General features: G+C 41.9%; 1 protein-coding gene across 1 annotated transcript; it reads left to right on the forward strand.

Moving 5' to 3' along the window:
* The first annotated feature begins 12043 nt into the window (after window positions 1-12043).
* On the forward strand, window positions 12044-50700 carry LOC123567686 (uncharacterized). Its single transcript, XM_065525226.2, has 5 exons — window positions 12044-12053; window positions 12560-12669; window positions 15972-16801; window positions 45747-45861; window positions 50557-50700. The coding sequence occupies exons 1-4, from the start codon at window positions 12044-12046 to the stop codon at window positions 45772-45774; spliced, it is 978 nt and encodes a 325-aa protein (XP_065381298.1). The 3' UTR covers window positions 45775-45861; window positions 50557-50700.
* The last annotated feature ends 21389 nt before the right edge of the window (window positions 50701-72089 follow it).

A 72089-nucleotide genomic window follows, 5' to 3' on the forward strand; every position in this document is an offset into this window, starting at 1 on the left:
AAAAGAGTAGCCAACAGAAGTCCACTTCCTACCTTCAAGAAAAACAATAATAGCAGCACTCCCAGCTGTATCACCCAAGGCAGACACAGCTCCCCAAAATGCTGCTCAGAGAACTCAGTTCTCAGTGTGACTCTCTTAGCAAGGGAGGTCCCTCAAGATCTGAGGTGCTGATCAGCAGGTAAGATAATCACTAACTCATAATTATGCTTGGAAATCTGTATGTGGTCTACATGAAGAAACCAGACAGCCACATCTACCACTTGGCCTATGTGCAGAGTTTAGCAAATGGCAAAGTTTTGAGCCAGAAATCAAGTTTAAGGGGCATCACAGTCCTGCCTAGGATCATCCTATCTTCTGACACCAACTGTAAGTTTGGGAGTTTTCAAAACCATTCCCAGGTTCAATAATTTGCCTGAAGGACTAAAAGCTCACTGAAGCTCACGACTTGCAGTTACCGTTTATTAAAGGGAAAGAACACAGATCAAAATCAGGTAAAGAAGTGTGTAGCATGAAGTCTGGAAGGGTTCCCAGGAAGCTCTCACTGTGCTTTCCTGTGTAGTCAGGGCACTTTACCCTCCTGTCATCAAGTGTGACAATATGCACAAGTATGGTCAACTAGGTAAGGGCACCTGAGCCTCAGTATTCAGGGTTTTTATTGGGGCTTCATCATGATTGATTGAACTTAATCTTCACATTGCCCAACAGCTTACAACCCAAAGCACCCCCCTAAATCACATGACTAGTCTTTCTGTCTCAGTCAGCCACAACCCTAGGACATTCAGGTGTGGCTAGCTCCACCCTAAGCAGTATGTCTAGTTGCTACCCTAAATGAAGACACTCCTATCAGGCATGACATAAATCGAGGACCGAGGTCACACCTCTTTCTGGGGAGATTACATGGTTAAATTCCTTACCACACCACCTACTCATAGGAATCATCCAGTGTCTAAGAATTGCCAAGTGGAGACCAGGGGCCAACACAGACCCCCCCCGATCTCCTTTGTTACATCCACAGAGCATCTGCCAAAACTCAAATTATAGTCACACAAAGATTTGCATTTGTATTGGTTGAAACTCCACTCCCTTTACAAGACAGACTTTGATTTTATGCATGATTATGAAAAAGCTGCCGTGGAAAAAAACCCCTCCTTTGGTTCGACTCAGACAGGAAAAAGTCCTTCATCAGACTCTTCGTCCTTACTCCTAAACAGAACTCCTGGTTTATCTTTTTGAGAAGATTGTTTACTGAAGGCTTACTCTGTTGTTGTCTGGGCCTTTGTCAAAGTGACTGCTTAATTTATTGTTGTCTTTGATGCAGGTAAAATTAGAACCCAAAGGGGTTTCTGGGGGGAAAAAAAAACAAAATATGGCATGCGATTCTCTTTGAAGATCTATATTCATTTACCTAATTGGGTGTTTTCAGTTTTAAAACATCAGTTTTGCCTTCATGAATGATGAAGAAATTGAAACGAAAAATAACATTCTGCATTTGGATTCAAGTCTCTTCCAAGTCTTTAGGGTCGATTTCTGCTGAGGGAAGAAACCATAAAGAAGAACAATGCTTATTTTAGATTTCATAGATAAATGAGAACCCATGGTATTTGTTTTCCTGTCCCTGGTTTATTTCACTTAGTATAATGTTCTCCAGGTTCACCCATGTCACAAATGACAGAATTGCCCAGTTTTTAAAGGCTGAATAGTATTACATTGTGTATACATACCACAGTTTCTTAAATACTCATCTGCTGATGGACATATAAGTTGAATCTATAATTTGGCTACAGCTGAACTCCTAGAAGGAAGATGGAATGTAGCCAAAAGGCTGGCAGGGAGTGGGGGGCAGACTAGGGAGAGAGTCAAAGGGTATAAAGTTTCAGTTGGACAGAATCTTCAGAATTAAAGATAAGTATTTGAGCTGTGGTGTGGTGGCTCACGCCTGTAATCCCAGCACTTTGGGAGGCCAAGGCAGGTGGATCTGTCAAAATTCTCTGTGGCTGCACCTTTCCAATCTCTGGCTCCACCTTTTCAGGGCCAGGAGTTTGAGACCAGCCTAGATAACATGGTGAGACCCCCATCTCTACTAAAAATGCAAAATTTAGCCAGGCATGGTGGTGCGTGCCTGTAATCCCAGCTACTGCGGAGGCCGAGGCAAGAGAATTGCTTGAACCTGGGAGACAGAGGTCACAGTGAGCCGAGATCATGACACTGCATTCCAGGCTGGGTGACAGAGCGAGACTCCATCTCAAATAAATGAATAAACAAATAAATAAATAAATAATAACATCCCTTTGTGTCCCATACATACATACAGTAATGATTTGTCAATATGCAGTAATTTGTTTAACAAGAACAAAATTTACAAAGGCTGGGTTGCTTTTTATTTTTTACTTCATTTAATCTTGTTGAACCTGCAACAAAATCTCGATTTTCTGAATCTCTTCCACCAAGGAGCTATCAGAGAGTCTTTCATCTGAGTAAATTCATACAACTGATGCGAGACGGAAGAGCCGCCACCGACTCCAGCTTTCTGCCTTCCGATCCCTGGCTACATCTCCCTGTGAAACAGCCCTTTTTCTCTGAATCCGAGTCAGTTCTTTTCAGACCACATTGGGCTGCTTCTGACACTGCCCAATGGCAGGTGGGGGTTGCAGGGGACTCAGACACCTCAAAGGAACAGCAGATACCCTCACAGAGAGAGACAGATTCACAGGCGTAACACACGGGTACATTTCCACAGAAGAAAGACAGCCTATTTGCAGTTAGAGAGAAACTCTGTTAAAATCTAAGTGCTTTTATCTATTGATTACATTTTTCACCACATATTTTTTCTGTGTGTCACAGTGGTACTAAGGTTCATTTCTTTTTTTCTTTTCTTTCTTTTTTTTTGTTGGAAATGGAGTCTCGTTCTGTCACCCAGGCTGGAGTACAGTGGTATGATCTTGGCTCATTCCAACCTCTGCCTCCTGGGTTTAAGTGACTATCATGCTTCAGCCTCCTGAGTAGCTGCGATTACAGGCATGTATTACCATGCCCAACTAATTTTTGTATTTTTAGTAGAGACAAGGTTTTGCCACATTGGCCAGGCTGGTCTTGAACTCCTGACCTCAGGTGATTTGCCTGCCTAGGCCTCCCACAGTGCTGAAATTACAGGCATGAGCCACTGCACCCAGCCTTAAGGTTCATTTCTAATAAGTGTTTTAAATTGTTTCTTTCAACATGAAAACTTTTGTTTCCATGTTACATGCAAATTAATACAAATATACAGATTTTGTTTGCATTAATCTTACAAAAGTATTATTCTGTGTTACAGAAAAATGTGCTTTCTCATTTATCTTAAAACATAATATCACTGTATCTATTTTCTCTTCACTTTTGGGACAGATGTGCATGATAACAATATATATTCAGTCAATACTTATGAGTCACACTGTGCCAGATGCTGTACATATATGAAGTAGTATAATAGTGTAATCTCATGTACATATATGAAATACTATAACAGTGTAATCTCGTGTACATATATGAAATAGTGTAATCTACCCAACCCTACCGGGTAATGCAATAAGCTGATAATGGCTTTAAAGGGGCCATCTCCGTATTCTAATCCCAGGACCCTATGCATGTGCCCTTCTTTGGAAATTGGGTCTTTGCAGATGTAATTAAGTGAAGGATCTCAAGATGCGCTGATCTGGGGATTACTTAGGTGGACGCCAAATTCAGTTAGTGTCCTTGTCATAAGAGGAGAAGGCCTTGAGAAGGTGGAGACAGAGATTGGAGAGGTGCAGCCACAGAGAATTTTGACAGAAACCAGAAAAGGCAAGGAAGGACCTTTCCCTAGAGCCTCCAGCAGAAACATGGCCCTGTGGACATTTTGAGTTTGGACTTCTGACCTCTAGACTTCTGAAAATAGATTTAGTTTGTCTTAAGCCACCAAGTGTGTGGTAATTTGTATGGCAGCCTCAGGAAACTAACACAGGCCCTAGGAGACATCACATGTCTGCTTACAAGAAAGGGACAGAGATTGACGTGTAGAAGAGGCAGAGGCCGTGCAGCCTCTGAGGCAGATTGGAGTGATGTGGCCACAAGCCAAGGAATGCCCACACCCTGGCAGAGGGAGGTGGAAAGAACAAATTCTCCCCTAGAGCCTTCGGAGGGAGCGTGGTCCTGGCTATACTCTAATTTCAGTGCAGTGAAGCTGAGGTTGAACTTCTGGACTCCAGAGCTGCAAGAGAAAGAATTATTGTTGGGTGTGTGTGTGTGTGTGTGTGTGTGTGTGTGTGTTTTAAAAGCTTTTAAGTTCAGGGGTTCATGGACAGGTTCGTTATACAGGTAAACTTGTGTCATAGGCTTTGTTATACAGACTATATCATAATCCAGGTATTAAGCCTAGTATCCATTAGCTATTTTTCCTGATCTTCTCCCTCCTCCCACCCTCCACCTTTCAATAGGCCCTAGTGTGTATTGTTCCCCTCTATGTGGGTCCATGCGTTCTCATCATTTAGCTCCCACTTATATGTGAAAACATGCAGTGTTTGCTTTTCTGTTCCTGTGTTAGTTAGTTAAGTATAATGGCCTTCAGCTCCATCTATGTCCCTGCAAAAGACATGATCTCATTCTTTTTGTGGCTGCATAGTAGTCCATGGGGAACTACTCTTGTTTTAAGCCATCAAGTTTGGGGCAAGTTGTTATGGCAGCCACAAAAGAATGGTAAACATTTGTACAATATTTTTCCTGTTTTAAAGATGAGAAAATTTGAGGCACAAGGAGTTTAAGTAATTTGCTTAAGGACACATAGCTAATAATTGGTGAGATTAAAAACTCACCTATCTTATAAATTAAAAAAAAAAAAAGCCAGCTGGGCGCGGTGGCTCATGCCTGTAATCTCAGCACTTTGGGAGCCCAAGGCAGGTGGATCACGAGGTCAGGAGATCGAGACCATCCTGGCCAACATAGTGAAATCCCGCCTCTACTAAAAAATATACAAAAGTTAGCTGGGCGTGCTGACACGTGCCTGTAATCTCAGCTATTCGGGAGGATGAGGCAGGAGAATTGCTTGAACCAGGGAGTCAGAGGTTGCAGTGAGCCGAGATCTTGCCACTGCACTCCAGCCTCGTGACAGAGAGAGACTCCAGCTCAAAATAATAATAATAATAACAATATAATAATAAATAAATAAAAAATAAAGCCATTGCATATTCAGTGATAAATGCCAACTAACACCCAACTCTGTTGCCGGGGAGACAGTAGTACACGTCAACTTCAGGAGTCATGGCCATTCACAAAGCCTTGACCCACATGACAGATCTTCTCATTTTTCAAGTGTAGCCTGAAACCTGTACTTTTATCTTTTATTACAAATCTCCGGCCTTTTTTTTTTTTTTTTTTTTTTGAGACAGGATCTCTCTTTGTCACTCGGGCTAGAGTGCAGTGGCACAATCACAGCTCCCTGCAGCCTCAGCCTCCCTGGCTCAAGCGATCTTCCCACCTCAGCCTCCCCTGCAGCTGGGACTACAGGTGCACACCACCACACACCTGGCTACTTTTTTTTTTTTTGTAGAGACAGGGTCTTGCTATGTTGCCCAGGCTGGTCTTGAGTTCCTAACCACAAGCGATCCTCCCATCCCAGCCTCCCAAAGCACTGGGATTACAGGCATGAACCACCACACCCACCTCTGATTTTGTAATGCTAGTCCAAATTTAAAACAAAACAAAACAACAGCAATAACAACACCGGGCAGGTCTACAAAATAGGCTCATGAGTTACCAATTTGCCACCCGGATAAAAGAGGCTGTAGTCTTACTAATGCTAATGTATTGTCCTGCTCCGGCTGCTGCAACAAAGTTCCACAGACCAACTGGCTTATACAATGGAAAGTTGTTTTTTCCAGTTTTTGAGGCTACAATTCCAAAATCAGGGTGTCTGCGGGACTGATTGTTCTGCAGCTCGCAGATGCTGTCGTCTCCCCGTGTCATTGCCTGACTGTCCCTCTGTCTGTGTGAGTCTGCACACTACTCTCCTCTTCTTATAAGTAGACCAGTCCTATACTAGTTTTACCTTAATTACCTGATTATAGGCCCTGTTTGCAAATATAGTCCCATGCCGAGGAACTTGGTATTAGGACTTCAGCTTAGGAATTTTAGGAAGACGCAATTTGGCCCATAACAGTGAATCAGCAAATATTCATGTGTTTAAACAGCTCAGGAGACCTGGCCTGCACTTGAAAGCAAAGACTTTCTCTGCTTTGCCCTTTTTATTCTCTTTATTAACTGGAACATAATAATTTGCCGTGGTGAGTCACTCAAAGTACACCAAATCCATCACCACTGTTTTTATTTTTTTGCAAATGATTAAATATCACTTTCTTTCCATTAATAGCATCATCTAAGTGACAGCCTATCCATCAGCCTATCTGCTGATGTTTAACTACAGCATTTTGCATTCATTATTCCCTACTTATATCATTCTTTTAAAAAGAGGAATAACTTAATTCTGCCTCTTGACAGCAGGGAAATTAAATGGTGAGCCATAAAGATGAGTGTTTCTCTGAAAAACAAAACATGAACTGCAGATCTATAAAACCAAGCCAGCAGTATGTCACCCTACACTAAGATACACAAGGACAAGCTGCTGGAAAATCCTCCCATTTCAGAACGTTGAAAAACCTTCTAACCTCGAGTGCAATTTGCCAAATGGTACAAGCACTTCGGGGAGCAATTTGACAACACAGAAAGTTAAAGATACAAATGCCCACAGATGCAGGGATTCTACTGCCAGGCACACACTCTGAAGCTTTGGCTTCCCATTTCAACTGCAACCTACATAATTCAATAGATTCGGCATGGCTCTCAGAACACACACACAACCACACACACACGCACACACAAAATCTTTGCATCCATGTTAGATGGACAGCAATGCCCACTTACATTCTTGTTTTGGGGCTAGACCCACACTCCCCAGAGTCCACAGACCTCTTGCCTTCCTGTGCATCTCATTGAATATCACATGAATTCCTTGCATTGATTGATTCCAGACATCGTTCTGGTTGGACAGATTGCATAACACATGATGAGTGTACTGGGGACCTTAGGAAGGCCCCTGTGCACCAGAGAGTGCAAGGACTCAGGGCCTAGTGGTCACAGGCCTACAGGACGTCCTCTCTGACATGAACAGCAACTTGCTGCATCCAATACCACAAGGAAGGAAGCGCAGTGCCTGGTGGGCTTCTTCAGGTTTTACACCCAATACTGCTGCAGCCCACATACCATGTGATGTGCAGGGCTGCCAGCTTTGAGGGCTGCAGACAACCGGAAAGAACACCGCAGTTAGTACAGGGCTGGTGCCATCAGCCCTAATGCTTGAGTCAAACCACCAGGTGGACTCTGTAGTGTTGGAGGTGCTCGTGGGGGAATTTCCCACAGGAGAGTCACAGCACAGGCCCGTGGGGTTCTGGAGCAAGTCCACACCACCCAAGCAGCATCCCGTCCATTTTCAAAGAAGCAGCTCGTATTGGGCCCCGGTAGACAGAACCCCGGACCACCGGAAACAAGTGGCCATGTGTCCAGAAATGTTCATGGTGGTTGGGTTCTCTCAGAACTAGCGTTCATCTCTGAAGGTCCCAGCCTCTGTCCTTTGTAAGGAGCAAGGTACGTCTGGGTCTGAGCTTGAGCGGGTCTGAGGGCACGGATGGGTGATCGTGGCATGTGGACTCAGCCCTCGTGAAGCCAGCATGTTTGTGTCAGTGCCTCACCTGCAGCTTGTTCCTGTGCATTGTTCCCCCAGGAAACACAGAGAGAGTCTCAGGGACTACAAGGGAAGATGCCACCAGAGCATGCTGGGTCCTTTGTGTCCAGGGATGGAGTTAAGAAAATTTGCCATCACAGTGGAGTAATTGACCCTTAATGGCAGAAAGAGGTGAGGCTTTTACAGACAAGCATATGGAGAAGTCTGTGTGGGACCCAGTGGTGCATCTGAGTTGCCTCTTACTTCTCCCTTGTCCCACTTTAACTGGGAATGAAAATGTGCAGTAACTCTGATGTTTCAGGAAGGAAGGTTCAAGTCCTGCCACCAGGTGGGCTGCTGAGATGTGGGAAGGGTGAGGGGCAGTTAGCGTACATGTTGGGGATGAGAGGATGAGAACTGATCTGACCCCAAGGTCAATTGCAGGAACGCGGGATGTGGATGTCGCACTCCCCTCTGTAGGAGAGTCCTATGAAGCCAGGGCAGAGCTGATTCCTGGACGTGCATGGAGAGGTGGACCCATGTGGCACCGCCAGGGAGCCGTGAAGGCCTGGAAATGCTCCGCTCAGCTCTGCGGCCTGAGCACCTCCTTGACTGAAGGCTGCCCCCTCATAGCTTCAGAGACCATGCTTCCTGGACCTGATCCCAGATCATGACTGACAATGGCCCCAGGGCTAAGGCAGGCCCCTTTCTGCGAGCTACAGACTCCTTTTGCAGGGACTTGGGCTTGAGGATTCCCTGTCCTTTTTGCTGAGTTGCTTTCTGTCCAGTCCCCTGTCCTGCCTCCCCACCTTTCATAGGAGTCAGCCCTGCATCACATTCTGAGGAGTCTCTCTCCCTTCTCAGGTCCCTTCCATTTATGGTGTTTCTCCCAGTAGATCTCTGGTGGTTCAAATCCCTTCTTGGCTGCCACTTCTAGGGAGAACTTAAATTAATACACCTTGTATAAAACATAAAAGACTCACTCTGACGTCTAAGTAAAATGATAATGTTGCTATGGAGTTTATACTCAGATCATCATGAATTTGTCTGAACAATGCTCAGACAAATAATAATAGTATTTTCCAAGATTTAATAAGCATTTACTCTGTGCCACATACTCTTTTATGCACTTTGCATCATCATTTCCTTTCATGCTCATGTCTACCTTATGAAATAGTAGTAGTAGTATTCCTGTCTTAGAGCTGAAGTAAACAAGGCTTAAAGATTTTAGATATTGTGTGGCTTATGCCTGTAATTCTGCGACTTTGGGAGGCCAAGGTGGGCAGATCACTTGAGGCCAGGAGTTCGAGACCAGCCTGGCCAACATGGTGAAACCCCGTCTCTATTAAAAATATAAAAATGAGCCAGGTGTGGTGGTGGGCACCTGTAATGCCAACTACTTGGGAGACTGAGGCAGGAGAATCGCTTGAACTTGGGAGCCAGAGGTTGCAGTGAGCCAAGATCACACCACTGCACTCCAGCCTGGGTAACAGAGCAAGACTCCGTCTCAAAAATAAAATAAAATAAAATAAAATAGAGTTTAGGTATCCCTCCCCATGTTCTACAGCTAATAAAAACATAGAAGTAAGAGCAAATCCTTCTTGTGGTTATTTGTTAATATTATTACAATAAAATGAAGCCTGTTTTATCCCGAATCAATTACTGCCTTTTGAACTGTTAGCAACAACTAGGAGTGTTGTATTCGGCTATCTCCCGGCTTTTCATTATCGTTATTTTTTCTGCAGTCACCCCCAGTTCTTTTTGAACCAAAGAATCTGACCACTTCTGACCTCTTTAATGATTTTCCATATCATCTGACCCATGAAATCTCACACGCAACCCCATGTTACAGCTCTTGATGGTATTTTAAAACACAGAGCAACTCTGATGCTTATTTACAAGCTAACATGCCCCATCTGTCAGAAGGCTGTGGCCTTTTCCTCATGTCAGTGCACAGACAAAATTTCTATTGTTTTCTTCCCTGAGTCTGAATTCTTGGCAGTTGACAACAAAATCAAATATTTCTTACTTTTTTATATTTTTCTCCCCCTGAGATTCACATTCTTGCAATGCCAGCTGTCTCACAAAGATAGAGAGCTCCAGGAGCAAGGCGTTTGGGGACAGTTCTCTGCGTTTATCTGAGACAGCTCCTGATGGAAAGCAAGGTCTTTAGCTGATGTGCAGCACCTAAGCACATCCTTCACTCATTGTGATTATTTGTGCAGCCTGGTTGGTGTATTTGCTTTACTGTTTTCTTGACATTGAGCTCCTGAAATTGATCAGGTGTCTCTAAACTCCATCTTACTTTTCAAGAGCATCCTGGGAATTCAGCTAAAATATACGATGCCATACGATGCCATAATTCCATCCTTACAAAAAATAAAAGACTCCATTTCATGTTTACCTTATTTCATTTAAAAGGCGGCAGCTCCCTCCACATATTCCATTAGAGGGGTTTCACATTTTACTGAAATGTCATGTTTCTAAACTTTGATTATATGATGATGGTGGCTATTTTTACATTGTCAACTTGATTAATTTTGGGATCGTCTTTCCTGGAACTCCCTTCCCTGTAATTCCCAGGTTGGAATTGGCCAGAAGAGGAATCCAGACACAATAAGTGAAACAGAAAGGAAGGATCAGCCTACTGGTCCCTAGAGTTCATTATGTCTAGAAGACATGACAGACGCACAGAGAAGTGGCAGCAGGTTCCAGCCTGACCTCACCATGAAATGCATACTTAGGTCTCTACTCCAGGGCCAGCCCCACTGACCAACAGCCCCAGACTCAGCACTGGCAGCTGAGCTGCACACCTGCAGAAGCAGTCACTGCAGAGAAGTGGCCATTCTTCAGCTGTTTCCACCACCTGCCCTTCCTTGTCTCACTCCAGCAGCTGGGTGTGTGTGGCTTCCTGGATGCCCACCAACCTCCAGCACATCCACCTGGAAGTTCCTTTGTCCCAGCGCACAGCCCAATCATTCCAGAGGCCTTGCTAGTGAACTTTCTCTGATCTTCCAATGACCTATTCGATTCCCTTATTTTTTGCTTCACTCACCATTGTAAAAGACTTATACCTATAATAATTATCTTATTCTATAATACTCATAGCTGCTCTGCTGATTCAACTTAACTGAAACAACGGCATTACCTTCCACCTAATAAGTTACGTACCTTCAGTGCATTTTGTACAGGGAAGGTGGACAAAGAATACCAATGCATCCACTCATCAACCATGTTCCTAATCCAATTGCCTGTGTTTTATTGTTTTTGCTTTTATTTTTTTCTTTTTTGAGACAGAGACTCATTTTGTTGCCCAGATTAGAGTGCAGTGGCACAATCTCGGCTTACTGCAACCTCTGCCTCCGAGGTTCAAGCAATTCTTGTGCCTCAGCCTCCCAAGTAGCTGGGATTACAGGCTGCCGCCATCACACCTGGCTAATTTTTGTATTTTTAGTACAGACGGGGGTTTCATCACGTCGGCAAGGCTGGTCTTGAACTCCTGACCTCAGGTGATTTGCCTGCCTCGACCTCCCAAAGTGCTAGGATTACAGGCGTGAGCCACCTTGCCTAGCCTATTGTTTTGAACTGTACTGGGAAGTGATCTTCATCACAAAGACCAAAGCACATCCTCCTGGGCCCCTTTAAGAATTATTCTAAAGAGAACCACTGTTTATTGAAAGTATAGTGAAGGAGGGCCACCCCAGAAGGTATCATAGCTTTTAATCCATTGAAGTCAGTGGCAAAGAGACAAAAAATAATCAAATATTTCTTCCCAAGGAAAAAAAAATCTTAATAATAGCTGAATTCAGTACCAGTCACCTCAATTTGCATGCAACTTTGGCTTAGAACCTCATCTTCAGATGAGGAAATCTAAGCCATTCTTTCTTTCTCTTCGTTTTCAGAAGTAAATGCCAATCCATGAGATCAGAGGCACTGTTTATTAACAAAGAACTCATTTTCCCACCGTGATTCAATTACAGGGGAGAGCTATTCAACATATAAATTACAAAAGAAGTCATTGCATCATTCCAAGTGCCAAAATAATACAATTTTGGCAGACTTTTTTTGTATCTCATTTTTTAAAAAAAATCAACCATCACTGAGTATTAAGGAGGTGCAGGAAGCCATCGGTCTAGCTGTGTAGCTTCTTTAGCTACCTGAGCCTGAGATGATGGGTGGAGGGGATATTTGTCTGTTCTTGCATTGCATAAAGAACTATCTGAGACTGGATAATTTGTAAATTAAAGAGGTTTAATTGGCTCATGGTTCTGCAGGCTGTAAAGGAAGCATGGCTGGGGAGGCCTCAGGAAACTTACAATCATGGCGGAAGGTGAAGGGGAACCAAGCATGTCCTGCACGTCTCCAGCAGGAGGAAGAGAGAGAAGGGGGAAATGCTGCACACTTTCAAACAATCAGATCTCATGAGAACTCACTCACTATCGTGAGAACAGTAAGGGGGAAGTCTGTCTCCATGATCCAATTACCTCCCACCAGATCCTTCCTCCAACACTGGGGATTGTAATTCAACATGAGATTTGGGGGTGGGCGAACACAGAGCCACACCATATCAGGGGAAATGACTCCTCACAGGTGTGTTAGTTTCCTCTTGCTGCTGTAACAAGTAACTATGAACTCTGTAGCTTAAAACAATGCAAATTCATGATTGTACAGTTCTGAATGTCAAAAGTGCAAAATGCAGCTCACCAGACTAAAATCAAGGTATCAGCAGAACTGCGTCCTTCTGGAGGCCATAGGGGACATTCCATTTTCTTACTTCTTCCAGCTTCTGGAGGCCGCCCCTACTTCTTGACTCATGGCCCCCTTCCATTTTTAAAGCCATCACTTGCATCGCTCTTACCTCTGCTTTTGTGTTGGAATCTTCACTGGCTCTGATCCTTCTACCTCCTTCTTATAATGACATTTGTGATTACATTGGGTCCACTCAGGTAATTCAGAATCATCTCCACAGTTCAAGATTCTTTACTTGACTACAATGGCAAAGTCCCCTTTGCCATACTGGTTAACATGTTCACTGGTTCTAGAGATTAGGATGTTGACATCTTTGGAGTTCTTTATTCTGTCTAGTACAACATGCAAAAATCATCGGTGTCTTTGCTTCTTCTGTAGCTAGCCACATAGTTAAATATTCATAAATAATGCCATGTCTTAAATTCCTGTCTGTTCCTCCAGGGGATGCATCTAAAAGGCAGAATAATATTAAAAATTAAGAGCTGTGTCATACTTCACATGACAGGCATTTGAATTGCATTAATTCTTATTATAAATTCAAAATTCAGTTTCTAATGAGTTCAACAGCACTAAACTTTAGAAAGCCGAGTGTTATCTCTTCTGTATGCTTGCAGACCAATGGCAAAGGTTTTGATATTTGGAAAATCTGATTATTTCTTTGCCTGATGGTTTGTTGGTTGACTGGGTACAAAAATTTTTACTTCTGTGATCTCTCATGTTTTTGTTTCCATTTTCCATAAATTTGCTATGCAACACCATTTTCTCATCTTCTTCGTTTCCACCATTAAAACCTTCATATCACCAAAGCTTTGAATTAAAAGTTACTTTCAAAAATAATCTTCTTTTCCTCATTTCAATAATATTTATTGTGTCTGATATGTGCCATGGACATGCCGGATTCTGGGGATGTAGCAGTGAGCAAGATAATGTCCTTGCCCTTCATTGCATAGGATGGCCAGGGGAGACCTCACTGTGACAGTCACATCTAAGCTAAAAAGAAGATGATAAGAACAGCATTCCTGAAACACAGAACAGCAAGTTCAAAGGCCATGAGTGAGAATTGGGCTTGGCTTGTTTAAGGAATGGAAATATAACCAGAGTTAATAAAGAGCACTAGGTGGGAGGGGATGTGGCCACCCTTCTCTTCTCTGGACTCTGACAGCTTCCACTCTGTGCCCTTGTCTGAAATGTATCCCAGGTATTTGTGCAGGTCCCTAACCTCCTTTACTGCATGTACCTCACCCAGTGCTTACTTATAATAATCACCCAGAAACTACTTATTCAAGTATGACTACTCCATTGAAATGAGAAGTATATTACTCCAATATTTAGTAATTAACTTGTAGGAAATCCTAGACAATCTTCAGGAAACCAAGGTAGGTAAGTGAGTATAATGAAATCTGAGTCCTGAAGTATATCAGTTTATGTATTATAGATACACCAAATCCCTGGTGTACTGTACTATAATAACAAATATTCTCTCCACAAATTGCAGTGGATTAAAGTAAATGAAAAAAGTGTTTTCATTTTGTTTTGTTTCCTTTTACTGCCTTATGTTCACTCTTGGCATACAGAGGGCCTCTGCTCCACGAAGTCACTCAGGGACATAGTGTCATGGAGCAGCCACTATCTTCAACATGTGAACAAGAAAAAAATACATCTATGCATGTTTAATAATTATTCAATAGTGGTATAGAATATAGAATAGGAAGGTGTGAGAAGGGAAGGCAGAAGGGAATGGTGCTTGTCCCACCCACCCCCTCACTCCTGACATCAGCCAGGCTGCTATAGCTTCATTTATTCAGTTGATGGAATTCTAGTCCAGGGCCTTCATTTGCCTCTGCAGCTGAGAGTTCACTATTCTCAGCTAAGGAGAATGACGGGGCAGGGGAATGAGAGCTGAAATTCATGAGATTTTAAAGAGGACAGAGAGCAAGAGTTGGAGGACACATTTTGGGGGAAAATTTTTATTTATATTCCCTGGTTAGAGGAGTGGAGGGTGAAACAGTCTCTGGTTCATCAGCCATAAATAATAAGACGTGTTACCATTCTCATCAACTCAGAAATTAAACACAGTTAAAGTGCATTTATTCTCTGGTCACGCTAGGGCTTCACAAAATAGAAGAAAACACCCCGTCACTTTAAAAGGCTACAACCCCGTGAGGGTTTATTTTATGACTGTTTCTCAAAGCCAGGTTATGTTAGCCAAATGAAATGAAGAACTGGGCAATTATGAATATAGTTCATTTCCAGAAACAAAATAATTCTGTGAAGTTGCTGCAGTCCGGCCTATCAGAACCAACAATTTCGTTACTTTTTAGCTTGGCCAGTTTTCCCAGCAGTCTTCCCTGTCATGGTCATTGAAGCTGACTGTGAAAACCAGTGGGGCTGCCCGCAGAGCCTGAACCTCCAGCCCCAGGAAGCTGGGAGAAGCTCTCTCTAGCTGGGGAGAGCTCTTCAAATTGACTTCCAACCCCCTTAGGCTTGGTTCATGTTTCTCTAGTGTGTCCAGGCTTGGTGGACGGGGAGGGATTGGGGCGGGGGGAATGACGGATTTATAATTTTTTCTAGATGGTTCTCTGTTGTTTATCTTTGTTTGATCTCTTTTTTGTGTGTGTTTTAACGCACTGGGGCTCAGGACGTCCTCTGGAGTATTCTGATAAGCAGGAATGTTGGTGACAAATAGGAAAGTCAGGCTTCCTTTCTGATGTTGGACAGAGACAGTGAGGGTGGGAGCAGGACCTGCCTGGGCCCGGTGGGCAGGATGGGAAGAGGTGGGGGGCCTGCCAGGCACGACTGTCTTGGAGAAGGGGTTGCAGCTGGACTCTGAGACTTTCCTTGTGAGGTTTCTGATTTCCCAAGAGTTGGCTTTTGATCTGTAGCATTCTGGAAAGAGGATCAGAATCCTGCCCTCAGGAGGTCCAGACCCTCCCAGGGCCTGTGAGACCCCTGCATCAGTAACCTGAACAGATGCCACTGGAAGAACAGAAGAGAAGACAGAGCTTTAAAAATCAGAGGGAAAGGTCGAGGGGCCAGGGCAGAGGACGCAGGCCCCCTCTGCCTGATTCTGCACAGAAAGGACTACAGGGGCAGGGACAAGTCTGGGGCACTCATGTTTGCTTTCCTGAGTCCCCCCACACTTGCACACAAGTGCACTGAGGAAAGAAATCAAACAGTGCAGGAAAAGCATGGATTGAAAAATAAAATGTTCCCCTATCCCTATGTCCTATTCCTCTTCCCTTTCCCGAGGTCATCACTGTTAAGTTTCTGGTGTGGCATATGTATCTTTCCCCGCTTTTTGTGCATCTTGTTACCGCGCCCCCTACCCCAGCCCCATGTACACATGTCACTATAGATCTTTCCATACTAATCCACATGGGCCACTTAACCTTACACGTATCTCCTTCCACTTTTTTGCATCTTGGGACCGCGCCCCCACCCCTGCCCCATGTACAAATAGATCTTTCTATACTAAGCCTCATGGGCCTCTTAACCCCAGGTGTTCCCAGCAGTCAAGCCAGAGCAGGGTGTGCCCCATAAGCTGGGGGTTGGAGAATGCTGCCCCAGCCCCGCCGGGCCTCGGCCGGGTGAAGGGTCCAACTCTGTCTCTGCTCCCTGGGGATCTGGCCGGAATTGCCCAGGGCTGCAACGCCGGCCGCCCAGCGCCAAGAAAGCCGGTGGCCACAGCGAAGTTTCTCAGCGGGAGGAGCGGATTCGTCCGGAGACGCCGCCTTCTCCCCGCGCCTCTTCTTCCAGCGCTGCCACAGGGGCCCTGGAAGGATCCCGGACCCTCCGCTCAGTCCCCGCGCAGTCTCTGCTCCCGGCTGGGGGCTTTCTCCACCCGCCCGGGCGGGGGCGCCGGAGGGGAAGTGGGGGACTGCGGGGCAAATGGGAGGTTCTGGGGACTGCGCGGGGCGGGAGGTGGTGGAGCCGGTGGTTGGCATCGCTGGAGGCAGAGGGGACCAGGAGCGGGAAAAGCCGGGTCCGGAAAGGCGAGGCGGGGCTGGGGCTGGGGCGGCTGCGGGTGGGGGTGGGGGATGCAGAGGGGCTGGGCTGGGGCAGGGTCTGCAGGTGCGGCGGCGGATCAGCGGCACCCGCTGCAGACGCCGTCGGGGAAACGCCGTCCCGGCCCCACTGCGAGCAGCGGTTCCGGGTGAACCTCGCACGGATGTGGAGCGGCAGGATCCTGCCGACTCGACTGCTCTCGGCGCTGCCCAGCAGTGTGGGCGGCCGGCGGGAACCTCGGGTGAGCGGTGGGCGGGTCTCAGGACTCGCTCCGGAAGTGCGGTCCCGGGCGGCGCCGAGTGCTGGGCGCGCTGCACCGCAAAGGTGAGGCAGGAGCGGCGTCTGCGGCGCTGGCGCTCTGCTTTTAGGAAGCGCCCCCACCCCTCCCGCAACCGCGGTCTCTGGGTACGTCCAGGTGGAGGGAGCTGACCCTGGAGTTTGGGGATCTGGAGGGGGCGCAGGTGCACCTGGAGCGCCCGTGCAGGGCTCCTCTGCTCCGATGGCCGGGTCCTGCTAGGAGTTGTGGCGCCTTTGGGGCCAGCTGGGGACTCCAGCGTCTCCAAGGTGTTGCCTGAGAGTAGTTAAGAGGATGTGGGTAAGAGAAAGGTTCTGAAGATTGTCCCCAAACCCTGGGATCCACAGTGTCCCATTTCCTATCGCTAGGTCAGCCCAACTGTGGTACTAGAACGAGGGAGAGCCCGGTCTCTGGTTCAATTCGGCTCCAAGGCTCTCCGGTTCAATTCGGCTCCAACCGTTGGGTACCTACCCTGCCTCAGTTCAGATCACCTGTGCGGATAGAAAATGGCAGGAACCTTTGCGCAGCATCCCTACAGCCATTCCCTGCCAGACACGGGTGCCCGTCAGGGTCTCAGAGTGGGGAATCACATCCTCTTTTCCTGGAACCCTTTCCACCTAAGAGCTCTTGAAGCCGAGCCATGCACGCGTGGGACTGAACATTGCTGAGAGAAACGGAAAAGTTGCTTTTGCTGTCCTGGATGCCTCACGCACAGCCTCGAGTTCCCTGGAAACCCATAGCCTTTGAAGTTGATGCTTCCCAACTAGACCCAGATTTTCACAAATATGCCCTCTATGGTTTAGAAAGAGTGCCCTGTTTCTCCCTGGACCTCCAAGTATACAAGTATATAAACATGATTGGAGAGGGGGGAATTGGTAGGGGTCAGGAGAATTTTCCTTTCCTGTAATTTTTTTTTTTTTTTTTTTTTTGAGACTGAGTCTGGCTCTGTCGCCCAGGCTGGATTGCAGGATCTCAGTGGTGAGATCTCGGCTCATTGCAAACTTCGACTCTCGGGTTCAAGCGATTCTCCCACCTTAGCCTGCTGTGTAGCTGGGACTACAGGCATGTGCCACCAAGCCTGCTAATTTTTTGTATTTTTAATAGAGATGGGGTTTCAACAAGTTGGCCAGGCTGGTCTCGAACTCCTGACCTTAAGTGATCCACCTGCCTTGGGCTCCCAAAGTGCTCGGATTACAGGCCTGAGCCACCAAACCCGGGCCTCTTCTCCATATATGTGTGCATATATAGTCTCAGGACTCCCTCTGGACGTGCGGTCCCGGGTGGCACCCAGTGCTGGGTGCCCTGCACAGCAAAAGTGAGGCAGGAGCTGCGTCTGTGGCGCTGGTGCTCTGCTTTTAGGAAGCTTCCCCCCACTCCCCCCAACCTCGGTCTCTGGGTGTGTCCAGGTGGAGGGAGCTGACCCTGGAGTTTGGGGATCTGGAGGGGGCGCAGGTGCACCTGGAGCCCCGTGCAGGGCTCCTCTGCTCCGATGGCCGGGTCCTGCTAGGAGTCGTGGCGCCTTTGGGGCCAGTTGGCCAGACTTCACAAATGTTGATGAGATTCATCCTGTTGTTACGTGAATCGGTGACTCACTTCATTTTTAGTCCAGAGTAGTGTTTGTTGCTGGGAGTCATATGTGTGTGTGTGTGTGTGTATACAGAGAGAGAGAGTCTTGTTCTGCTGTCCAGGCTGTAGGGCAGTGGCAGGATCTTGGCTCACTGCAACCTCCACCTCCCAGGTTCAAGCAATTCTCTTGCCTCAGCCTCCTGAGTAGCTGGGACTACAGGCTTCCACCATTATGCCTGGCTAATTTTTGTATTTTTAGTAGAGATGGGGTTTCACCATGTTGGCCTGGCTGGTCTCGAACTTCTGACCTCAAGTGATCCGCCTGCCTTGGCCTCTCAAAGTGCTGGAATGACAGGCCTGAGCCACTGTGCCCGGCCTCTTTTCTGTAATTTTCAAAAAGGTAAAATGCATCTTTAGGAGCAAGTTTCAGACCAAAGCTTGGTGAGTGAATAGTGAGTGACCTGGAGCTATTTTGAGTGAGTTGCTCTGAAGGCTTCCTTGAGAAGGCTGACTTTGGAACAGAGACTTGAATGAAGAGAGGAAGGAGAGCTGTAAGTACTTAGGAGAAGCTGTCCAGGCAGGAGAGGGTGAGTGACACTGGATTAAGCTTGATGTGCTGGAGAAACAAGATGGCCAGGTGGCTGAAGCAGAGGGAGAGCAGTCGGAAGAAAGTGATCAAGGTCAGACCCGTGTGGACCTTGATAGGACATGTGTGGCTGATGCTGAAGTTTCCCCACCTCAGTATCCATTCTCTCCTCTCTTCGTCAGCATAGGAATCTTCCTTTTTAGCTTGACAGAATAATGACTATATTTTCCAGCTTTCTTTACTCCTCATAAGGCAGGTATCCCTGTGATTGACACTTGATATGGCTGAGAGTGGTGCCTCAAATTTCCTTGATTTTTTTTTTAAACTTTTTAGATTCAGGAGGTACACGTGCAGGTTTGTAATATAGGTGTGTTGTGTGATGCTGTGGTTTGGGGTATGACTGGCCCATCGCCCTGGTAATGAGCACAGCAGCCAATAGATAGTTTCTGGACCCTTGTTCCCTTCCCACCCTCCCCGTTTCGTAGTCCCCAGTGTCTGTTGTTCACATCTTCATGTCCATGTGCACCCAATGTTTAGCTCCCACTTAGAAGTGAGACCATGCAGTGTTTGGTTTGAAATGTTCTTAATGGAAGGATACATGTCCCTCCAACATCCTGGTGGCTAGAATGTGGGTGTCATGACTGGATTACCAGCATCTATTTGGGGTCACACAATGGGCTTAGGAATGGAAGTTCAGCACAGTGAAGCAACAAGAGAAGAGGATCTGGGGTTCTGGGACTAGACTTGGGCTGATTGCCTCTAGGCTACAGTGGCATGAGAGAGAAATGAAACTCCTCTCTTCTTTAAGACACTGCATTTTGGGGCCTCCTATGACTCACAGCTCAGTTTAATCCTGTTTGATATACCAAGGTAAGAACTTCAAATTTTATTCTAATCCCAAGGAAATATTTGGAAAATGTTATGCCAGGGAGGGACATAACATGTTCACTAAAGGCTCACTCTGGCTTCTAGGAGAGATCAGGCACCAAGGCCCAAGAGTGGAAGTAGGTCAACTGGTTGAGGGCTCTTGCAGTTATCCTGGTAGAAGGTGATGGTTGAATTAGACTATGGTGGGAGTGTGGTAGGTGGTGATAAGTGGTCGTATTTGGAGTGGATTTGTGTACTGTGTATTTTTAGTTTATCAAATGTATGTTTTTTTAAAATCTGGGGATATCATTTATATGCATTAAAACACATCCATTTTCAGTGCACAGTTAATACATTTTGGCAACTACATACACCTGTTCAAACTCCATCACAATCAACATACAGAATACTCCATTCATCCTGAAAGTTTCCTCATTCCCTTTCACAGTCAATACCCCCACAGACTCCAGACCCAGCAAACACCAATTTGCTTTCTGTCACTATACATTAGATCTGCCTTTTCTGGACTATCATGTAAGTAGATTCATACAGCATATTGTTTCTAGCTTCTTCCACTTCACAAATGTTTATGAGATTCATCCTGCTGATACGTGAATTGGTGACTCACTTCATTTTTAGTGCAGAGTAGTATTTGTTGCTGGGAGTTGATTTACCGCCATTTGTCTACCTTCTCATGTGTTCATGGACATTGCATTGTTTTTAGGCTTTGCTGTTATGAACAAAGCTACTACAAACATTCATGGACAAATATTTATGTGGTCATATGCTTTAATTTGTCTCTGGCAAATGCTAAGAGCAGAATAATTGGGCAATATTGTAAGTGTAAATTTAAGCATGTAAGAAACTGTCAACCTTTTCTCCAACTGATGTATTAGGTTGGTACAAAAGTAAATTTTTGTTGTTGTTGTTGTAAAAAGAATGGCAAAATTCCCAGTTGCTCTTCACTCTCACCAAATCTTTGTATTGCCAGTTTAAACAATTCTGTCCTTTACTTGCAGAACCCTGCTGCTAATGGGCCCAGCTAAAAAGAAAATAAAACAAACCAAGAAACACAAAACGCTATGTTTCCCAGCAGTGCAGCCAGCTGACAAGGTCTGGCCAATGAGAGGCCAGTGGAAGTTCCTGGGTGCGACTTCTGGGAATTCCCATAAACCTGGCTGAGTTTCCACTCTCCAAGATGGTGGGCCAGGAAACTTTGTAACTGGGGGAGTTCTCCTCTCAACCCCAGGACTTGTGAGCAGGCTTGGCTCTCAGCTGGAGGTGGTCTGCTTCTGGTGGATTGTGGCCCTGTGTGGACAACTCAGGCAGCTCTTGGGTCCTTGATCTCCTCACCTTGTTGCGTTAGCATAGTGGTTCCACCTTAGCAAAAGGTTTCATTCCTTGCACCCTCGTCTGGACGTCTGGGGAATCATACTTTTGGGGGATGTGGCTAACCTTGCCCAAAGCTTTCTGTATGTGGGTTTTGGTGGATCCTGGGTCCACAGCCAAAGGGATGCAAGGCCTGAATGGGGCAGAGATTCAGGTTCCTTGGCTGGTTTACCCAAGGAAGGGGAAGGAAACATGAGAATTTTTTTTTTTAATTTATTTTTTATTTTTTTATTTTTTTATTTTTTATTTTTTGAGACGGAGTCTGGCTCTGTCGCCCAGGCTGGAGTGCAGTGGCCGGATCTCAGCTCACTGCAAGCTCCGCCTCCCGGGTTTACGCCATTCTCCTGCCTCAGCCTCCTGAGTAGCTGGGACTACAGGCGCCCGCCACCTCGCCCGGCTATTTTTTTGTATTTTTTAGTAGAGACGGGGTTTCACTGTATTAGCCAGGATGGTCTCGATCTCCTGACCTCGTGATCCACCCGTCTCGGCCTCCCAAAGTGCTGGAATTACAGGCTTGAGCCACCGCGCCCGGCGGAAACATGAGAATTTAAATGAGAGAAGTGTGGGTCTTGGGTCAGGTCTGTGCACAGAAAGAGAGCAAATCCTGAATGAGAGAGGAGGAAGTAAAAGGCCATTTAAATACACTACACGTTCCATCATTCAGACAGACAACACCTTCAACTCATGCTTAACTTGGCAAATTGTCATTAGAGATAATCATCGATGGAACTTGTAGCATCATTTACTGGCAGTTCTCAGAAGGAAGATGACATTTCAAACCAAATGGAGTTCAAAATTTCTGCTGCTCATTCGTGAACTACTTGTGGCCTAACTCAGTTCCCAAGAGTCCTGTTAGTAATTCTGCCTTTGTCTTTTTCTTTCCTTTTACTTTAACATTGGAGCACCAAGGGCTCACCATCAGCATAAAGAGACTCTTCTCACTGAGCCTTACCTACCTGGTATCTGTCATATGAGAAATTCAGAAGCCCCCTTTTTTCATAAGGAAACCATCAGGAACTAAATCATTTTTACATACAAAGCTAGGTGGTTTTCAATATTACATGTTAACTACAGACCTTTATCATGGAAAATGTTGTGCCTCCGGACTTACGGCAACCTCAAAATATTTAGGACAAAACATTAAGTTTACTTGTCAATGGAAGGTAAAAGCCTACATTTTCCAGGTGAGAAAATCTACCTGAGTTGACCCAAAGTGCAGTTTTATTTTACCTTATGGAAGGAATTATCACAGCACCATGGAAAAAAATCACCATGCTCTTAGCAGACCCCTGAGAGGTGAGAATGCAGCTGCTGGCTTCAGGGGATCTTGCCCTGTGTGCCTCAGAACTGGAGCTTGTGGGCAAGGCTTGGTGGCTCACACCTGTAATCCCAGCGCTTTGGGAGGCCCAGGCAGGAGGATCACTTGAGGTCAGGAGTTTGAGACCAGCCTGGGCAACATGGTGAGACCCTGTCTCTACTAAAAATACAGAAATTAGTGGGCATGATGGCACGTGCCTGTAGTCCCAACTACTTGAATCTACAGCGGTTGCAGTGAGCCAAGATCCTGCCACTGCACTCCAGCCTGGGTGACAGAGCGAGACTCTGACTCAAAAACAACAGTAACAAAAGAACTGGAGGTTCCATTCAGATAGTTCATTTTCTGAGGGGATTGCTGGGAGGAAAGTCAATGGACCAGTCAGAAAGGACCCACGAGGGGCTCTGTTACGCTATTTGGCAAGAGAATGAGAAAGTAAAGGACGGGCTGGATGAATGGGGTGCCATTGGCTTTTAATGGGCTCAAGAAAATTCTTAGTTCAGTGACTTCTGGTTGGATGTAGTGTTGTCATCTGGCAGCCTTCCAAGCCATTCAAACCAAGAGGTATTGTCAATGCTGATGTGACCTCACCTACAGCTCTCTCATTTTTTCTTCATCTGAGTTACTTACCTGCATAGTCAACTACTGGTATGAGAGCATGAAGTGGGTGAGACCCTGCTTGGTGTTTTGGAGATGTGTAGTTAAGAAGAGACAAAGCATTGCCAACCTCAGGGAGCCAGTCTTGTGGATGTACATATACCCAAGCAAGTCCCTCTAAATTCTGTACTAATAGAAAAGGGTTGGCCAGCAATTGAACCAAAAAACAGAAAGATGAAAGCAACATAACATATTAGTTTCCCACTGCTGCTATAACACATAACTACACACTTCCTGCTTTAAAACAATGCAAGTTTATTCTTTACAATTCTGGAGGTCAGAAGTGTGAAATGCATCTCACAAGGTTAAAACCAAGATGTTGGCAAGACTGATTCCTTTTGGAGGCTTTTGGGGCAGTTTCCTTTTCTTGCCTTGTCTAGCTTCTAGAGTTGACTTTTTCTTTTTAATTGCTTTACTCATGGTCTCTTTAAAGCCAGCAGCCTCACATCTTCACATCTCTCTTCACTTTGGTTGTCACATCCCCTGTGACAATGTCCTGTATATAGACCCCTGTAATTATATATAAATCTATAGAGATTTTCTGCTTCTCACTTTTTATAGAAAGCAATTACTGCATCCAGATTTGAGTAAAATCCAGAACCAGCTGCTGTAAATAAGGTCATAAAGAAAGAAAGATAAATCAATGACTTCAGGATGTCAGGACAAACAGGACAGTGGATAGGATCTCTCGCAGGTAAAAGGAGACAGTAGAGTGTTAGTTCATTGAATGGACTTTGTTTAGAACCAGGTGGTTGAAATCGTGGCCCCATCACTCACTAGCCTTGTACTTTAAACAAGTTACTTAACTCTTTTTACCTCAGTCTCCTTTTCTGTAAAATCGTATCTACTTTGCAGGATTCTTTAGGGATGAATTGAATTAATAAATGCAAAGTGTTTCAGCAATGCCTAGCATATAATAAATAATTCTTAGTTATTGCAGTGACATTTCACTTACTGGATTCTGCTGATGATACATTCATGATAACCTCCAGACAATATTGATCTCTTCTTTACTCTGAACTCTGGCAATGTGTAAAACTTTAATCAAACAGTTTAATTTGTAAAACTTTAATCAAACAGTTTATTGTTTGTTAGTTTATATTTCATCTATCTATCATCTATCTATCATTTATCTATTTACAACAATAACTTTTTCTTTTTCCAAATCATAAATCCCTCAAGGCCATGGCTATGTTTGTCTTTCACTTTTTTTTTGTTGTCGCTATTGTTCTTTCCCAGCCTTGACTTTTTGTTGCCTTGATAAGTTAATTCACATAGAGACCTACACTTAAGTTTGTGCTTTGTAAGAAAGTTATGTTTGTACTTTGAAGAAAAGGGTTGACCAAGCAATTTAGTCGTGTAAGCATAAATGCTGAAGGGATGTTGACGGTACTTGACACTGTGCTGTTTGGGCATTTGAGAAATACCCATTCACATGCATGCCATCGATATGACCATGATAACATACTTTCAATGAATCATTAAAACATGTTCTCTAGGAATATGTCACATCGCCAGGCAACGTGTGTTTCACTTTCCTTCATGTGCTTGAAAACAATGGACTGCATTGGGAAAAAGGATGCACAATATTCCCTACATGATGTTAACCCCCTCAAGCTAGTTAGGATTACTGGTGTGTTACTATTTACAGAGGAAGGAAGGTCAGGTCAGGGACTATAAACTGACCCTGGTTCTGCTCAAGTGAAATATGAGGAACCCACATCTATTTCCCAGCCCCATTTTTTTTCAGTGTTGATCACATCTAAGGCAGACTTCTCAGTATGATGAGAAGGATAGAACAAGATATAAATGAGGGAAGTGGGCTGGGCCAGGGGAGAAGGTGGGCAACAGGGAATGGTGGGAACTGTGGGGAACCTTAGAATGCAGGCACCCACCAAAGATAACAGTAACCACGCAGATCCAACATGCATGCCAGCTAAGTGCAGGGAGCTGGGGCAGGGACAGGGCCATATTCCTGGTTGGGTAACTTATGGATACGTCCTACAATATCCCTGTCTTACTGACATCATTGATGAAGACTCAGTATCTAAAGTAAGAATATTGGACATTCAATGTGTAACCAAAAAGCGGGTTAGCTGCTTGCCACATGCAGAGTCCAATTAACCAGAGTGAAGTCAGGTATAAAAAAAGTAAATTTATTCTGAAGCTAGCTTGGGGGGAAGGGGCACAAAGCATCTTTAAGGATGAAATGAGTTAGTAAACGTGCCATTTCCCTTTTGGAGCAGAAAGCAAGCACTTCCATAAGGTAGTGAGGGTAAGTGAGCAACAGACAGGTTCCTCTTGCTAGCTCGGTGGCTAATCTACCTGACAGTTGAGTTGGCACCTTCCTAGGCAGAAGTTAAGATGTAAAAATGATTAAGCAGACATGCTTTTGATATACCCTCCCGGAGGCTGGAAGTTCCGAGACAACCCCTGGAAGTGAATATTCCATAACGGGCATGATTGGGTCTGTAAATTGACAGTTAGCTCTTCAGGAGTTAGATGATCTTGCCCTCTAAGAAGTGTCTGGTGAAGGAGGAGGCAAAAGGCTGTATTTTCATTTCTAAGGGACCAAGTAGGAAGTGGGAAGCAGCAAGTGGGAAAAGGGGAAAGGAGAAAAGAAGAGAATATGATTAAAAAATAATTAAACTATTTCTTAGGAAAATAGGGGTACTCGATTGCAATTGGGCATTGATTTTTTTGTGGGTACTGAGCTCAAGCTCTCTATCTTGTGATTTGAAAATACCCTGCTGAATCCCAACTGTAAGTTTTTTCTCTGAGGCAGTTGCCTTTGTGTCTGTACCATCAGGGGTATACTCTTGGTGTTTCTTTTTCGACATCAACAGGTTTGTTAGGTTGTAAATAGGATAGCCATTGAATAATTATATTTTTAGATACATTTTGTTGCTTTGAGCAATGCATTGAGTAGGCATTTATACTGGTTTTGATCTCTCTACCTAACATCTCTTGCTCTCTTGTTACAAAAATACTCTGATGAGTACTTTGGGGGATCCACTTCTTGCCCAGCCTGTGGATTGGGGAAAACTGATATACTTCAGGTGCCCAGGGTGGGTCATATGACCATGGCTGGGCTCATCAGCAAATTCTGTCCTCCTAATTAAAGTGATTGGTTTAAAGATGAACACATAACCCATCTGGTGATATAAGGAGATTCACAAAATTATTTTTTGGGTACTTCTTGAAAATCAGTTTTTACTAGTTCTTGCTGAACTTGAAGGAAATCAAACATGAAATGGAAGGATATTTTTCTTCCCATGAAAAGGAGATTGAATAAGGATCTGACACCATCGAAATCAGAGTTGCGAGTTCAGTAAAAGTGTCTAAATGACATTTTCTGAACTTTGATTTTCAACTGTGATTGGAAGCCACTCTATCCTTAGACATGCCATTTATGACTGTCATTAACTTTTGTTTAAGCTCATTGGAATTGAATTTTTTGTTTCATCACAATGGGAAGAATCCTTGTAGATGGATGGAAAGAGTGAGTGAATGAAAGCCAGTTTGAATTCGAATCCCCAAGTAAATGAACTTGAGTATGACATTTATCTGAGCTGATTCATATGTTTATGGGGCACATAGTTGAGTTACTTCATGGTGTTCTTGGGGGATATTAGGAAGTAGATCCCATGTGACAAGGGGGAAATTGAATTTCAGAGACACGAAGTGATTTGTCTCACTAGATAAATGAGTTGATGACAGACTTAGCTTTCCAACATGGATTTATTTTTGACCTCTGTTATAAGTCTCAGCTGCCCCTAATAAGTTAATAACAGAGTTTCCTGAGTTATTAGCACATTTCTGATATTATTTAAACAATCTCTGAAATGTCCAATTTGGAAGAAATATAAATGGAAATGGGAACAAGGTGTACACAATTTTCTCCTGCTCAATAGCGGATATTGCCTATAAATGATTAAAATTTGTATTAGATTAAGGTCTAATTTTTCTACTTCCTATTTTTAGTAATGCCTGCTAGTTTCATGTCTGGATCCTTGTGGGCATCTAACACATCGACTTCAAAGCCCTTCACTCTGATTTCACGTTACGCTTTTTCATCTCCACTTAGCCCATGAAACTGCAGTGTTGATTAAGAGAGCTGTGTGATTTATTTCAACATTTTATCAGTTTAAAGGGTCATAGTTGTACCAATTAAAAACTGTGTTAAGTAATTCTTGCTGCTGTAACCAATGAACCTCAGCATTTCAGTGGCTTCCCATGCTCAATGTTTTATTTCTCACACACAATGATCTAACATCACTGATGATGGTTGACACGTGACTTACTCCCCTGTCTTAATTTCTGCCATGGCCTAGGGCCTTGGAATTATCTTCCCCAGCTGGTGGAGGGAAAGAGAGAGATGTGTAGACACATCTAAATCATGTAACTTGGAAGTGATACACATTTTTTTTTTATCACACCCCATTGGTTACAACTAGAACCACATCTGAAAGCAAAGCTAGGGAGGCTGTGAAGCAGTCCCTATAGACAGTGGCCCTAACTGCCCCTCTTAATAATTTGCAGAAACATACATGGTAATTGAGTATACAGCAAACTGTTTCTGCCACAAACATGATTCCTCACTCTGCCATTTCACCACATTTCTCATCACAACCTGCTGTCCAGTGATAAATTTACCTGCGTGGCTATTTTTTATATTTACATAGATGAATTCTACTCAGTTTAAGGAAGTCTCCTCTCCTCCTGAGATATAAATTAGAAACAGATTATTGGCTTTCAATGTTTGATGTCTCGAATAACAAGCCTAAATGAGATCCCTCTAGTGTCCGGGACATTTGTCTGACCCCAAAAGAGAAAGCCAGGTTCGTTGTCCTTGCTTTATTTATGTTTCTGGAGGAGTTATAAGACAGAAGGAGGCAGCACGAGATGACATACTGGGCAGGTACTGGGGTAACTGTACATCTGAAACAAATATCACAGTGTGGACACCAACTGAGGAGCGAGCAAGAGAAGAAAGTGCTGGTGGCTTACAGGTGGATTTGTTATTATTTATCCGCTGGCCTCAACCTATTTCCTACCCCAGTTTATATCTGATGCCACCTCCTTCAAATTTCCTGTCAGATACTCAACGTCTTTTTTGCAGTGCCCTATGGCCTTTTACATTTGTGTGCTTTTGTCAGACTGGCCCAAGTTTTCTGCAACGTCTTCTGCCTGTCCTTGCTCTGACTAGCAAACTCCTCCTTAATCCTCAAGATTCAGTGCAAATGTTCTCTCTTCCACGAAATGTTCCCTAAAAACTCTCTAGGTCATTAGTTGATCCAGCTGGTTGCTTTCATAACACTTGGAATTATTTTATTATAGTGCTTAATCACATTGCATTTCAATCTCATTTAAGAACTGCTTTCTAAGGGAAATCTTGGACCTCTCTGCAGGGGCGTGTTACTTTTGTCATTGTGTAGAGGCTGAAGGTGTTGGTTTTAAGGTGAGCATCTTGGCTAGCCTCTTCACTTTTCATAATTCAAATATATTGATTGCTTAAAATATAGATCTAGAATACAAGTTTGTATATAACAAAAAATATGTTTTCTACTGTTGTTAAAGTAATACACACATACAGTAAAAATAGAGCAGGAAGAATAAGTTCAAGAGAACTCTTGTACAACACAGTGACTATAGTTGACAGCAATGTATTCTCAAAAATTGCTGAGAGTCGATTTTAAGTCTTCTCACCACAAAAAATGAAATGTGAGGTGATGCATATGTTAATTGACTCTATTTGGCCATTCTATAAGAGAGAGAGATATATATAACATTATGCTATACACAATAAATATATATAATTTTTATCTGTCAGTTACAAAATAAACAAATTCAGATGACCATCAGTCCCTCTCTACACTTTGCTCCCTGTCCAGAAGCAGGCACATCTAACCTCTCCTGCTTTTACTTCTTTTTGTAATTACTTCTGTAACACTAAATAATGTTAACACGTCTACTTCTTCCCTAAATATATTTATAGAAGCGAAGGATTTAGCATACTTTTGCTGCCATTTACCTTCCAATATATCACTGAGAATTGTCTTGAGCTGCAAGTAACAGAAAACTTCTCTACAGTTGCTTAGCTACGTAGAGATTTGTTAATTTTCAACATGATGAAGAATCCAGAGGTAAGGGCTCCAGGGCTATTCAAGAGAGCCATCGAGGATCTAGGTCCTTTCTGGCTTTGTACACCACCATGCTGAATGTGTAACTTCGGGCCACAATGATTGCAGAATTCCTGTGCCACCTCCATCTCTTTTCAAGATGCCAGCATCAGCAACCACACTGGAAAGCTTGGCATTTGGAGGTTAGCTAAATTTATTTAGGGAAGATTCCTTTGCTTTCTTTTCCACTGAGGTAAATATAAAGCATTCTATCTTCTACTCAGTGAGGGGAGGTAGGGAAATGGAGATGAATATTCTATACACAAAATGTTAATCAGTTTCCTTGCATTCAACTGCACTTTTCTCTCCCATCTACCACTGTATTTGCCAATGCGGAATCAAGGGCCCCTGTGGGATTCCAAAGAGGACCCTCTTGGCATCTTCACTTTACTCCAGACTGTGGTGTCTTTTGTCTCTGTTCCATCTTACACTTTAACAGCTTTATCCACTCTCCATCTTCCACTGTTTTAGATAAACACTTCCTCCTGCTGGTGGTTTGCATCTTACACTGTTTGCTGAAAAGTATTTGTTTTGATACTTCGGTGGTATTTAGTGGGGTATCTGTGGAGATGTGAGCTGAATGCATGGATTCATGGCCATGGAGTCTTCAGAAAAGAGAACATCCGATATTTTAAGTTGCATGTGATGTAACTTTTATGTTTGTAAATGCATTAAAATGTAACCAAAGACACTCATCATCATACTATTCACACCCATATCTATGATGAAAATCTAAATTTATTGTTGGCAGAAGGAGCTTAACCAAAGTTCTACAGTTAATGTTTAAGAAGAAGGAATTTTATCATCAATGAAACGATGATAAAGAAGGTTGTTGAGAAGACAATAATACTCCTATATAGTAAAACATATTGTAAGACTACATGAATCAAACTGTCTTGGTACTAGCACTTAGAGGCGCAAATCAATGCAACATAATACACCACTTGAAAGCAGATGCTAGTATTTATAAAATCCAGTATGATTTAAGGAGAAAGCAACAAGTTATTTGAACATGGTATGGAGAAAATAACTGGCAATTTGGGAGAACACTGTTAGGGTCAGTACTTACGCAAGTATGATAATTGAGTGAAATCTGGGTTTAAAATGGAGATTGAGAGATGCATGTTAATTAGAGTGCAACTGCTGTGCCAAAAACTAAATATTTCAATTTAATTTTGAAAATTTTTACAGGAAGGAATCATTCCTCTGCTTGTTGAATTTAGACAAAATTCAGCAGATGTCAGTCTGTGATTTATGATCATGTTCCCATTTCACATCATATGCCAAAATAAATTTTAAAGGAATTCCAGAGCTAAATTTAAAATATGCAGCTAGCTAGACATACACACAAAGAGACAGCACTAGAAGAATATATTATATATATATATACATTTTTCACATATGTGAATATGAATATCTGATCTTTATTAGAATTATCCGGAGAAACAGAGCCAATAATTTGAGCTAACTCCTTATTTTATATATAATATATATAATATTATGCTATTTTATGTGTGTATATATACACACATACATAAAATGCATATATGTATTTTCATATATAAAAATATATATTCATATATAAAAATATATATGTATATAAATATATATATTCATATATAAAATATACTTTCTCATATATATATATATATGAAAGACATTGGCTCATATGGTTATGAAGACTGAGAAGTCCCAAGATCTACAGTCAACAAACTGGAGACCCAGGAAAGTGGATGTGTAGTTTCAGTCCAAGTTCAAAGACCTGATAAATAGGAGAGTTGATAGTAGAAGTTTCAGTCTGAATGTTGGCAGCCCTGAAAACCAAGAAGAGCTGATGTTTCAGTCCAAAACCGAAACACAGAAAAGGCCAATATCCCATCTCAATCAGTCAGGCAGAGAGAGTTTCTTCTTATTCAACAGTTTTATTCTTTTCAGCTCTTCAACTGATTGGAGGATGTCGACTCACATTGGAGAGGGCAATCTGCTTTTCTCAAAGTTCAGCCACTCAAATGTGCATTCATCCAGAAATGCCCTTGAAGACACACCCGATATAACATCTGGCCAAATATCTGGGCACCCTGTGGTCCAATTAAATTGACACATAAAACTAAACTTCACCATCTTGCCTAGGGGAAGGATTTTCTCATCATAAATGCCATTGTAGAAATCATGAAAGAAATAACTAGTACTTCCTACTGTGTCTTAAATTAAGGTTCGTGCTTTTGCCTTCAGTATAGAATATGCATGTACCTAGAAGCTCGTCAGAAATATACAATCTCAAACTATGCTTCTTAACTCTTATTAAGAATTCAGCTGCTCTTAGGAAGAGGTTTTGCAAAAAAAAAAAAAAAAAAAAAGTTCTTAAGGGCAGGAATTAGAGGCAACCTTGCACATATGTGAGTTCTGCATTTTGGTAATACTATATTTCCCACCTGCAGTTGGTTGAATCCATGAATGCAGAACCCAAGGATATGACGGGCCAACTGTACAATCTATTCTCTGTGGTCATGTTCTAGATTCTGTCTCTGTCAAGTCTTACCATCCAGCAGCAACTGGCTTCTCTGGAACTCCACTGCTTTGTTCCCTGTAGAATAGCTTTTATTGGAATGCGCTTTTGTGTTGTACCCCCCTCTCTTTGTTTTAAAGGTTGGGTAGGAAGCATCTGAATAAAGTTCATCTTGTTTGTGCGTGTAAATGCCTTTGTGTCTCTAAAGATTTTCCTCTGAGACATCCATTAGCATAATTTCTCTTAGTCCCTATAGCCATGAAAAACTATTGTCATTCATCTTATAGAACGTACCAGTCTCATATCATATTGTGATTTGAGAACTGAACATTTCAGAGGCAAACTCAGTGTTCTACAGGCTTTGCTTAGAGTATTAGATGTTGATTTCTGCTAACCTTTTCCCTGTCTGCATAGCATAGTGGCCAAGAACATGGACTCTAGAGCCAGGCTGCTGGAGTCAAACCCAAGCTTTGTTACTCACCAGCTCCATGATCTTGGGAAAGGCACTTCACTTGGAGGGTTGCTTTGATACATATACTTGTGTGGGGGCTTCTATTTAATAGGCCTTGAGTGCGCTCAGTAGAGTAGGAACTATCCGGCTTCTCCCCAGAGGGCTGAGCTAGCCCATGTTCAAGTCAACAACAAATGTGGATGCCGAAATCCACCCATCCCTGGAAATCCTTGGCATTATTTGCCTTCGTAAATTGCCCTGATTAAAAATTGTCATATAATATCTTGTTTTTTTATAATTTGCACTTTATAAATACTGATGAGTTTGAAGACCTTGTCATGTGGGTGTTAGCCTTATATGTTTCCCCTTCTGCAGTTGCTTACTCATATTCACTGGAGGTTTTGTTTAAGCGTTCCCTCTTGCACTCAATGATTAGCAGAAATTCTTTATATAATGTATAGAGTAATTCCTAGTTATAGACATTGTATACGTAGGATACTAAATTTACATCTATCTGTCCAGAGATCTTGTTACCATTTTCAGTCTTGTCTGCATCTTCCCCTCTACCTTCTTTCATTTCTCCAGCCTAAGTTTGATGAAACGCTTACCATGTGCCAGGCATTGTTAGGTGGTATGAATGGAGTGAGTCAGCTGTAGTCTCTGTCCTTATGGAAGTCACTTCTGGTCATTAAGACAGGCATTGGACACAAAAATTTGAATGGGCTGCATGTTTCTAAGACAGGGAGTATTCAAGAAGGCCATAGTAGCTGTGATGGTTAATACTGAGTGTCAAGTTGATTGGATTGAAGGATGCAAAGTATTGATCCTGGGTGTATCTGTGAGGGTGTTGCTGAAGGAGGTTAACATTTGAGTCAGTGGACTGGGAAAGGCAGACCCACCCTTAATCTGTGTTTGGGAAGGCACCATCTAATCAGCTGCCAGTGTGGCTAAAATATAAAGCAGGCAGAAAAACGTGAAAAAACTAGACTGGCCTAGCCTCCCAGCCTACATCTTTCTCCTGTGCTAGATGCTTTCTGCCCTTGAACATTGAGCTCCAAGTTCTTCAGTTTTGAGACTCGAACTGGCTCACTGGCTCTTCTTGCTCCTCAGCTTGCAGACAGCCTATTGTGGGACCTTGTGATCATGTGAATTAATACTTAATAAACTTTTATATATATATTTTATATATATATTTTATATATATTATATATATTACATATATTTTATATATATTATATATATATTTTGTATATATTTTATATATATTATATATATTTTATATATATTCTATATATATTATATATATTTTATATATATTCTATATATAATATATAAATTATATATATCATATATTATATATAATATAAATTATATATATTATATATTATATATAATATAAATTATATATATTATATATTATATATAATATAAATTATATATATTATATATTATATATTATATATAATATATATTATATATTATATATTATATATAATATATATTATATATTATATATAATATATATTATATATATTATATATATTATATATATTTTATATATTATATATATTATATATATTATATATATTTTATATATATATATATTCTGTCACTCTAGAAAACACTGATTAATACAGTAGCCTTGTCTGGAAGGTGTAGAACGCTTCTTCAGGGAGGTGACACATGAGCTAAGAGCAGAAGGACTGACAGAGCCAACCAGTGAAAGGGTGACAGGTGGGTGGGGGTGGAAAAAAGGGGGAAAGTATGGCTGGATGCAGAGAACAAAGGGGAGTGTTGCGGGAGATTGGAAGGGTAGGAGTGGCCGGAGGAGCTGAGGCCTCAGAGGCCAAGTTAAATAGTTTGACCTTTGCTCTAATAGTAATGAAAGGTTACATCAAGGACACCAGTCTTGAGTTTTAGAAAGTGATAAGTTGACTGGCAGATCCCAGAGTGCTGCTGGGAGACTGAGGACGAGGTGCTCAATATGACCCAGGAGGAGAGAGCTCTGGGAAACTTAGGAGAGAGTTTTAGGTGATGTAGGTGGCAAGTGTCAGCCTCTTCCTTATGAGTCTGAAAGAATTCGTCTTTGTACTTCGTGGATTTCCAAGAAACCCTTGGATAGCTGCCTCCTTTTCTCATCACTTTGTGTGAGTTTTATAGCTGTGTGTGTGTATGTGTGATAATGTGTAAAATGTATCTGCTGTGTGTCAGTGGATTATGGGGAACTGGCTCAATTTGCCTCTTTAATATTTTGTAATTGCTTTATAATGAGTTGTGTTACAAGTGGTTTTCAGGAAATTCAAAGAGACTGGGCTGAACAGAAAGGCAGGGGACACATTGTCTTGTTACTTTCCTGTCTGGAGGGCATTGTTCCAAGACTATTTCCTCAAATCTATTCCAAATGCAGAACATGCCAGGCATTTCCATGTAAGCTCTATTAGGAAAAAAAGGTTCTGCCTCTATTGTGTTTTAAGGTGACTATCACTGTCATTTATTATAGATGAAGGATTTTAAAACTTCCTTAACGAGAAGCAGGAAGGTAATGAGTTATGGAATGGTGTCATTTGTACACTCTAAAATTGCAAACCTAGGTATTCTTTCTTTTTTAATTATACAAAATTGGGATCCTTTCTATCTCAGTTTTCTAAATTCACAATTCTCTTTGCAGGGAATTAATAACTTTTCTTTTTTGTTCTTATTTTATGTAAACTTCTAGGCTAGCCCTTGAGCTAGTATATTACACCTCACACATGCATGGCCCTCTCTCCCATGGTAAGCTCTCTGCATGCAGGATTCTGACTTAGGGCTGTCTGTGTCCACAGCACCTAGCACAGGACTGTCGGCTTGTAAGCACTCATTAAGTATATGTTGACTTGAAATAAGTTTGTAACACAGTATAAGAAAATTTGCCAGGTACCTTCAGAGTCTCTAGCTATGATTTTTCTTCCCTCGTGGCAATGCTGTTGCATGTACTACTTAATAAGTGTATTTGAGTGTTTTATCCAAATAGAAAATCACACCTTTACACAGTAATTGTGCTTTATTGGGTTTTGATAGAGGAGCTTCCTTCCTGCCCTGAGGTTTGAATGTCAGGATCAATATCAGAAGCACTTTCTCCAGAGGTGAAAAGTTAAATGATCAGCCAGTGAAGCTGGTCATTTTAGATTTCTTGGGTTTGGAAATTGGTGATGATTTATAGATGCTATTTATAGCTTTCATTGAGTGAAATATAGAAAGGCACTATATTTTTCTCTGAAAATCTGCAGGAATTTTGCCTGTGAATGAAAGGACCTGCTCTTTCTATGAGTAAAATGTCAAGCTGAATGCTCTCAAAGACAAGAATTTCTTCAAAACCATCACCTCCTCTTCCTCTCTCCTCCTATGCCTTTATCCCTTCTCACTGTTTTACAGTCACAAGGGACTTCTGTTGGCTTCTTGAAAAACCAGACTTATTTCCGTATCACCACTGTTTTCATTGTGCTATCAGGCTTTAAGCCTCTTTCTTCCAATATTTTGTGAATGGCCTCTCCTCATCTCTTAATTTTATTTTTATTTCTTGAGACAGGGTCCCACTCTGTTGCCCAGGCTGGAGTGCAGTGGTGTGATCTCAGTTCACTGCAACCTCCACCTCCTGGTCTCAGGTGATCCTCCCACCTCAACCTCCCAAGTAGCTGGGACTACAGGTGTGCACCATCAGGCATGGCTAATTTTTCTTTTCTTTCTTTCTTTCTTTTTTTTTTTTTTTTGTAGAGATGGGGTTTTGTCATATTGCCCAATCTGGTCTCAAACTCCAGATCCCAAGCCATCCACCCACCTTGGTCTCCCAAAGTTCTTGGATTATAGATGTGAGCCACCACAGCCTGCAGCTTCTCCTTTTTTCTCAGGTCTCAACTTAAGCACTTCCATTCCTGGGATCATTTCCCTCAACATTCTGAGAACATCCCACCTCAGCTCCTTTTTGAGTCACTATCCATTGTTATTATCTTCAGAGTACTATTGTCCATCTGAAATAATTTCAGTTGTGTTTATGTTTTAAAGTTACTTATGCATCTATTACCTGAGTTCCCAGTTAGACTATCAGCACCATGAGAACAAAGAACAGGCCAGAGAAGGCACCCCTGGATTTTTAGCACCCAGGACAGTACCTGCAGTGTTGTTGAATGACCTTGCCTTTTGAGGCTAGATCCAACAGTTAATTCATGGATCAAGGGTATAGGCTGATACTGTTTTAGGAAGTGATAAAACGCTATTTTATACATGTGATGGCATAAGCCAAGGGGGGTGACCACCAGTGACTCCTGCCTCCTTTTCATTCCTTTAATTAATATTCTCCTTGAGTGGGTGTGGGGCTTGGGAGTTATTAATTGCTCTAATAGAATATGGTAAAGGTGATGGGTTATTACTTTTATGATATCACACACATACATATATCATTTGTGTAGAGAGAAATCTATATTTATATCTATCCATCTCTATGATGCATACAAGCATGTCATTATATATTACATATGTAAATTTATTTAATCACACACACACGTGTATACATAAGCAGACCCAATCCCCTGCTGGTCTTGAGGAAGCGTGCTGCTATGCTTGCTGTATTGTGAACTGCCTATAGAGGAAGCCACGTGATGGGGAACTGTTGGCATCCTCTAGGAGCTGAGAACCTCAGTCCTACAATCACAGGAACTAAGTTCTGCCTACAGCCATGTGAGCTTGGAAGGGCTCCTTGAGCCTCAAATGGAAATACAGTCCTGCAACTTTGACTGCAATCCAACAAGACCCTGAGCTGAGGATCCAGTTAATACAGACCCAGACTCCTGGCCAACAGAAAGGCTGAGATGTTAAGTGTGTGTTTTGAGGCATTCATTGTTTGGTAATTTTTAATGAAGCAACAGATGACCATTACAACTTGTATCTCTTCATTCAGAAGTGTCTTGTTAATTCTAAGGTCAGAATCTGTCATCCCCATCCTACTTTTTATGACATTTATGTGTGTGGATACATAGATAGATAGAGAGAGAGAGAGAGAGAGAGAGAGAGAGATTTGATCACCAACTGGAAGATTTCCAAAGGTCAGAATAATTTACTAAAACAGATTCAATTGATGGTTCCAGTTCTTATCAGTGTTGTGCCCCTGCCCTTTCATTTCAGCCTGGATTTTTCCCTGCTTGCCAAGTATGTGAAACTGTGCTAATCGATCTGTGATTTTTGTTGCTCAATAATTTATTATAATTATTGGCTGCTAAATATAGTAATAAAAGAAAAAAGAAAGAATTGTATCTGAAGTTATAAATGAAAAAAATGAAAATGAGTTGTTTTTTTAATGTTTTCCAATGGAAGAATCTTGTTTTATGAAGGCTTCATGTTTCAGAAAAAAACACAGGGAGCAAATTACATTATGTAACATGGTTTAAATTCAGGATAGCAGATGAGACATTTCTGTCATGGAACAGATTAATACAAGACCTAATAGAATTTTCTGACCCTAAAAGCCACCAAGAGAAGATTTCATTTATTTCTCTTCTGTATGTAAATTTTACATATTATAAAAATTATTTCAGAAATGTTGTTGCCAACAAAAAGCGTAAAATATAGTATGAACTAAGATAAAATGGCGGAATTCCATTTGCATACGATCAATCTAGCCTGACATTGCTTTTTAAAAAAGCCAAAACTAGGTTTCATCTTCAGAATCTGCTGTCCAATCCCAGTGAGCTTGCTCAGTTCTGAATGCAACATCCAGGACTGCTGGTTTCACCTCCAGCATGGGAATCGCTTAAAAGTCACCACTCCCATTCATAAAACAAGAAAGGAGCTCAACAAACTGAAAATCCACAACTTTTATTATGCACATCAGAGACTTTAGGTTACAGCACCATTACTGCCAAATCTGGAAAGACAGGGAAATATAGATAATCACAATTAATGTCCAATGTGACTACGTGGGGCAGAAGCATCTGGAGCCATAAAGCCAGGAAGCAAGAGTAGCCAATACAGTGCCCAGGAAGAAGAGAGTGAGCTGACTGACGCTGCTGGCGTTGTGAAGCCCCAAAGCCCCAAAGGTCATCTAGACTGTGGTATTGGAGAAAGAAAAGACAAAGGGATGGATGGAACAGAAGAGGGAGTCAGCAATAGGCTCTCACAAATAGAATCAACTGACTTTTGATAGAGGAACAAATGCAGGAGAAGAGTCATTTCAGCAAGCGGTGCTGGAACAATTCTATGCATAAAAGAAAGTGGTGTGGGGGCTGGAGAAAAGAATTCAGATGCACACAGTACTTACCATTGTCACAAAAAATAACTTACAGCAGATCTTAGATCTAATGTAAAATAGAGTACCATAAAACTTCTAAAAGATAACATAGGAAAAAGTCTAGACAAACTTGCCTTTGATGATGAGTTTTTAGATAACATTTCAAAAGCATGATTCATTAAAAAAAGATAAGTTTGACTTTATTAAAATTAAAACTTCTGCTTTCAGAAAGTTAACAGAATTTTTTAAAAGTCAAATACTGGGAGAAAATATTTGCAAAACACATCTGGCAAAGGATTTGTATCCAAAAATACAGAAAGCAAGTCTTAAAACTCGACAAGAACCAACCACATTAAAAAATGGTAGAGATTTGGCCGGGCATGGTGGCTCACTTCTGTAATCCCAGCACTTTGGGAGGCCGAGGTCGCATGATCACTGGAGCTCACAAGTTTGGGACCAGCCTGGACAACATGGGGAAACCCTGTCCCATCAAAAATAAAAAAATTTGCTGGGTGTGGTGGTTAACACCTGTAGTCCCAGCTACTCAGGAGGCTGAGGTGGGAGGATCACTTGAATCTGGGAGACAGACGTTGTAGTGAGTCAAGGTCATTCCATTACACTTCAACCTAGGTGACAGAGTGAGACCCGGCCTCTAAAAAAGGATATATATTAAATGACAACAACAACAAAAACTCCATGGCAGCTCTACTAGTAGAAAAACTGAAATAATTATTTCATACAATAATATTAAATTGATACTTTAGAAAAAGATATGTATGTGTATATAAATATATACACACACATATATACATACACACACACGCACGTATATACCTTTGACAGAAAAACCGTATAAATTAACATTATATATTTATTAGATTTTATATTATATCTAAAAATTTAACATTTTATACACACACACACACACACACACACATATATATATAGCTCAAGGTACAAATTTGTTTAGAGTTCAGCTTTCTTAGAAGAACGAAAAGAGAAGTGAATGAACAAAGAAAGGGCAAGAAATCTCAGAGATGTCACCGGCCATTCATTTGGAAAAGTTCGCAGGTACACAGAGTCTCTCTTTCACAGGCTGAATATTCAGAATTAAAATGAGTACTTTATCATGTGTATTCCTAGTGGATATGCTTTTCTAGCATTAATTTTTTAAAGATGATTCTAGTTCACTTCATCCTTCAGAAACCAAAACTAGGCATCTCCAAGAGCCAAGTGCTTGTGTGATTAGAAAAGGGGGCTACCTTGGCATTGTGGGATGCAGAGACATCCCCTTTGCTCTCCGCAGGTGTGCAGGTGAGTCTGGTGCCCTGGGCCTCCTCTCCTCTGGGTGTGGCTCTCTGGAACCTTCCCCCAACACTGTGCGTCTTGTTCTGGAATAAGCTTTCTGTGGAGAGAGCCTTGCCAGCCTCTTGGCTCCCTGGGGGGAGTTGCACGCCTCTCTCTTTCTCCTCGTGATTAATTTATCACAGAGAATGCGGTTTGCTGAAGAATCCAAATTAAAAGTGTCTCGCCTGGTGTCATTAATCACATCCTGAAAGTGCTTCACTTCCCGGGGCTGGGGCTGTCTCAGAATGCCTGCTGAATTTCAGACGCTACTTTGTCATAGTCTCCTTGGCAAAATGCGATTTTATGGACTGTGTCTGGTGAAGGGTTTAGTCCCAAGTAGAATTTCTTTAGGAGTAGTCTGAAGGCCTATCCAGACTACCCACTGAGGAGCTGTTGATTTATACATTAATACCAATTCTGGGGCCCTGTCCCAGAAAATCTGAATCAGAATCTTGGGGAAATTGGGTCCAGAAATCTGTATGATTGTCCAGTGTGATGGTTAATACTGAGTGTCAACTTGATTGGATTGAAGGATGCAAAGTATTGATCCTCAATGTGTCTGTGAGGGTGTTGCCAATAAAGGTTAACATTAGAGTCAGTCAGCTGGGAAAGGAAAACACACCCTTAATCTGGGTGGCCACCATCCAATCAGCTGCCAGCATGGCTAGAATGTAAAACAGCAAGAAAAATGTGAAAAGGCTAGACTGGCCTGGTCTTCCAGCGGGTGCCGGGTGCCTCCTGCTCTCAAACATTGGACTCCAAGTTCTTCAGTTTTGGGACTTGGACTGGTTCTCCTTGCTCCTCAGCTTGCAGACAACCTATTGTGGAACCCTGTGATTGTGCGAGTTAATATTTAATAAATGTGCCTATATATCGCTTGCATTATATATTAATATATATATAATAGGATATAATTATATATAATATATATTATATATAATAGGATATAATTATATATAATATATATTATATATAATAGGATATAATTATATATAATATATATTATATATAATAGGATATAATTATATATAATATATAATAGGATATAATTATATATAACATATATTTATATATAATAGGATATAATTATATATTATATGTATGATAATGAGGAGAGAGGCCATTTCTCTTACTGTCTCCTGTCTCTGAAGAGAAGGAGGAAGTAAAAGCTGAAAAACAACAGACTGATCAGCACCACTGGCCAGGCCTGTAGGGTAAAGATTAACCCCCACCCTAATTGCTTGTGCTATCTATAGATCACAGACAGTGGTTTGGAGAATACTTGCATTGCTTACCCCCACTGCTAACGTATGTGGACATAGTCACATACCCCATGCTTGCTTAATCTGTCATGACCCTTTCATGTGGACCCCTCAGGGTTGTAAGCGTTTAAAAGGGCCAGGAACTCTTTCTTCAGGGAGCTCAGTTCTTGAGACGCAAGTCAGCCGACCTCCCAGCCGAATAAAGCCTCTTCCTTCTTTAACCTGGTGTCTGAGGGGTTTTGTCTGCAGCTCATCCTGCTACATTTCTTGGTTTCCTGATTGAGAAGTGAGGTGGTTGATGGACAGTCGAGGCAGCCCCTTAGGTGGCTTAAGCCTGCCCTGCAGTGCATCCCTGCAGGGGACTCTGGCAAGCTTGAGCGACATGGATCCTAAGAGCACGCCTGGGTAGGCATTTGCCCTGGTGGAATGCCTCGTCAGAGTGGTGCAGGGCAGATCCCATGAGGATCAACACAGTGGCTGAACACCGAGAAGGGACCAGTGCTTGGAGTCCTGACACCTGGAATATGGTAGGACCGGTCCTGGGAACCACTATAGGAGAGCAATGGCCTTTGGAAGCCCGAGAATTGGTGCCTACTGATCCAGTTCCTGATATAATTCTGGTACCGAAGGCCCAAACTAGCAACTTCTGGGTCTTGAAAACCTCGATTATTGGACAATACTGTGTAGGTAGAGAGGGGAAGGACTTCACCATCCCTGTGGGAAGGCTCAATTGCCTAGAACAAAAGCTGTATAACAGCATGACAGGGACAGTCACCTGGTGGGGTCTCAACTGCACTGAAAAGAGTCCATTCAGCAAATTTCCCAAGTTACAGACTGTTTGGGCCCATCCAGAATCTCAATGAGACTGGATGACTCCCGCTGGGCTATACAGGATATATGGGCACAGAGCCTACACCAAGTTACCTGACCAATGGGCAGGTAGTTGTGTCATTGGCACCGTTAAGTCATGCTTTTCCTACTGCCTGTAAAATAAAGGTGAGCTCCTAGGTTTCCCTGTCTATGCCTCCTGAGAAAAGAGAAGCATAGCTATAGGAAATTGGAAAGATGATGAGTGATACCCCGAAATAATCATTCAGTACTATAGGCGCCACATGGACACAAAATGGCTCATGGGGGTACCAAACCCCCATGTACATGCTCTACTGGGTCATATGGTTACAGGCCATCTTAGAAATAATCACTAATGAAACTGGCAGAGCTTTGACTCTTTTAGCCTGGCAGGAAACCCAAATGAGAAATGCCATCTATCAGAATAGATTGGCCTTAGACTATTTGCTGGCAGCTGAAGAAGGAGTCTGAAAAATTCAACTTGACCAATTGCTGTCTGCAAATAGATGATCAAGGACAAGTAGTCAAAAATACAGTTAGAGACATGACAAAGCTGGCACATGTGCAGGTTTGGCATGGATTTGATCCTGGATCCCTGTTTGGAAAATGATTTTCAGCTCTAGGAGGATTTAAAATTCTTATAATAGGAATAATAATAGTGTTAGGAACCTGCATGTCACTCCTCTATATGTTATGCATATTTCTCCAGTTACTAAAAGGTTTTGTTACTACCTTAGTTCAACAAAAGACCTCAGCACAAGTGTATTACATGAATCACTATCAATCTGTCTCACAGGAAGATCTAGATAGCGAGGATGAGAGTGAGAACTCCCACTAGTGAGTGAGGTTCTCAAAGGAGGGAATGAGGAGAGAGGCCATTTCTCTTACTATCTCCTGTCTCCGAACAGATGGAGGAAGTAAAAGCTGAAAAACAACAGAATGATTGGAGCCACCAGCCAGGTCTGTAGATTAAAGATTAACCCCCATCCTAATCGCTTGTTGCTATCTATAGATCACAGACAATGGTATGGAGAAATACTTGCATTGCTTGCCCCCACCGCTAACGTATGTGGACATAGTCACTTACGCCATGCTTGCTCAATCTATCATGACCCTGTCACGTGGACCCCTTAGGGTTGTAAGCCTTTAAAAGGGCCAGGAACTCTTTCTTCAGGGAGCTCAGTTCTTGAGATGCAAGTCTGCTGACGCTCCTGGCCAAATAAAGCCTCTTCCTTCTTTAACCGGTTGTCTGAGGGGTTTTGTCTGTGGCTCGTCCTGCTACAAAAATATATATATTATATCCTATTATATATAATGATATAATATCTGATTACATATAATTATATAATATATAATTATACATTATAAATATGTAATCATATAATATATCATTATATAAAATATATAAAAATATGATTACATAATATATGGTTATATATTATAATATACAAAACATATATAATATATATTATGATTATATATTATATATACATAATATATAATATATAATTATATAATATATGATTATATATAATATACATAATATATAATATATAATTACATAATATATGATTATATATTATAATATACAAAACATATATAATATATATTATGATTATATATTATATATGATTATATATAATATACATAATATATAATATATAATTATATAATATATGATTATATATTATAATATACATAATACATAATATATAACCATATGATTATATGTTATAATATGCATAATACATAATATATAATCACATGATATAATATATAAACATATAATATATAATATATAATTATATAATATATTATATATTAATACATATAATGCAAGCGATATATAGGCACATTTATTAAGTATTAACTCACACAATCACAGGTCTCACAATAGGTTGTCTGCAAGCTGAGGAGCAAGGAGAACCAGTCTGAGTCCCCAAAACTGAAGAACCTGGAGTCCAATGTTTGAGGGCAGAAAGCATCCAGCACAGGAGAAAGATGTAGGCTGGGAGGCTAGGCTATATATATATTCTGTCCCTCTAGAGAACCCTGACTAATACAACCAGCTTGCCAAATTATTCTGCTATGTTTGAAGGTGTGATGGCCACTGGTAGGCAGCATTTTCATGCCTCCCCTTCCCCAGTCTTGGTGGTTTTTAGTCGTCTCTTGCTGAACTTTGAACCCTTAGAGTCCTTAGAGTGACTTAGTCATCTGGTTTGCCTGGGACTGTCGTGTTTTAGAGTTGGAAATCCTGCATATGAAGAACCTCCTCAGTCCTCTGCAACCTAGCAGAGTTTGTCACTCTACCTGCAGACTCGCAAGGTGTCCAGAGAGCACTGCCATCTCATAGATCATCATTAAAACAATATTTATTCAGTTCCTCATGAGCCAGGCACATTTCTCGGCACCAGGGCGGGACTTACACACCAGAGATAAGAAAAAAGGAGAGTAAAATTGTGCAGAATGTTGTTGTTGAGCACTGAAGAGAGAACTAGACCATGAACGGAGGATAGAAATGATGGAGAGTGGGGAGGGCCGGCCTCGTGGAGAAAGCGCCACTTGCCCAATGATCTGAAGGCGATGAGTGAATGAATCATGCCAGTATAGACAGGGCGGGTGGGGTTTCCAGGGAGATGAAAACACAATGCAAGTGGCAAGAGGCTGTACAGAAAATATTCCAAATAAGTTCTGAGAAAACATGTCTAGTAGATGTTAGTGTGCTGTTCACTTAAAGGGTTAAGAGTAGATTGTTCACTCGAGCACTTTTCCACCTCATGACATTGATACGTGAGGACAAATAAATCTTTGTGCAGGGGCTGACCTGTGCATTGTAGCTTGTTTATCAGCACTCCCGGCCTCTACTCACTTAACGCCTGTTGCAGCCCCACAATTGTAACAACCAAAATTGTCTCCAGACACTGCTAAATGCCTGGGGTGTGCAAAGTTGCCTCCAGTTGAGAACCAGTAACTTAAACCAATCAAGTGCATGCTTAAGAGTGAAATCAAGTACTCTTTTCAAACCAGACAGAAGTGATTGTAGAGAGATGTCTGGCAGGAAAAGTCCAGTCACACCAAGAAACATAAATGCTGCATGAATGACTCAAAAACAAATAAACCAACAAAACATCTAAAGCAATTCTACCAAAGACATTCTACAGAAGTCTTTATGCTCCGAAGGACACTCACAGAGAGAAGAAGGCTGAGACTGCGTGTATTGTCTCTGGATTATATGTGGCATTTAGTTTATAGAGCAATTAAAATATTAGCTATAATTTCCTGAGAACCTAAAATGTACCAATCCTTCTGTACTTTAAGCTATTTTTGTCTCATTACAAAAACTTCTTGGAGCTGACATTGTTATAGTTCCCATTTAAATGCAAGGAAATTGAGACTCAGAGAAGTTAAGGTGTCTTGTAAAGATTAAATCAACTAATAAATGTGTGGTGCTTGGACAGGTACTTACCATGCAGGAGTTGCTCATTGAACTTGTGTTAGGAAGCTTTTTCTCCTGCAAAGCAGGAACTTAGGGAAGGTGATCCACACTCATGGCCTGTGGCAAGATCAATTTGAGACCCACTGGTCTAGACAGAGCCTGTTCCTCTGCCTATTCCCAAGTGCCACATGCACAACACTGGACACTCAGGGAATGCTAAATACTGGGAATGAGTGGAAAGTCCTTTCATATTGCCTCTTTTAAGGTTCTAACTGGTGCTCTTCTTCCTCCCTTCTCTTCCCAAGGCAAACAAAAACTGGACTTACCCACTGAGTGCAAAACACACAACAAAGACTGAAGGCACTTCAAACACTGGTGACCCAAGGATCAGGCATAAAAATTCAGATGCATCCTCATGAAGTGAGTTGTTGGTTTTGTTTCTTTGCTTGCCCCCAGGCTAAATAAAAGTCTTGTTGTCTTGCAATAAGAGGAGGGAATTGTGCAGTGTAGACTCTAAGTCTGAGCCCTTCACTCTCTTATCACCATTGTCAGGGAGCTGGGAAGACTGTGGTTTGGCTGATGTCCTTCTCCTTATTCTCTGGGGAGGCCCACCTCTCATTGACAGCCAACAGGTTGCCCATATTTGGTCCAAAAACAGGGATGCCCGCCTGGGTTCTGAGGCTCTGTTAAGCAGCCCCCTCCTCCATCATAGACAAGTTCAAGGTTTCCAGGATACCCTAAAACCCAAAATTCAACAGTGTAGGGATAATGGGATGTGAAGGGAAGAGACCCTTCAGGGATTCAAATAGTGTCATTGCACCTGACCACCAGGCTTCCCACTGACCCTGCACAGAGGTGGAGCCATAGTGACCTGTGTCTTTGACTTGAATCCATATTAAAATTTGGTGTCTGTTTTTGTAAACTTTTTACTGAACCCCGAAATAGATGCAAAAAGTGCATTTATAATATAATATAGAGAAAAGTGCACATACATGTACAGTCTGATGAATTTTCACAAAGTGATACACTCAGAGCAAGAAATTGAATATTACTAGAATACCAGACTCATTCCTCATGACTATGTCTATTTATGACCCTCCCCCTTAGGGTAACATGGTACTGACTACAACACCATGGCATAGCTCTGTCAGCTTTAGAGGTTACTTTGTTCTATTCTGTGTCTGACTTCCTGTATTAGTCCATTCTCATGCTGCTAATAAAGGCATACCCAAGACTGGGAAATTTAGAAAGGAAAGAGGTTTAATTGACTCACAGTTCAGCATGGCTGGGAGGCCTCAGGGAACTTATAATCATAGTACAAGGGGAAGCAAACATGTCCTTCTTCACATGGTGGCAGCAAGAAGTGCAGAGTGAAGCCAGGGAAAAGCCCCTCATAAAATCATCAGATCTCGTGAGAACTCACTCACTATCACAAGAACAGCATGAGGGTAACCACCCTCATGATTAAATTACCTCCCACCGGGTTCTTTCTACCACACGTTGGGGAACTGCAATTCAAGACGAGATTTTGGTGGGGACACAGCCAAAACTTATCACTTCCCTCTTTCAACATGATACCTTTGTTAGGAGTATCATCTGTGCTATTGTGCATAGTTGCAGGTTTGGTCATTCTTATTCCTAAACAGTATGCTATTATATGACTGTATCGTATTATATTTGTTTGTTCTGTTGTTTACAAGCATCTGGAGTCATTTCCAGTTTGGGCAAACAGGCTTGTGGGTGTCTTTGGTGAACACCTGCATGCATTTCTCTTGGGTATAGTTTTGGGGTTTGTTTTTTTGTTTTGTTTGTTTCAGAGTTAGGAGTTTGAACTGCTGAGTCAGAGGGCATATTACTTTCTTATTGCTAGTATAACAAATTACTACGTACTTTGTAACTTAAAGTAATACAAATGTATTACCTTACAGTTCTGGAGGCCAGAACTTTAGCTTTACAGGGTGAAAAACAAAGTGTAGCCAGGGCTGCTTCCTTCTGGCACTAAGGGACTGTGTTTCTTTGTCATTTCCAGCTTCTAGAGGTGTCCACATTCCTTGGCTCCTGGCCCCTTCCTCCAACATCAAAGTGCATCATTCTCATCTCTTTCGTCATCACCTCCCCTTATTCTGACTTAGGTCCTTCTGCCTCCCTTTTACAAGGACCCTTGTGATGACATTGAGCTCAATAAGATAACCTAGGATCATCTGCCATCTCAAGGTCCTTAGCTAGTCACCTTTGCAGAGACCTTGTACCCTGGAAGATCACGCACTCCCAGGCTTCGGGTACAATGAGAACATCATTGGAGGGCCAGTATTCTATCTGCCACATGGGGTAAATCTCATTTCAACTTTAGTAGACATTTTGATAAATGTACCAATTAACCTCCCAATGACGATATTTGTGATTTCTCTCAGATATTTGTCAGCACTCAATGTTTTCTGCTTTTTTAGTTTCTTTTCAGCCATTCTAATGGATATGTGTCTGTTTGATTTTTGTACTATTGAGTGGTGAGTGATGAAATAATGCTGCATTTTATTAAAAAAAATAACTTGATGTTGAGACCTGCTGGAATGGATTAATAATAATAATAACAAGAAAACATAGAAAAGTTATTTTTCAAAAAATCCAAAAGTGGGTCAGTGCTGCGGTAGCTGATGAATGACTCTCCTGCGTAGATGTGGGCTCCTTGGTACATGCGAAGGTCTGTCTGTGCTGCGCTCTTTCCAAATGATGTTCCTATTTGAGCATCACTCTTTGGGAGGAATTTATCCTTGGAATTCTAGATGCAACCAGCCACAAGGAAAGAGGGTCTGATTTCTGGAGTGACCCTCTTTCCTGGAAAATGTACCCAGCCAAAGTGTCAGAATTCCATATGTTCCAAGTTGCTATGGCAGCCAATTTTTCTTCCTGAGATTCATCTGTCTCTTGCCTTGGAGTTTCCTGGGCAGGGAGGAGTGACTGTTCTCTAGGAAAGCATAAGAAGCAGAAATGTTTGCTGTGAAGATGGAAAAAAAGAGCAGTTGTGCTTGAGCTTTTAGCTCTAAGTAAAGTGGTAGGGTACATGTTGTGGGGTGGGTGTTAAAGGTGGGGATAGAGAACAAGAGCCAGTGAAGTTTCAGGAGAGAAAACCAAGATGCCTCGGGAAGGCAAGCCCCTGGGTGGCTACTGGGATCGACTTTCATTTGGAATCTAGAAAGAGTAAAGAGGCAGGTGCATAACTGAGACTTCAGCAGCAGATAGCTGGAAGGCATATTTAGCATCATGTGGACAATAACCCTGCCAAGAAGAATCACCTAGAAATCACCCTGGGCTGTCCCCTGCCTCTACTCAAATGCAGCAGCCTCCCTCAGGTGACGCCGCCCGGAAGCACACGTGGACGATCTGTGCTGCTTTTGGGTGGCAGCTGCTACCCCAGGTGCCCGGCTGTGTCATCCAATCATCTCCTGTCTCCTTGTGAGGCTCCACTTCTGGGATACTTGCACCCAACTCCGCAAGGCCATCAGTAGAAGTGTCAGTGGCCAGCACAGCAGGTGGATCTAGAATCAACTCTCAGCTCTTGGCCCACCATGCCAGTTGTTAAATACTTTGAAAATCATCCCTAGGCAGAAACATTCTGCCTTTGCAAGTGCCAAAGAGCTTTGCGATCTCCAAAGAGATTTCACCCATCTCATTGCTCTCTGTGTGGATTTGAAAAATACAGCACAGAAGGGCAGCTTGTAGGGAGGCTTTGCCACCTGCCTTCAGTGGACTCTGTCTGCAAGTACACAAAGAATGATGCCATTATATTTTGGTAGTAAAAGGAACAAAATAATAATTAAAATAAACGCAGAGGTGCCCAGAGCCTCACGGGACATTTCTCACTGGTACACAGGCCTCTGGGAAGCAGAAGGGAATTGATCACCTTCGCAGCCAAAACCATGCCAACTCTCTGTAGTTTTGATTTATGCCCCTGAAAGTCCAGCCTGTCATGGGGGTAGGACTTCCATGTAATTAAGGCACAGCAAGCCGTGGGCACTCCACAGCCCTGCCATCACCCTGATGGTTCTCCAGACACATCCACAGCACTGGGGCAGGTCCTCAGGCTGCCCTTGGAATTCCCGCAGTCATCAGGAGGCCTCTGTCATAACCCAGGGGCCATAGTTTTAGAATCAGGTACTAAGTGCCACGTGTACAGACTTTGAGCTCTGGCGTGTCACTTCTTTATGGCAGAAGGACCTGCCCTTCCTGGATCTTCCTCACAGGAGGGAGGTCTGCATACTTTATACCCAAGCATCAACCGTCCACATTATCCCACAACACTGTTTGTGTTTCTTTCAAGTGTGTGGTCACCATCATCTTCCTTACCTGTATGCTCAGCATTTGCCTGCTTTCTCTGACTGTCATAGCCCCTGAACTGACAAGGCAAGCATGGCTTCCCCAGCTCTGCCTTGCAGCACCCAGAGACTCCCCTAGGGCTCACATCACACCAACACATCCTAGATGCGTTAAGTGAGTTTTATGTCACACCGGAGACCCTGAAGCAGAAAGGGATCTTCTTCCCAGTCAATATTTGTAAATAGAAAATGCATGACCTTGGAAAAATGATGGGGCTACAAGGTGCTTTTTAAAGGAAAAGCACTGACCAAAATCCTTAGCCCAACTCCCCAAAGGGAAAGGTAGAGATTTGTATCTTTCTCCTTGGGGACTGGCTCAACGGTGCATACACTCTCTCTATCTCATTTCATATATATACGTGTGTGTATGTGCATGTGTGTGTACACATACATATATACATAACACATATGCATGCACATACAAACAAATATAAAAATATTATATTACCTACTTGTATGTCCATATATCCGTGTGGCCTCATATGTACGTGTGTATGGTGTGTGTGTGTGTATATATACATTTTTATATATGATGCTATTATATTTTGAGAGAAGGAACAAAATAAAAATGAAAGTAAACTCAGAGGTGTGTGTGTATATAGGTACATACACATGTACATACATACCTACGTGTGTGTGTATATAGGTACATATGCATGTACATACATACCTACGTGTGTGTGTATATAGGTACATACACATGTACATACATACATACGTGTGTGTGTATTTTTCCATCCAACAGAATTATGGCAACAGCAAGTAAGAAGATAATGATCCTGAGAATCAACATCCAAGACCAGTGGTCAGTCCAGCAGGAAAGAGATAAAGGTGGCATGGGACAAGTGCCACCCTCGCCTCTGGGGACCATCACCCAGACACCAAGCAGGTGAGCAGAAACAGCCTCAGGTGCTGGGAGTGGATGTGGGATGCAAGATCCCTGTCAACACCAGGTGTCTGTTTTGGGAAATCGGTGCTTCTGGTGTAATAGGAGATGCAGGCCCTCTGCTCTTGGGCAAGCTTCAGCCACACAGCTTCTTCCTAGGCACCCCCAGTATTATTATGTCATTATATTACTTTTTATTTTCCACAGGAAACAGCTGAGAGTTAACATGGGGAAAAACAGAAATGCTGTAAGAGGCAGGAGAAAGTCTCATATATATATCAGTTATATGTAATGTATAATTACGTAGATATATATTATTAGTATATAGGATTTATATATAATATATATTTACATAGATGTTATATTTATATATTAAATATAATATCTATTTACATAGATATTATATGTTATATACAACTTATTGATACAATCTGAGATCTACAAATGTTATCAGAATAGTACAAAGAATTCTCAGTTACTCTTCACCCATATTCCACAAATGTAACTCTTATTACAATCACATTACTTCTCTCTCTCTGTTTACACACACAACCACCACCACCCCCGACACACACACAGAATATTATTTCACCTTTAAAAAGAAGAAAATCCTGCCATTTGTAAAGCACGGACGTTTCAGGACATTTTGCTCGTGAGATAAGTCAGAAGCAGAAATACACTGAATGAGCTCACTTACAGGTGGCGCCTCTGAAAGTCTAACTCATGGTAAGAGTAGAATGATGGCTACTAGGTCAAGTGCAGGGAAGAACTGGGTCGATCTGGTTAAAGGATGAAAAATTTCAAGTATGTATGAGGAATACATTCTAGAGGTCTAACGTACAGTATGGCAACTATGTATAGGTAGTTATACTCTATTTGTAAACTTGAAATTTGCTAAAAGAGTACATCTTAAGTGTTCTCACAACAAAGAAAAAATGGTAACTTCATAAGACAATGAATATGTCAATATGTCACTTGGCTTGAATGGAGTAATTATTTCACAATGTGTGTGTGTGTGTGTGTGTGTGTAAACATTACATTGTTCAAGTTAAATAAATGTAATTTGTATTAAATAAATCAAACAAAAATTGTGTACCATCCATACTAGGGGGTAGTATACAGCCACTAGAAAGAATGAAGTAGCTCTGCATTTGCTGAAATATAACAATCTCCAGGGAAAAATTATCCAGGAATAATTAAGGTGTATGGCCAAGTTAAAAAAGCGAAGTAAGCCTGGGCACTGTGGCTCATGCCTGCAATCCCACACTTTGGGAGGCCAAGGTGGGAGGGTCACTGGAGCCCAGGAGATTGAGGCCACAGTGAGCTATGATTGTGCCACTGCACTCCAGCCTGGGTGACAGTGAAACCCTGTCTCAAAAAAAAAGTGAAGTATAAAACAATGCTTATAGTATTTTTCCATTTGTGAATGCTGTAAACAGTCCTGTCGCCAGAGATGTTCACCTTGGTCATTCGGTTAAGGCAGTGAGTGCCAGGTTTATCCACTATCAGGTTAGCATGTATTATTTGTCATCAGTATGTATCTTTTGAGAAGATACTTTGAGACAATATAAACACCCATGGCCAGGCATGGTGGCTCATACCTGTACTCCAAGCACTTTGGGATGCCAAGATGGGAGGATTACTTGATCCCAGAAATTTGAGGCCAGCTTGGGCAACGTGGTGAGATCCTGTCTCTACAAAAATTTAAAAATTATCCCATAGGGGACACATGCCTGTGGCCTCAGCTACTTGGGTGACTGAGGTGAGAGGATCACTGGAGCCCAGGAGGTTGAAACTGGAGTGAGCCATGGTCACACCACTGCACTCCAGCCTGGGTGACACGGAATGAGACCCAGTTCCCAAACAAAATAATAAATATCCTGTGAAGAGTCACAGGAGTGAATTTGAAAATTAAATCGTTTTCCAATCCACAGATGACTCTTTTGGACTGAATTTTAATGCTCAATACATGGTGATCTTCTAACTCCACCACTGCTTCAACATTCATCAGAATAAAAGGTTTCTTGATTTCTACAACAGGGAGAATCTTTCCCTTCTTTCCATGTATTTATTTACTGTTTATCTCTCTATAATGGACTGAATGTTTCTGTTGCCCCCAAATTCGTATTTTGAAGGCCTCATGCCCAGTGCAATGGTATTTGGAGTTGGGGCCTTTAAAAGGCCGTCAGGTTTAGAGGAGGTCCTGAGGACAGAGCCCTCATGAGGGGATCCATGTCCTTATAAGAAGAAACACCAGAAAGATTGCTCATTCTCTCTGCCTTGTGAGGACACAGTGAGAAGCTGGCCTTCTGCGGGACAGGAAGTGAGGCTTCCCCTGAAAGGGATCAGCTGCCCCCTTAATCTAGGACTTTCCATCTCCAGAACCATGAGAAATAAGGGTTTGTTGTTAAACTACTCAGTCTATAGCAGTCCAGGCTGACTAAGACATCATCAGTCGATCCATTGATACCAGGATGGGCTCATGCATTCTTACTGTATTCAGCAGGTTCTGTTCCTTGATTATCATTATTTTATGCTTAACTGGTTCTGCATTTGCCCAGTGGCAGTGCCTTCAAGCTGGCTTTCGGGTCCTATTGACGAATCTCCATCATTTTTTAGTCTTTCCCTATTTTTTGGTTCCCCCAAAAGTTTTCAGGCTCATCTTGTTCTTTTCCTGTGTCAGCCCTACTCAGCCATTCCTAGGTGAATGCACTTTTTAATGTGTAAAACCAGGGCTTGGGTAGCTATTGGGTTATGACCCCTTAGTACTTGCTTGCAATTGTTTTGTAAATACCACAGCTGAGGTATAAACTATAGATAAGGCGGAACACATCTCATATCTCACAGTATTAAGCCTGATGAGGCTGGCAAGCTGTCTGCGTTTCTTCAGTTTAGAAGCCACTTAGAATTTTGAGAGTTGAACTTCCCTGGAAAGTGGAGAGGGTTCATTTGGAGTAGTCTTCCGTGAAGACATGCAACTTGCAGAAGGAACGCTCATTCCTATGGCAACAGCCTGATCTAGACAGTCTCTGCTTCTCATCCCTCTTCTTACCCCTGCCACCTTTCCTTTGACTGGCATGCGTCTTGCATGGGGCTGTTTAAGGGGTCTGTATAATGCACAACTCCGGACGTGTCCCTCCCTTGCTTTTGGGAAAGCCGTCAGATTTAAAATACTCACTCTGTCAAACCCTGACAAAATGGAGCCAGGGAAAACCATGAGAGGAGCCCCTCATGCATATTTAGCTGATAATCAGAACCATCTCAGGAGACCGCCAGAAACCACAGCCCTGCACCAAGGCCACTGCAACCTTGCACACAACACACTCCTGCAGGGACATCTGCCCAGCAGCCTCGGGCTGTTGCCACCCCTGTGATTAATTCTTGTAGCCAAGGATGATTATTTTTAAACAACTTATGTAATCTTCCTCATTTTACTTTTAAAAACCCTTGTCACCCTTTGCCTTCCTGAATGCACCCATGGTTACCATGCCAGGCATGTTTTGCATTGCAAGGCCCTGCTATTCCTGATTAAACTCAAAATCTTCAGCACCTCTCTTTGTTTGTTATTTAGATTGACACCTCATACCTGTCAGTGAGACCCAAACTTAGCTTTCCTTCTGAGGCCCTAGTACTGATCATCTTGTGTTTTTATCACCTGTTCTCTTTTTTTTTTCTTTACTTCTTTAAAAAGTTGAGCTTTACAGTGTTAGGCACAAAGGCTTTGTCTAACGAAAGTATAAGTGAGTGAGTGAGAGCAGGTAGGTTGGGTTGGAACTTCCTTTTGCAATGGAATTAGGGAGCGCCACATTTTTGGTGACCCCAGAAAATCTTATCTGGAATTGTTTTCTGCCCACTTTTGAAGATCTCTTCCAATGAATATAGTTACTGTGGTTGAATGGTCAAAGCCTTCTAGGCAGATAGCAATTGATGAAGGTATGAAACTAAATAATCCAGTCTCAATCTCCTGGTAACACTCCATGACAGCCACCAGAAAGGATTTCTTGAGGTGACTTTTTATCCCCACAGGGCTTTTGGAAACCTGCATACACTTGCTAAGCATCCTCCAAATCTCAACTGCAAATACATGGAGAGGATGTGAGATTCGTGTGTCAATTAGAATGATTTCAATTGCAGTTAGTAGAATATTATGTAAAAGTGGGCTGAGATTATAGGAGTTTATCATATTGCATAACAAACATTTCAAAAGTGGTTGTCTCCAGGTTCTTTCTAATTCAGTGACACACCAGCATTACTCCAATGTTTCTATCTTTCCCTTCCATTATGCCCAGTGCGTTGGCTGTCATAGTCCAGCTTGTTTCCTCACGGTCACAATATAGCTGCAGCTCTTCCAGACACCACAAACTCAACCATTTATATCCAAAGGCAAGAAAAGGCATCTTTCTCCTCATTTATGTCTTTTTACCAAAGAATAAAACCTTTCCACAAATCCTATCACCAGTCTTCTCTTTAGATCCCACTGGTACACAGTGGGTCCTAGTTTGAGAGACTCTGGGGAGTGCATATTTGACATGATTAGGTTGCATAGATGGGAGCAGGTCCTGTGGTCAAGGAAGAGGTGTGAGAGAATGAGTGATGGGTAAGCAGCCATAGGTCAGCCCTTCTCTTTGCAGGTGGCATCTGTTGGATTCTCTGCATTGCATGGCTCCCTGCCCTCAGAAATCACTGTCTGGGTACATCACAGTAATATCTGTGGATTTGGCATGGGGCACATATTTTCTTAAACTATTTGATCAAGGGTTGATGTTTTCAAGTTGACATACCAACACAGATGGTGGTTATCACCTTTGTTTTGTGAGAATAACTTCTGCATTATTTTTAGAATGTACAAGAGAGACTGCTTCAGAAAAAGTAATTACGGGCCAGGCATCGTGGCTCATACCTGTAATCCCAGCACTTAGGGAAACGGGCAGATTGCCTGAGCTCAGGAGTTCAAGACCAGTGTGGGCAACACGGTGAAACCCTGTCTCTACTAAAATGCAAAAAATTACCTGAGCGTGGCGGTGTGTGCCTGTACTCTCAGCAATTTAGGAGGTTGAGGCAGGAGAACCGCTTAAACCTGGGAGGCAGAGGTTGCAGTGAGCCAAGATCACGCCACTGCACTCCAGCCTGGGTGACAGAGCGAAACTCCATCTCAAAAAAAAAGAAAAAAGAAAAAGTAATCATATAATCAGGATTACATAATTAGGAGAAGTTCTCACATTCCAATGCCTCTTTCTCCTTGGTTCTATTCCTTCCCTTTTCCTATTTGACCTTGATTATGGTGTTAGAGGTGCAGGAAGCTTTGCCTTGGCGTGGCAGTGTGTGCCTATCTAATACGACTGTAAAAATCCATTCCATAATGTAAATACATAGCGTTTCTTTTTATCCTTTGTGTTGAATTATGCTATCAAATGAGATGTTAAATGCAGGCTCAGGGGGTGTGTTTGACAGCTAACAAAGTGAATATATGAATATATTTCTAACAAAACATCACACGGAGCTGTAATCTCTGAATTGTGACAACTTTGGGTGGAATCGTTTTACTAGAATATAATGTACAAAAGGCCTGAAATATTGTGATAAGAATTTTAAAAGCTGATGCATGCAAAGACCCAATGCACTGGGTGAGAAAGGCAGAGAAGGTCTTAATGTAAAATATTTCAGTGAACGCTCATTGTGAGGAAGTGTGAGGACTGAAGGTGAGAATCACGTGATTATGAGAGGAAAAGAAGACACTGGAAAATAAGCCAACTTGGAAGTGTCCGTACAGCTAATGCCAAGCCACAGGAAGCAGAAGTTAGCTGAGAGATCCTTGCATGGGAACTGGATATACCCAGACAGCTCAGGCTGAGACTGAGGCTCTTTCCTAAGTGGACACTGTCAGACATGTTTTCTTATGTGCACTTAAATATACCTAGGAATAAAATTACTGGGTCAGCGTGCATGTGTGTCTTCAGCTTGGTTAAACATTGTCAAGTGCTTCTTATCAGTGATTGAGCAAAGTGGCAAAGTGGAGAATTTTCAGTTCCTTTTTTTTTTTTTTGAGACGGAGCCTCTCCCTGTTGCACTGGTGCCGTCTCGGCTCACTGCAATCTCCAGCTCCCGGAGTCTCCTGCGTCAGCCTCCTGAGAAGCTGGATGACAGGTACACACAGCCACACCTGGCCAATTTTTGTATTTTTAGTAGAGACAGGGTTTCACCATGTTGGCCAGGCTGGTCTTGAACTCCTGACCTCAAGTGATCCGCCCACCTCGGCCTCCCAAAGGCTGGATTCCATGTGTGAGTCACCTCGCCTGGCTAAACTTTTAGCTGTTATGCTCTTATCCTCACTTCCTGGTTTCAGTCTTGGTTATTTTGAACAATGTGATAGGCATGGAATGCAATCTCATTTAAATTTGTGTTTATCTGACTGCTGGTTGGACTTTGTCTTACACGTTTACTGGCCATTTGTTTTTTCTGTGAATAACACATCAAATAGCCAGCCATTCCCCATTCTTCACATGACTGTGACCCACCGAATATAGGAGAGCCTTGACCTGTGGGACCTGCCGGACAGGTGGGGCCCGCAGGAGACTCTGAGAGAGATATGAGGTGCATCTACAGAAGGGAACCCAGAACACTGAGATCTTCGGCCCATATCCTGCATGTTAGTCATGGAACGAGCGATGGTAAATATTTCTCCAATTCCCACGTACATGTCTCTGTATAATGTGATGACGTTGATTGAAATGAGTGATGATGAAGAAGCTAAACTACATTCTTTTAATTTACCTAGGCCAAAGGTCATTTACCCCTGCAGAATTTTCTAAACTTTTAGGTTAATGATATCTGTATGACTTTTTATTTTAACTCGACCTAATCTGCTTCATTTTTTATTCATTATGTCAACATGTGAATCCCAACCTGCTCATTGGCAAAGTTGAATTTCTGGGAAGTCTGACTGGTGCAGTTCAGCCAAGAGAAAGTTATGGGGAGGGAAGTGATGGGATTTCCAGGGAGCGGGGGCATAACAGCTCAAGGGTCTGCTCAGCGTCCGGAGCTCCCTCCTGCCCATACATAGAATAGGATGTAGAAGTGGCTGAGATTGTAGGAGCTTATCATATTGCATAGCAAGCATTTCAGAGGTGGTTGGCTCCAGGTCTTGTTTTGTTTTATTTTAATTCAATGACACACCGGTGTTATGCCAATGTTTCTATCTTTATCCAGTGTTTCTGTCCAATACTGTACAGGAGCTGACATCTGAAATGACACTTCTCCTCTTTATGGGAGAAGGACATGGCAGGGACAAGATGGCCATTACAGGGGTTTCTGCCAAGGTAGCCACCACCTTTTCTGTTGGGGTCATCCGACCCCACTTCACTCCGTTTCTTTTGGAACCAGTAACTGCTACTGAGGCTTCTCTGGGCCTGTGAATAATTTGGAAAAAAATAAATATTTAGAGTAGAATGGATAGATTGTCTCCATTTAGATGAAATTAACAGCTAAGCATGAGAAAAAAATATATAGCATTTCCCCACAGCTCCATTCTTACCCATAATTCAAAACAAAAACCAATCAGAACTCTGACATGAGCCTCAGTCAAATAAATTCTGATTTTCCCCTTATAATATTTATTTTATATTGAAGATTGAAAAATTAAATTTATACTTTCCCCCCTTTTTCCTGTTTCCTTTCTTTTACCTTTTCTCTCCTTTTCTTCTCTCTCCTCCTTCATATCAGTCCATGCCTCCCTCCCTCCCTCCCTCCCTCCCTCCCTCCCTCCCTCCCTTCCTTCCTTCCTCCCTCCCTCCCTCCCTCCCTCCCTCCCTCCCCAGGTGATTATGGGGGCCCTCTCCACTAATGGCAGAAATATGTGCTTAGCAAGCTTATTAGCAGCCTATTACATGTGCAGTGAATGTTTTAACCTATTGAGTTATTCAGGTTTGCTGGTTTTTTTTGTTTGTTTGTTTGTTTTTTTTAAGAGAATGTTGTGGTGTTACAGGTGGCCTATGATGGTACATACATTTGTTCAGTCTGTGGCTAGGAATCGATGGTAGCTTGGAGAAGTAAAGGGGCCCAGGATAGAAATGGGAGTATTGCTGCTGGGCAGCACTGATCAACAGCATAGGTTGAGCTGTGTGGTAGACTTTATTACAGCTCCAGACTGTTTGCTCCCTCTCTCTGTAAGAGAAGTCTGTGTCCCTTCCAGTGTCCATGACGCTGTGTGTGCCAGTGAGAGAAGCATCCATGTCTGGACTTCTTACTGTGCCTGGCACAGAGTAAGGACTCTCTACATGCTAACTATTATAGTCATATTTTTTAAATGTAACTTCAAAAGGGAGGGCCAAAAGAGACATGCATTTAAAAAATGAGAGAACACTTTTTTGTGTGTGCATGGAGATGAAGAATATCTGTACATGATTAATCTGCAAACACAAGGTCTCCATCCTGCCACACCTCGCGCAACATGCCAGAGAACAAACTAGAGTTGAGGGCGGGGAGGAACATGATGGCAAATGTGAGTGGACCAATCCAACAGCTCCAACAGAGGACAGAAAGCAGCTTGCAGCAGTTACTATTTGATTTAACCATAAATAACAGGAGAAGAAGATGTAGGGTGAAGGATTACTTTATTGTTAAAAAAAAAACTTGTCAAAGAAAAAAACAAGCAAACATGCAAGGAAATTGATTTTTTTTTTTTTTTTTTTTGAGACGGAGTCTCGCTGTGTCTCCCAGGCTGGAGTGCAGTGGCGCGATCTCGGCTCACTGCAAGCTCCGCCCCCCGGGTTCACGCCATTCTCCCGCCTCAGCCTCCCAAGTAGCTGAGACTACAGGCGCCCGCCACCACGCCCGGCTAGTTTTTTTGTATTTTTAGTAGAGACGGGGTTTCACCATGTTAGCCAGGATAGTCTCGATCTCCTGACCTCGTGATCCGCCCGCCTCGGCCTCCCAAAGTGCTGGGATTACAGGCTTGAGCCACCGCGCCCGGCCAGGAAATTGATTTTATATGGGGAAGCGCATAGAGACAGCATCCCACATCCAAAGATCAGAGTCCTTAGCAGGTTGGTCTTGCCTTAGCCTTTTGTAGGGAAGAGGAGATAAGCTACAAAGAGAGTGACTAACAGCTGAGAATATTTTCTAATCATGGCAAGTCGCAATCATTTAGCTGAAGAGGCAATGCTTACCTCGGTGTCTACCTAGTTTTAGAGTTTCAGGGAGACAATTCTGGTCTCAGCCAATCACTCAGGAAATGAGAGAGACGTTGGATGGTTTGTGTTTGGCCCTGTCACAGGTAAGTAAAAGAGTCACCTGTGGCTGGGCGCGGTGGCTCATGCCTGTAATCCCAGCACTTTGGGAGGCTGAGGCGGGTGGATCACGAGGTCAGGAGATTGAGACCATCCTAGCTAACACCATGAAACCCCGTCTCTACTAAAAATACAAAAAAATAAAAATTAAAAATTAGCCAGGAATGGTGGCGGGCACCTATAGTCCCAGCTACTTAGGAGGCTGAGGCAGAAGAATGGCACGAACCCGGGATGTGGAGCTTTCAGTGAGCTGAGATCCCACCGCTGCACTCCACTCCAGCCTGGGTGACAGAGCGAGACTCCGTCTCAAAAAAAAAAAAAAAAAAGTCACCTGTGAGTCTTATGGGAGCCATGAGAAAACATAGAGATTATTATAGGCCTTCTTTTCCTTTTTTCTTTTTCTTTTTTTTCTATCAGTAAGCAAAAGGATAAGGATGGAAGAATTCAGTAAACAAAGGTTTTTTTCAGGAAGAGGAAGCTCAGGTCACATTCCTCATGGCTGAACTCCAGGTAGTCACCTGTGGTGCAGAGAAGGTGGCTGGCTCAGATGTCCAGGCCTGTGAGTGGGAACAATGAGGGGACTTTCTCTGAAGCTCGCATTGCACTTACCCGCAGTGCGGAAGGGGTTGCGGAATGACCTCTCTCCTTGTGAACTCCTGCAGAGCAGCTTTTTGTGTGTGTTCGTTTTCTATTTTTCTTGTTATTGTTTTGTTTTCTAATTTTATAAATCGGAAATGGTATGTGACCAAGTTTACTCTTCTCTCTTTGGAGACTGAATAGTTTTTCAAATCTTGACTGGTCATCTTCTCTTTCTCATGGACGAATCGTCCCTTCCTGTCTTTGGAAGTGCAGTGCTGTGCTGAGCATACGGACATGACTGTGAGTCCCTGGACATCTTCTGTTTCTCGTGGAGGAATTTTCCCTTCCTGTGTTTAAAAGTGCCGCTCTGTGTTAAGCGGACAGACATGACTGTGAGTCCATGGCCATCTTCCCTTTCTCGTGGAGGAATTGTCTCTTCCTCTTTTTAGAAGTGCAGAGCTGTTTTCAGCAGACAAACGTGACTGTAAGTCCCTGGCCATCTTCCGTTTCTCGTGGAGGAATTCTCTCTCCTGTCTTTAGTACTGCAGTGCTATGTGGAGCAGACAGACATGACTGTGAGTCTCTGTGCTTGTGCCCTGGCCCAGTCATTACCTAGGCAGCTCCCTCCCCACAGGCACCTGGCCTCTCCACTTTACATCCTGAACCTGTAAAATGGGGAGGAGGACAGTAGGGCCTAACTCACAGAGCTCGTGAGAGGACTGATACAGATAAAAACACTCAGAACACTGGCTGGCATATGATAGGTCCTTATCCAATGTGAATTACCTTTATAATTTATAAGCATCTTTTTTAAGTATTTGTCATAATAATTTTTTATGTGGATGAAAAGAGTGATAAAAATTTTCAACATGATGGTGTGAATTGACCCTGGAGCAGCCTCAGGTGGAGCCTGGAACTTTGGGTTATTGAAGAGCCTGCTAACACTAGTTCCAATAGCTGAGATACAGAATCAGTCTAGGTGTCCAACAGTAGATGAATGAATGAATTATCCATGTACATACATGAATCGAAAGTATATATACACATTTTCTTTAAAATTTGTATATACACAATGGAATACTATTCAGCCATGAAAAGAATGAAATCCTGTCATGTACGGCATCATAGGTGGAACCTGAGGACACTGGGTTCAGTAAAATGAGCCAGGAACACAAAGTTAAATGCCTCATTGTCTCACTCATTGGTGGAAGCTTAAAAATGTTGATCTCATAGAAGTAAAAGGTAGAACAGAAGATCCTAGAGGCTGGGAAGGATTGGAGAAAAGGAGAGATAGGGAGATATTTGTTAAAGAATACAAAATTACAGCTAGACAGGAGGAATAATTTCTAGTGTTCTATACCACTGTAGGATGACTACAGTTAACAATAATATACAGTTTTAAACAGCTAGAGGGAGGATATTGACAAGGAAATAATAAGTATTTGAGATGATGGAGATGCTAATCGCCCTGATCTGACCACTATAAAACATATGTATTAAAATACCCCTGACTGATGAGGACGCTGTGACAGCGAGGGTCCCTGCCCACCATGCTGAGTGGCTGAGCATTCCTGCTTCTCCTGAGGCCTGATGTCAGTTATCTCATGAAACAGATAGATTTCCTACCTCAGCATTTATTGGAGTCTTAAAAATTTACTTTATTTATGTTTCATGGACACATAATAATTGTACACCTTCTAAAATGCAGCCTCACTTCCTTTGAGGGTTTCTGACAGGTTAGATTACGTTGAAATATTCAAGCGTTTCTTCTACTCTTCTATTATATCTGTATGGAAGGAGACATAGCCTCATTCTATTAATGTTGGGTTTGTCCATATGTTTATGTTTGATCATCTGATGGGTGAAGAATACTTCTTTGAGTTTAGCCATATTACTTGCATTGGCTTATTAAATTTATCAAGCATGGTGGATAGAGGGATGAACTATTGTTGTCTGATTGGCTTTTTCTTTTGCTATTGCGGGTCGTGTGCTTGTTACAGAGTAAGGAGACAGACAACACAGAGCTGCCCCGCAGGTGCATAGACCTGCAGCCTAAACAGCTGCCCTGACTGGTGTGAATGCCAGCAAGTCTAACAGCAGGTGCTTAGTATGGATGCCCTCCATGCTGGGGTGATTTATTATTCAGTAGTAGCTGACTGGTGCGTCATCCATGGTGATCTCTACCTCCTCTTACATCATCTTACCCTTCACTATGTGTACAGCATAGTTTAGAAAGAGTTTATATATCATCTCAAAATATTCTCTAGCTTCATTTGGTGTATTATTTAAGACTGCAAGTGACAAAAGCCCAGGGAATACACAGGGAAAATGTATTAGCTCACATGACAAGAAGTTCATATGGTTCCAGAGGTTGAAATAGCATTATTATGATGTCTACATGCCCAGATCTGGGTTTATTATGTTTCCTTGCTGCAGCAAGTTAGGTCCCTAGAAGCTCCAGGATGCCAATCAACTTGTTCCATATACTCAGCAAAAACAGCTCTTCTTGTAAAACGTAACTATGAAAGTATAAACTTTAGTTTCACTGACCCAGTTGAGTTCTTTGTCTCTCTTTTCACTGAGATTACAGAACGGGATGCACTGATTAGCTCGTTCTGGGTTTCAAGTCTATGCCTGGAGCTGGCAGTGCTATCACCCCCATTTCAGAGAATGTCCGCCCCCATGGACAGAGAATGAAGATGAGGTTATTTGCCACAGGAAAATCAGTGCACTTTTATTAGAAGAAGAGAAAGCAGATACCAAGTTGGCTAAAACGAGAGATGTTCATCAACTTAAATCATCACCTAAATCAGAAGTGCTAGGTTCGATTTGATAAATGACTATGTTTAATCAGGAACCTTAAATTCCCAAACAGATATGAAATCATGTATTATCTTGTTGATGATTCATTCAGTTCTTTTTAATGAGTATCCCTGTGCACCACACCCTCTACTGAGTTATAGTGTGTATTGCTGAGCAAATTCAGGTATTGTTCTTGTGTTCAAGACATTATAATTCTGGCAGTATATATTGTTTTTAAAGACATAAATAATTAATTACAATTATGATAAGAAGACATCCTTCTAGCCAGAATGGAGTAATATGGACAGAATTTACCCTTCAAAAGAAACAAAACTGAAGCACACAGAAACAAAATATATAAAAAACAGTAATTTCCAAGACACTGGACATCAGTTAATATATATAGTAATCCCTAAGGAAAGGGAAACAAGACAGGTAAATCCTACGATGGTCCCAGATTCTTGCCTTTAGGGAGTTTCAAGATCCCAGTTTATAGAGGGGAAAGCCAGTGGATGCCCTGAATTGAAGAGATACAGATGGAGTCCAGGGAGACAAAAAGGACTACAGTTCGCAGAGTATGGGAGAGAAGAAGTACAGGGAGAAATCTCCAGAAATATGTAACAGGACCCCCTGATTATTCAGCAGTGAGGACCAATGCAAAGATATGAGAAAACCACCCAGGACTACAGAAATAACTACCGGAAAGGACTAGTGAGTACAGGGGTGACACTCACACATGGCTGAGAATAGTCTCTATTCCCACTAGATACCCTGGAAAACCTAACGAGTCATGGAGACTGAATAGTGATACAGAAATGTCTTGTCCCAGCACTGGGGAATAATTAGTTCTAGACTGAGCATCACACCATTGCTACCTAATAAATATAAAAACCAGACATAAAATGATAAAACTATTTCAAAGTAACAACTTTTTCACACAACAATCTCCAGGAACATTTGTAGAAATACAAAACAATTATCACCCAGCAAGATAAAATACACATTTGGCATTCATTGAAAAATTACCAGGCATGCAAAGTAGCAAGAAATTATAACCTGACATGCTAAGAAAACATGGCCAATCAACTGAAAGCCAAAATGGACACAGAACTTTAGAATTAGCAGACAATGATTATATTGTTACTTATTACTATTACTTATTACTATTAAAATAGTTATAAGTGTATTCCAAACATTTGCAAGCTAATAAAGTCATAGAAGATATTTTAAAAGTCTCCATTCAAATGTCTGAAAATGAAAATTACAATGGGATGAAAATGTACTTGTTGAGGTTAATGGCAGCTTAGATATTGCAGAATTAAAGATTAGTAAACCTGAACACACAGCAATGGAAATCATACAAAATAAAATTATATATAAATATTTATATACAGACACATACATAGTATTTGTGTCTATGTATATACACACATACATGCATATGATTATATGATTGTGTATACGTATGATATATATGAATAACACTTAAATGAGTTGTATAAAAACTTCAGCAATGCAATTAGAATGAAAGGGAGTGTGGGTAATTGAAGGAATAATCGCCAAAATTTTCCGAAACCTAATAAGAACTATAAACTCACAGATCCAAGAAGCTCGATGAGCTTCAAGCACAAGAAACGTGAAGAAAATCTCTAGAAGACACATAATGATCCAATTGTTGAAACCAATGATAAAAACAATCGCTAAGGCAACCAGAGAACAAGGATACATGATAAACAGAGAAACAAAGACAAGGAAGGCAACTGATTTCTCATTGGGAACATTGCACGTGAGAAGGCAGGGAACATTGCACGTGAGAAGGCAGGGAACATTATCCTTACAGCACTGAAGGTTAAAAAGGTTAAAAAACAAACGAAATAAACTGTCAGGCTAGAATTCTACCCAGTGAATGTCTTTCAATAATTATGGCAACATAAGCTGTTTTTCAGACATACAAACGCTGAATAAATTTATCATTAGGAGAAATGCACTACAAGAGATTGTAAAGGTCATCTTTCAGTGAGAAAAAAAGTGGTATGGATTTGCACAAAAAAAAAAGAAGGGAAGCAGAAATGGTAACTCCAAGGGTGTAGGTACACACACACACACACAACACACACACACACACACACACATTATGTTGTAATAAAATCCAGATTCATATGTAAAATATATATAATAAATTTGTAATAAGATCCAGATTCAGTCGGGCACAGTGGCTCACTCCTGTATTCCCCTCACTTTGGGAGACCAAGGCAGGTGGATTGCCTGAGGTCAGGAGTTCAAGACCAGCCTGGCCCACATGGTGAACTCCATCTCTACCAAAAAACACAACAATTAGCCAGGCATGGTGGTATGTGCCTGTATTCCCAGCTATTTGGGAGGCTGAGGGATGAGAATCACTTGAACTTGGAAGGCGGAGGTTGCAGCGAGCCGAGATCGCACCACTGCACTTCAGTCTGGGAAACAGAGTGAGAGCCTGACAAAAAAAAAAAAAAAAAAACTTATTATATTTTACATATGAATCTGAATCTCTTTATTTATTTATTTATTTTTGAGATGGAGTCTTACTCTGTCACCCAGGTTAGAGTATAGTGGCACGATCTCTGCTCCCTGCAACCTCCGGCTCCCAGGTTCAAGCAATTCTCCTGCCTCATCCTCCTGAGTAGCTGGGATTACAGGCGCCTGCCACCATGCTGACTAATTTTTGTATTTTTAGTGGAGACGGGGTTTCACCATATTGGCCAGGCTGGTCTTGAACTCCTGACCTCATGATCCTCCAGCCTTGGCCTCCCAAAGTGCTGGAATTATAGGCATGAGCCACCACGTCCGGCCAAATCTGGATCTCTTTAAAAAAATAAATCATTTCTTCTGTAATATATTACCATAGTTTCAAATCTCCCCCAACACATGCATCAATTTGCAAAGGGAAAAAATAGTGACTTTGGAGTGGAGAGACCATGAAGATAGACCCGTAAGCAAAGGAACAAGAATAGCACCACCATTAATAAGTTGTACTGAAAGCGTGTACCTTCTGACATAATGCACTGAACAGGATACAGGATCACCTTGGTGACCTTCCCGCCAACAATGCAGAATTCGAATTTAATCATGGGGGAGCATCAGCTAAACCAAACTGAAGAGACTTTCTGTAAAATAACTGCAAAGTACTCTCGAATTATGCTGAAGTCATGGAAGACATAAAAAATGGGGAACTGTCAGATCGGAGGGGATTTAGGAAACACAGCCGCTGGATGTGGTATGGGACCCTGGATTGAGTTCTGGGACAGGCTAAGGACTTTAGTCAGAAAAACTGGTGATAATCAATTAGGGTCGATAATTTATAGTAATACGCCAATGTAATTTTCTGGTTTTGATCATTGTACCATGGTTGTATATGAGGTTAACTTTAATGGAGAACTGGATGAGGGATATATGGACATGTGCTATTTTTTCACAGCTTTTCTAGATGTCTAAAATTATTTTAGAGTAAAACATTGGCTGGGTGCGGTGTCTCACACCTGTAATCCCAGCACTTTGGAAGGCTGAGGTGAGCGGATCACTTGAGGTCAGGGGTCCATTACCAGCCTGGCCAACATAGTGAAACCCCATCTCTGCTAAAAATACAAAAATTACCTGGGTATGGTGGTGGGTGCTTGTAATCCCAGCTACTCGGGAGACTGAGGCAGGAGAATTGCTTGAACTCAGGAGACAGAGGTTACAGTCAACCAAGATCACGCTACTGCACTCCATCCTGGGGGACAGAGCGAAACTCCATCTCAAAAACATAAAATAAAGTAAAATAAAATAAAAGCTAAACTAAACTAAAATAAAATAACATTGAATTATGATAAGGGCTGAGAAGTGTAACAAAAGATTACTCCAGAATGTAAAACAGAAAAACACGATATAGTATGGAAAGAAGTCAACAGTTTCCCTGAAGAGTTGGTAAACCTCAGAACTGAAGTATGAGGAGGGATCACCCTACGAAGCATGTATAAATGAGGGAGACTGAGCATCATCTCTGTGTCTTCATGGAGCTCAGAATGGACGTTGACAGAGCTATGATCATATATTAATTTTAGCGCCAGGAAGTGAAGAAACTAGATGACCCTAGAGAACTCCCTAAATATGGTTTTCACTGAGAAAATTATGCTTTCCTTCTCTGCAAGAAGGGCTTGAACGTCTCACTGTTAGCAGGCAGTCTTCTGTGAATCAGGCCTCCAGTGATGGTGGTGATTCCTTTTGTGGAGCTATCTAAGTCTTCTTGCAAAAGGCTCAGAGTTCAATTTTAATGAACTAACTAGCCAGGTTTAAGAGTAGAATTTGTGTCGCAGGACTGAGTTCTCTTCTGCAAAGCTAAATGCTCCCGATAGAGATAGCAGTTTTAAACCTGTTCTCAGGAGTGTCATGCCTGACCTGTCTTAAAGATAGTAAAGTAAGAATTTAGCTTTTAAATACTAAGTATAGCAAAAAGTAACTGAGCTATTGTTATGAGCTAAATACAGCTTCCCTCCAATAGCTCTTCCAATCATCTCGGGACCTAGAATGGTTGCCACATTTTTCTTGGGTAACAAGTAGGGTTTTTGTTAGTGGATGAATTTTCAATGTCTATTTATAATGTGCCAAAATTCACGATAGTGACTAGAGAAATCACAACATTCTGAGCTGTTATATCCCCTCATCAATATTATCATAATAGAAATAGATGGTAATGGGATGTGTTTACAGTATGATGGGCATTTCAGAATCACATTCCTTTCACTTTTTAAAGATAAAGACACTCTCGATTGTTTATAGATATTCCCTTCGTCCATCTGAGCACTTTTCATATTTCTTTATGAAAACAGTTTCCTCTGTACATAATTGTGATTGCCTAGTCTTGAGAAACCTTAACTGTGCATTCATAGGAAAATTAGTAACTGAGAAAGTCCACTGCCACGTAGGCAGGGTCACTGAAATCTCAGCTGCTTCTTTGTGGGAAAGGAGATTCTGAGTCATGACCTTCCTTAAGCTTTCCTTCACTGGGAGAAATCTAATTAGAAGGGGGGTGGTGAATTCAGGGCTATTTATTTCGTTCTTCTTTCTTCCTAGATAAATAATCTTGATACCCATTCATTGAGATGTTGTTCCAATGTTAATGGTAAAATGTATCTATCAGAAACTGGCTTAACTCATTCTACCCCCAGAGATCATCTTCACCAGGACACAGGACATTGGAAAGCCTTGGGCAGAAGCAAGACCAGAGTTGGTCTTGAACTTGTTTTTTTGACCAGTCCAGAAAGTCAAACGTCATCTAGATCCCTGGCTGGGTCACCTACCTCTTTAACCTCAAACTGGGCAAAAGGCTGGATTTGACTTCCCTTGTGCTTGCCATAGCTAGTTTAAATATTGAAATAAATTGCCCTTTCATGCTCTCAGATCCCATATTTTGTGATATCACTGTGGTTCTGAGCCTATATTTTCATTTTTTATGATATTCATATTTGGTAAGCTCTGCAGTGAGGAACTTGGAGTCCCAGTGTTTCTCACAGAGTTGGTATGTAGGAGTTGCTTAGTCCTGTTTGTTGATTTCATGGCATTGTTTTTCCTTCTTTTTTTTTCTTTCTTTCATTCTTTTTTTCTTTTTAAGAGATGGTATCTTGCTCTGTAGCCCAGGCTAGAGTGCACTGGTAAAATCATAGCTCACTACAACCTTGAACTCCTGAGCTTAAGCTATTCTCCTGCTTCACCCTCCCAAGTAGCTGGGACTTCAGGCATGCACCACCATGCCCAATTACTTTTTTATTTTTTGGAGAGCTGGGGTCTCACTCTGTTGCCAAGGCTGGTCTCAAACTCCTGGCCTCAAGAGATTGGCATTTTGCTTTTGTAATTAAAGACAACCTGATCATATGTCAGATATTGGTTTTCTGTGCTGCCTCAGCTCACTGGGCAGTGTGGCTGAAGCAGTAATATGTTTTTACAGAAGGCAGTCAGTTGTCCTAAGCACAGGCATCTGATTATCAAATTTAGCTTCAGATAAGACTGCAAGAGTATTAGTTCAATGAGTCAAATTAGCAATATCCCTCAAGGGCATAATGCAATTACTTATTTTCCTAAGTAACATAGACAAGCTCTGACTTAATTACAATAGTTTTACTGTTGAGTAGAAGGTGGAAATTTCCAAGTTAGTATTAATGAGGTTTGCAAACTATTCTTGGCAATACTGTGAAATGCCTTTACCTTTCAAATCATTTTCTAAATTGCTAATTTCATCTTTGTAAGAAAAACATTTCCAACTTCTCTTCTGGAGTTGAAGTGTGTATGCTTTAGAAAAGTCTAAATGCTAAATTTCCCCAGGTGACAAGACTTGACTACACACTCAAAACAAACATAATTATACTTTTTCCCATATTTGTATGTCTCGAAAACATCAGAATAATATCCACCGCTATACATCCAGATATTGAGTTGTTTCATCGGGATCTGGAAAGCTGAATCTAACAGGAGTGAAGCCTCTTAATTCTGAGACTTAGTTCTGACCCTGGGGTGTTCACATAATTGTAGACAAGTTAACATTCCTCTCCTTCAGCTTATTCATCTACAGAATAAGTGGATTCACCCTATTACTGAATATCTACTATGTGCCAAACATTATTCTAGGTGTTAGGAAAACAGCGGCAATTTCTAGAAGCTTATATCCCAGTGGAAAAGACAACAAACACGTAGATAAATAAACAAATTAGCAATATAAACTAGGGATACACTGATGATGAAAATACAATCAAATAATACAATTCAGACAGTGTTGGGGGAGTGGCTTTGGGAGGAACACCTCTCTGACGATGGTAAATCATTTGAATGACAATTTAAATAATGAGAAAGGTTCAGCTGTAGAAACCTTGGAGTAAATACATTTCAGGCAGAGGGAATGGCAGAGAGTTTGCTGAGGTGGGAATGTACTGATTTCTCAAAGTATCTTCAGCTGTAAATTTCAATGATTTCTGTATTTGCCACTTCAGAAGTGTGCCACTTACTGGTTGCCAGGGTTTAGACTTAATTTTTTTAATATAAGCTTAGCTTTCTTTCATACTATCTTGTCATTAATTCAGTGTATGTACAGTTGACCCTTGAACAACTTGGGGGTTAGGGACACCAACCTTTCTGTCCCCTGCACAGTCAAAAAATCCACATGTAACTTCTGACTTCCTAAAAACTTAACTACTAATAGCCTACTGTGGAATAGAAGCCTTATGAATAACATAGTCAATTAACAGATATTTTAATGCTATGTGTATTATAGACTGTGTTCTGCAAGCTGGATAATAAAAGAAACTCAAGTAAACCAGAGAAAAGAAAATGTTATAAAGAAAATCATAAGGAAAAGACAATAAATTTATGCTGCTCTTCATTCAGTAAAAGTGGATCATCATAAAGGTCTTGATCCTCATCGTCTTCACGTTAAGGAGGCTGAGGAAAAAGAGGGGTTGGTCTTGCTGTTTGAGGGGTGACAGAGGTGGAAGAAAATCCATGTATCAGTGGACCCACACAGTTCAGCCTCATGCTGTTCAGAGGCCAATTCTAATTAATTAATGTTTCTATGACCCTCTCCCCCAACAGATTTCTGGGGTTTGTTTCCATCATTGCCAGTCTAGCACACCCCCCTTCCTTGTTGGTTTCCCAGTGTAACCATCCAGTGGCTATGAACACACAGATGAACAAGAAAATTCGACTGCTCCAACGTTCTTTAATTTTTATTTTTATTTTAAGTTTCGGGGTACATGTGCAGGACCTGCAGGTTTGTTACATAGGTAAACGTGTGCCATGGTGGTTTGCTGCACCTGTCAACCCATCACCTAGATGTGAAGCCCAGGATGCATTAGCTATTCTTCCTAATGTGGTCCCTCCCCTGACCCCACCCACCAACAGGCCCCAGTGTGTGTTGTTCCCCTTCCTGTGTCCATGTGTTCTCATTGTTGAGATCCCACTTATAAGTGAGAACATACAGTGCATGGTTTTCTGTTCCGGGGTTGGTTTGCTGAAGATAATGGTTTCCAACTTCATTCATGTCCCTGCAAAGGGCATGATCTCATTCCTTTTTTATGGTTGCATACATAGCATTCCATGGTGTATATGTACCACATTTTCTTTATCCAGTCCATCATTGATGGGCATTTGGGTTGATTCCATGTCTTTACTATTGTGAATAGTGGTGAAATGAACATACACATGCATGTATCTTTATAATATAATGATTTATATTCTTTTGGGTATATACCCAGTAATGGCATTGCTGGATCAAATGGTATTTCTGGTTCTAGATCTTTCAGGGATCACCACACTGTCTTCCACAGTGGTTGAACTAATTTACACTTCCACCAACAGTGTAAATGCATTTGTATTTCTCCACAATCTTGCCAGCATCTGTTGTTTCTTGACTTTTTAATAACCACCATTCTGACTAGCGTGAGATGGCATCTCTGCTCCAGTCTTCTTAAAGATTCTTGTATCTAGAGTCCTTCCCAGATATCAACAATTGTCTTGAAAAAATATCCAATTTAAATGTTGTCATTTACATGGAATTTTCAACAGAGTATTAAGATGAAAAGTTTCAACACTTCTACCTAATGCCGATAAGATTGATGTTAATAAAGATAAGTTAGAACAATACAGCTAATGTATATTTCACACATTCATCTGGTAAGGCATTGAATCTATGAAGGAATATATTACGCATTGATGGGTCTAACT

The sequence above is a fragment of the Macaca fascicularis genome, chromosome 11 (assembly GCF_037993035.2).
Source record: "Macaca fascicularis isolate 582-1 chromosome 11, T2T-MFA8v1.1".
NCBI lineage: Eukaryota > Metazoa > Chordata > Mammalia > Primates > Cercopithecidae > Macaca > Macaca fascicularis.

What these genes read in the sequence shown, in the direction of transcription:
- LOC123567686 (XM_065525226.2), top strand. An exon ending in ATTACATTGGGTCCACTCAG is followed by an intron (nt 12,670 to 15,971) that starts GTAATTCAGAAT and finishes TCTTAACCCCAG; the next exon opens with GTGTTCCCAGCAGTCAAGCC. An exon ending in GGGCGCGCTGCACCGCAAAG is followed by an intron (nt 16,802 to 45,746) that starts GTGAGGCAGGAG and finishes TCTCTTCCCAAG; the next exon opens with GCAAACAAAAACTGGACTTA.